The sequence below is a fragment of the Dendropsophus ebraccatus genome, chromosome 14 (genome assembly GCF_027789765.1).
Source record: "Dendropsophus ebraccatus isolate aDenEbr1 chromosome 14, aDenEbr1.pat, whole genome shotgun sequence".
NCBI classification, from domain to species: domain Eukaryota; kingdom Metazoa; phylum Chordata; class Amphibia; order Anura; family Hylidae; genus Dendropsophus; species Dendropsophus ebraccatus.
The window spans coordinates 69,022,560-69,094,648 of record NC_091467.1 but is presented as its reverse complement, the minus strand read 5'-3'; the positions used below and the strand labels follow the sequence as shown (position 1 = coordinate 69,094,648).

Here is a 72,089-nt window from a genome sequence, read left to right as displayed (position 1 = left end):
CATGTCTGACCATGTCACACACACAATGACAGTTAGCGGTGGGTGCTGTTTTATTTCCTCCTTGCCTTTGCCATTGGGGCTGTCATAGGCAACGTGATTTAAAGTGGTGCAGGAAAATGTTTCTGTGAAAATGTTTCTGTTTTGCTTTCTCTCCTGCATATACTGGATACTATACAAGATGCTGGAAAGCTGGGTGATCTCCATTATACTGACTACTATACAAGATGCTGGAAAGCTGGGTGATCTCCATTATACTGCCTACTATACAAGATGCTGGAAAGCTGGGTGATCTCCATTATACTGCCTACTATACAAGATGCTGGAAAGCTGGGTGACCTCCATTATACTGACTACTATACAAGATGCAAGGAAAGCTGGGTGACTGCCATTATACTGCCTACTATACAAGATACTGGAAAGCTGAGTGACTGCCATTATACTGCCTACTATACAAGATGCAAGGAAAGCTGGGTGACTGCCATTATACTGCCTACTATACAAGATGCAAGGAAAGCTGGGTGACTGCCATTATACTGCCTACTATACTGCCTACTATACAAGATGCTGGAAAGATGGGTGATCTCTATCTGCTGTACAGCCCCTCCCTCCTTAAGCCCTGTGCACGCTGGTAGTGATACAGTTAAATTCCCACTAGCAGCCAGAGCAGGGGGTAGGGCTTGTCGGGACTGTTTGCCTCTCTCCTTCCAGGTCAGCCTATGAGCAGCCTTCCTGACCACATACAGGTGGTATTGTGACAGTGTCCTAACCATGTACAGCCCCCTCCCCAGCTCCTCTTACCTCCTGTTACTGTGCAGAGGATAAGCACAGGCGTCCCCCTCCCCTGTCCCCAGCCTCCGACTGCTCCCCACTGCTCTGCTGGGATCAGCTCTCCCTCCCGCCCTGGTCCCTCGGCTGTTGGTAGTGTGCTCGGTGCTCTGCTGCTGTGCTTACAACATGCAGCCCGGCTCATTGATGACAGGTCAGGCTGCTGAGCTACTAACTGTGCTCCTTCTTCCCTGCGGCCCTGATAGCGGTTACCAGGACTCAACAGGCAATCATTACAGCTTGTCCTGTCACCCGATCTCTCTTCCCCAGCTCACATAGAAAGGGGACATTACCTGGCTCTAGTATATGAGGGGCCTCCATGTGACTCCCGTCTTCTGTCAAAAGCCCGCGGCTGTGGTGGTGGAGGAGCTACCCTCACCAGTGAGACGCGCTGGTTTAAAGGGGCAGAGCAGCCCATCAGCAGTGTGGCGGGACACATGGGGGCTGTACCGGGACGGCGGGACATGACCCCAAAATCGGGACTGTCCCGCCGGATCCGGGACAGTTGGGAGGAATGCCTAACATCTTTCCTGATATATTTTATGCCTCACACCCTCCACCATTTTTATAGTCAGTATTTGGATTGATTCTCTTTTTTCTCAATATCTTTTCGTAGATCTCCAGAACTGGACACAGTTTTCCAGATGTGATGTCACTAGACCCTTATACAGCTGGGTCACAATCTCTCTCTTTCTATATTCCTGTCTCCAAGACTTTACTCGTGCTGCACCAGTTCTCTGGAATGTGATACCCAAAACACTCAGGGGGAGATTTATCAAACTGGTGTAAAGTAGAATTGTCTTAGTTGCCCCTAGCAACCAATCACATTCCACCTTTAATTTTTCAGAGAATCTGTTAGGAATGAAAAGTGGAATCTGATTGGTTGCTAAGGACAACTAAGACAATTCTACTTTACACCAGTTTGATAAATCTCCCCCCAGGGGCGGACACAGAATGCATAGGGCCCCTGTGCGAAAAATTTGCCTGGGGCCCTCTTTGTTTCCTACCAACCTTTCCACTTCGGGCACCCCTACCAAATGTTCTACAAAATACATAAAACGGCCAATAGTGACTCACAGGTGACGTGTTTTTTGATCAGAGGCGTCACTTTGGTTTTCCTCTCCATCTGGCCTGGACCACCATGACGATTTCTTCCAGCTACAATTCATCTCTTCAGAACCTGACAGACAGACATCTTAGACTCCACATTTATCCTTCAACTTCCTTCCATTTCTCCTACCTATAGGATTCCATACAGTAGGAATTACACTTATTGGTGTCATGTGCAGTAAAATGAGTAGTGAGAAGATATTCATAACACTATAATACTATCTTCTATGACCTCCCATACAGTAATAACATCCCCTTCTATGACCCCCCCCCATATAGTAATAAGGTGCCCTGCTGTGCCTTCCATATTGTAGAAAGGCCATCTGCTGTCCCTTCCATATAGCAATAGTGCCCCCTGCTTTGCCCCCATATAGTAACAGTGCTCCTAGCTGTGCCCTATATAGTAGTAATTCCCCCTGTTGTGACCCCCTAGTAACAATGCCCTCTGTATACAGCCCCCATGGTGAAAGGAGGAGTAAATGCTCCTCCATCATCATACTACTCCTCCCTTCATCCTCCAGACCCTCCATCACAATACTACTACCCCTTTGTCATCCTTCCCCTCCATCACCCTACTACTCCCCCTTCATCCTCCTGCCCTGCCATCCTCATACTACTCCCCCTTCATCCTCCTGCCCCTCCATCACCATACTACTACCCCTTCATCCTCCTGCCCTGCCATCATCATACTACTCCCCCCTTCATCCTCCAGACCCTCCGTCATTATACTACCCCTTCATCATCCTGCCCCTCTATCACCATACTACTCCCCACTTTATCCTCTTGCCATCATCATACTACTCCCCCCTTCATCCTCCTGCCCCTCCATCACGATACTACTACCCCTTCATCATCCTGCTCGCCCATCATCATACTACTCCCCCCTTCATCATCCTTCAGACCCTCCATCAATATACTACTCTCCCCTTCATCCTCCTGCTCTGCCATCACCATACTACTCCCCCCTTCATCCTCTAGACCCTCCGTCATTATACTACCCCTTCATCATCCTGCCCCTCTATCACCATACTACTCCCCACTTTATCCTCTTGCCATCATCATACTACTTCCCCCTTCATCCTCCTGCCCCTCCATCACCATACTACTCTCCCCTTCATCATCCTGCTCGCCCATCATCATACTACTCCCCCCTTCATCCTTCAGACCCTCCATCAATATACTACTCTCCCCTTCATCCTCCTGCTCTGCCATCACCATAATACTCCCCCCTTCATCCTCTAGACCCTCCATCACTATACTACTCTCCCCTTCATCCTCCTGCCCTGCCATCCTCATACTACTAGCCCCTTTATCCTCCTGTCCCCCATCATCATACTACTACCCCCTAAGTCATCCTCCTGCCCTTCCATCATCATAGTACAGCCCCTCTCATCCTCCTGCCCCTCCATCATCATACTACTCCCCCTTCATCATCACCCTGCCCCTCCATCATCATAGTACAACCCCTCTCATCCTCCTGCCCCATCCATCATCATACTACTCCCCCCTTCATCATCCTCCTGCCATTCCATTATATTACTCACCCTTCATCATCCTCCTGCCCTTCCATTATCTAACTACTCCCCTCTTCATCCTCCTACCCTGCCATCATCATACTACTCCCCTCTTCATCCTCCTGCCCTGCCATCATCATACTACTCCCCTCTTCATCCTCCTGCCCTGCCATCATCATACTACTCCCCTCTTCATCCTCCTGCCCTGCTATCATCATACTACTCCCCTCTTCATCCTCCTGCCCTGCTATCATCATACTACTCCCCTCTTCATCCTCCTGCCCTGCCATCATCATACTACTCCCCTCTTCATCCTCCTGCCCTGCTATCATCATACTACTCCCCCCTTCATCTGTATTTAAAACGAAAAAAAACTATTCTTACTTCACCAGCATGGTCCCTCTAGTCCCCCATGGACTCCTCTCCCTGCTCTGCATGAGTGACATCACTCGTGCAATGCAAGGGGCGGGGCCTCCCGCGGCGGGGGGCGGAGCTTCCTGGACATGGTTTTGCCGGGGCTCTCTCCTCAGAATCAGGACAGTCCCGGCAAAACCTGAGGGCCCCCACCTGCTCCCCTCCTCACCATCGGGACACAGGAATTCATGCTTCTCGGTTCTCTTTGTGATAGGCAAAGACGCTCCCACTCACACTGTAATCTCCTCCCCTTTACTATACGGCATCCGCTGGGTGACAGGCCCCTCCTCCAGGCCGGGTCACAGCGCTGTACATGCTATTTGTTGTATGGCATTGTGGCCTGGGGGAGGGGCCTGTCAACCCAGCGGATGCCGTACAGTACTGGGGGGAGGACCAAAGTGTGAGTGGGGGCGTCTTCTCCTGTCACAGAAGGAAACGGGTGGGGGCCCTCAGTAACACGAGCGGTGGCACACACACTGATTGTAACCTGCTACCAGGGGCCCGGACAATCAGTGTGTGTGCCTCTGCAGGGGCCCCGAGTCTGACACGGATTATAGCGGCAGTGCATTCCCAGAAGCTGCAGAGTCACAGCTTCTAGGGATGCGGAAAAGGGGACAACTGAGCGGGCAACGGGCCCCAGTCCCCCTCGGGGGCCCCTGTGCAGCCGAACCGGCTGCACAAGTGGTATGTCCGCCAGTGTCTCCCCCTTAAGGCTCATTCTTCATAGATTGTAAGTTCTTGTGTTCAGAACACTCTCTCTCTCTCTCATTTTTGTAACCCCCTTTAGACAAGCACATTTTATCAGAGTGACCACAGAACACAATGTGCTGATATCTTCTACTTTATTGGTTTTGAGACATGGAGGGAAGGGAAATCATGGAGAGAGAATATGATGGGTCAGGAGAGAAGAGGAAACAAATCATCAGAGGGGAAATCCATCCTGAGGACTCGGCCTGTCCTGGTCAGGAATCCATTGTGGGGGCTGGAAGACAAAAAGAAGAATAAGAGCTGATTTATATATTTGCCATATAAAATGTAAGGGGTGTGGTCTCGTTGTAGGGGGTGGATTTAGGATGTGGTCAGGAATGGACAATTGAAAAGTCCGAAAGAAATACCACAAAGACTCCAAACTGAAAGGTTTTAGAAGTCCACCTCTTAAGCATAAGAGTAGCTGCACACAAACCGGATCCGCATTGGATTTCACGCTGCGAGTTTGCATCGAAATCCGCTTCGGATCCTGGTATATTTTCATTCCGCTTCCAGTATGTGACCCGGCCACTTTAACCCCCCACCGCCCCCAGCCCGCAGCATACAATACCTGCCGTGCACTGATTGGCTGATGGGGAGCGAGGGGAGACGGGAGCCTCACACACAACTGTGGTGCCGAGCAGGTAATGTATTCTCCAGGCTGGGGGCTTCGGGCGGTGAGGGTGAAAGGAGCCGGGTCCCATACAGGCAGCGGAATGAGAATCAACCCTCCTAACACCCTCTCCCCCAATCACCCCGGAGAGAACGTTTCCGCAGCCAAACAGTTTGGAAGGTTTGCTCATTGCTATTAGAGATAATAGAAGATATTCTAATATATTACATATAAACAGTCAACTTTACCTGCATAAAAAGAGAAATCAGTCACAGAGCATATTCTCTGCTTCCAGTTCTTCCAATGGGACATTTGAAGGGGTTTCCCGGGTAATGCAACCCTTAATAAAGAGCTGATAGAGCTGGTCTCGATTTAAGCCTCTCCGCTCAATGGATCTAACCTGTATGTATAAAAACAAGACATCACACACCACCTTCAAAGCTCCTTATCATCATCATCATCATCATCATCATCATCATCATTTCTGTGTATTTTGGTTACATACAACATTTCAAAAAAAAAAAAAAAATGCTAAAAAGAAAAGTCTAGCAAAGCAGACTGACCTAATATACCACAATGTAACTATAACTAGTGGTGTGATGGTGTATCCATCCAGGATGGGACATTTATGACACAGCTGAGTGGACTGTTTTATGCTATTTCTTTTTAACTCCCATTGATGTTAATGGGAGCTGGGTGAAGAGCATAGCATCAACTTTTATTATGGCTAAAGGTCATCACAGACCTACTGGACTATGTCTTGTGAATATACTGTACTATAAATATCCAAACTTGTGGCTCATACTCCATCTATTTCAAAGCTTTATCCTCTTCCTTATTGGTCATGGGCGTCATGATGGGAGTTGTGGTTCGGCAACAACTAGAGAATGATTGGCTGGGGAATAGGATGCACCAAGGACTGTCAGAATGGGCATGGATTTTAGAATAGATATAGAGGGACATTTATTAAGACTGGCATATTCGTACTCCAGTCTTAAAGCCCCTTTACCCCGGCTGAATGTACTAAAGGGCATACGTCTCTTAGTAAAGCCGTCAGGTCCTGATTTATGCCTGGGAGCACAGCCTAAAGTTTCCATATCAGTTTTATTACAAAGTGAAAATTTAGGAGCAATTCCCCTTAATGGCTATGTTCACACAACGTCAAAAATAAAGAAAAGGCGTCTGATTTTAATATTTAAAAAAAGTCCATTTTTGCCGCGATGGCAATGCAATGCATTGAAGTCAATGGGAAGACGGACGTCCAATGTACACAATGCATTCAATAACGGACGTTTTTGCCACAAGCGTCAAAATATTGAACATGATCATTATTTTCGGACATCTTTTCCAAACAGCGGACAATTTTTGTTAGTAGTTCACACACAGTTTTTCTTTTTCCACCGTTCTTTCTGCTTTTTTACTGTTAAACTTTTTTTTTTTTTTTTTTAAATATTTATTTTAACAAGATAATAAACCATTACATCCTTGAAGCAGTATTTACAGTAACATTACAGTAACATTAAATTACATACAACAAATTTTCAAATTTGCGATTTTAGAGCAGGTCAAAAACATGTGAAGGAGATCCACCTCCTCCTGTCCACATTTCGGACAAACAGCTCTATTTGCAATACCCATACGAGCAAACTGTTTGGGCGAATAATAACATTGGTGCCAAATCTTAAACTGAATAAACCTATGTGCTTCACTTAAACTCATCTTATTTAAATTACCAAAAATATGTTCCCATATGTCCCCATTTAAATCCGAAAATTGATTTTCCCAACCCACTAGGCTTCTATCCACCACTCTATGTGGAACCTCAAGTGCCAAAATTTTATAAATAAAAGAAATAGATTTTTTACCCTCCAAATCATTTACCAATCTGTCAAATGTGCTACTTCTAGAAGTGACAAATCTACTAGAGTCCGTAAAGTGAATTTTAGCAAAAACCAGTTGTCCATAGTAGAGCCAATGATTGTTGGTCAGACCGTAGGCTGCCTTCAACCTCTCAAAGTCCACCAAAGCTCCACTCTCAAACAACTGACAAACCTTAGTGATACCCTTATCTTTCCAAAACTGATCGTGTTCTATTTTCCCAAACTCCGGCAACTCCGGCAGACAATGGTCTCTTACATACTTCCAAACTATACAAACCAGTGCGCAAAACAACCAACCTCTAAATAGGCCTGTAACGCCTGGAGTAGTGGATCCACTGGACCGTCACCAGCGATGGCACTAACCTCACCAGGGAGCGGAGTCTAAGGGGCCGCTGGTTTTCACCAGAGCCCGCCGCAAGGCGGGATGGACTTGCTGCGGCAGGCGACCCCCAGGTCGCTACCCCTGGCTTGGTTGCTAGTGACGGCAGGCGAGGCGTGGCAGGAGCAGTAGGCAGGAGAAGGTGCTGGCAGAGGTCTGTAGGCGTAACCGCAGGTGACAGGCTGAACACAGGAGCAATAGTGTAACAGAGGAGCAGGAACCAGGAACAAGGACTAGGGACCAGGTAGCGGACAGGAATCAGGAACAAGGACTAGGGACCAGGTAGCGGACAGGAATCAGGAACAAGGACTAGGGACCAGGTAGCGGACAGGAATCAGGAACAACAGGGAGCTGGGCCAAACGCTATGGGAAGCATGTAGAGGCTCCAACACCTGGAAGGGGGCAGAGCTGGAACTTATAGGGGAGTGATTGACATGTGGACCAATTAGGAGCGCACTGCCCCTTTAAATCTGAGACAGCCGACGCGCGCGCCCTAGGAGGCGGGGACGCGCGCGCCGGCTGGCACAGCGACAGACAGGAGCGCGGTGAGGTGAGGCGCCCCTGGGGCCGAAGCAACAGCAGCGCCGGGTCCCTGCCTATGGACATCGTCTGCTGCAGATGTAGGAGAGAGGGTGCGGCGGCGGTCCGGAGCACGGGACGCCACCGTGGCCGTAACAAGGCCCTCACACAAATTACCTGAATCTAAAATCTCCAACCATGTACTTTGATTACTCAGTGATAATAAGTGAGAGAAAATCCCAACACTGGGCCCCTTCAATAACCGAGAAAAGTGACAAGACACAAAATAAAGCCGTAGATTTGGCATCCCAAATCCCCCTCTACTAACTGGAGCTGCAAAAACTGAATATTTAAGCCGGACTCTTTTCCTGCCCCAGATAAGGCTACCAAGCAGCACCTCGATCCTCCTAATCCAGGAGTTGCTAACCCATACTGGGGCGGCACCAAAGAAAAATAGCAGTTGAGCAATACCACCATTTTAACAATTGCTAATCTGTCAGTTATGGATAAAGGAAGCTTAACCCAAACTTTAATCCGCTTGTCCAATTTATGGGCAAAGGGAGTCAAGTTGGCTTTACCAAATTTATTTCCATCTCTTGTTATTTGTATCCCCAAATACTCTAGGGAATCAGAAGGCCTTAAGATCTTCAATTTACCCAACTGCACCGCGATCTCAGAGTCCAAAGGAAGAAGGGAAGACTTTTCCCAATTTATTTGCAAACCAGAGAAAACTGTTAAATAGTGATGAGCGAATATGTTCGATCGAATAGATATTCGATCGAATAGTGAGATATTAGAATATTCGATATACGTACGTATATCCCACGAATATTCGATAACTATTCGATAAGCGTTCAAATCCCCCAGCTTCCGGTTTCACCCTCCAAATGGTCAAATAGATGTTTTTCACTAATCGAATACTTGTTCCCATAGACTTTAATGGGATCGAATATTCGCGGGATAGTCGTACGAATATCGAATATTCGAATATCTCACTATTCGCTCATCACTACTGTTAAACTCTATGGACTTTTCAATTAAGCCGCATCCAAAGTCCAATTAGTAATCCCAAACTAAAGTAATGTGCAAACACCAGTCACTGCAAGGGGAGGCCAGACAACTAAATGACGTCAGTTATTTTACACTCAAAATAACGGACGTCATTTTAAACGGAGCTGAAAAAAATGTTTGAACATAGCCAATAGGTGCAGAACAACATTTTTTTCTATAATTTTGTGCCAGAATTTACTTAATTTTTATTTTTTTTTATTTTGCACTATGTTTTCTGATTAAAGGAGAAGTTCGGCCAAACGTATTTTTTAATATGTTATTACTTATTGAAAGTTAGACAAATTTCTAATGTACACTAATTATGGGAAATGCACATATACTGCTATTTCCCTTAATTTAGTAGATCATGGAGTATTAGAATTCTGTCCCAAACCGTGACGTCACGAATCACTTGTAATTCCTATCAAGTGTCCAGAAGTCAAGGACTACCATTGACTTCTATATATATTGTGCCCCCTGCTGGACACTATGGATGTAATGTACAGTATGTTTTTGATTGAATACATTTATGGAATACTTTGGGGAGCAAGTGTCCTTGCTCCCTAAAGTATTCCATAACTGTATTCAATCAATACATTTGGAGGGCACCAAGCTATGAGCAGATGATGGGAGGAGTAGTACCAGGGCTATCACCAAACAGTCCACACGCCCCCCTCCCCGCCGCTGCTGCTATATATTCACTGTACTACTACTCCCACATCATCTGCTAATAGTATGAGCAGATGATGTGGGAGTACTACCTGTGCTATCCCCATCACTGCCGCCGGCTGCGCCGCTTCTCACACAAGGGCTTCATCATGTCCCTTAAACTTCAAACTTTCCCGCTGCTGACTCACCGCCCGGCCGCCGCTCTCTGCTCACATGCATGCCGGCCGGGGACACTGGGAAGCATCAGGAGTGCTGTGCTCCCTGCGGGGTGAGTCAGTGCGGATGCGGCCGTCATGCATGTAAGCAGTGAGCGGCAGCCGGGCAGTAAGTCAGCGGCGGGAAAATTTAAAGTTTGAATCTGGGAAGAGGAGGAGGGGAGCAGAAGGGCATGATGAAGCCCTTGTGTGAGTAGCGGTGCGGCCGGCGGCAGTGATAGGGATAGCACAGGTACTACTCCCCCATCATCTGCTCATCCTATGAGCAGATAATGGGACTAGTAGTACAGTGCATATATAGCAACAGCAGCGGGGAGGGGGGTGGGCGGACTGTTTGGTGATTGCCCTGGTACTACTCCTCCGATCATCTGCTCATACTATGAGCAGATGATGGGAGGAGTAGTACTGTGTATATATGTCCAGCACCGAATGTATTTCCCTCCAAATGTATTGATTGAATACAGTTATGGAATATTTTGGGGAGCAAGAACACTTGCTCCCCAAACTATTCCATAAATGTTTTCAATCAAAAACATACTGTACATAACATTACATTTTTACATACACATGAATTAAATCCATAGTGTCCAGCAGGGGGCACACTATATATAGAAGTCAATTGTACTCATTGACTTCTTTATATCGTGCGCCCCCTGCTGGACACTCCATAGGAATTACAAGTGATTTGTGACGTCACGGTTTGGGACAGAATTCTAACACGCCATGATCTACTAAATTAAGGGAAATAGCAGTATATGTGCATTTCCCATAATTATTGTACATTTGAAATTTGTCTAACTTATTAAACATTATTAACATATTAAAAAATACTTTTGGCCGGAGTTGTCCTTTAACCCTTTCATGACTGATGTCATTGATGCATGGATGTCAAGGTCACAATGAAGTAGTGTCCACCTACAGAACTGGTTAAGGGCTCATTTTCTGAGCTATTACGTCTAGTTTTTATTGGTGTAAAAGAAAAAAATTGACCACTTTTTATTATTTTTTTTCTGATAGATAACAATAATAATTATCAATTCTGTTTTTTCCCCTCTTTCTGTTTATGCCGTTCATCATGTGAGAAAAATATTTTGATATTTTAATAGATTGAGCAATTTTGCACGCTGTGATATATATGTTTATTTTTTTATTTTAACATTTTTTGTTTTATAATGGGCAAAGAGGTAATTTCAACTTTTAATGGGGTTTATTTTATAAAGGTTTTTTTTTTTAAATATAATTTTTTTTTTAGTTGTTTTTATTTCTTACGTTTTTTTTTTTTTTTTTTTACATTTTTCTCTTACAGTTAAACATGCAATCATTAGATTGCACATACTGACATATGCTATGCTATAAGTCATCTGTTCATAGAGTCTGCCTGAAAGCAAATTCTATCTATGGATCGCCCATCCGACAGGACGGAGGAAAGTGTCTTACCCCCGTCTGTCAGTACAAGTCATTCTGCGGGGGTCCAAGCACAAAGGCTACAATATAAGGACATGAAGGATGGTGTTATACTTACATCTCTGTCGGATCTCCCCTGAGCAGGACCTACGACATGGAAAATAAAGCGTTATTGAGAACATATGTATAATACCGAGAGTGTATATAGAAATGTCATGTCTAATGTCTACACTACGGGAAACGGGAACCTCTCTAGTGATAGGTTCAAGGGGCCCAGAGGAAATAATCCTGGGGGCCCACCAATGAAGAACCTGTGAGAAACAACACATCAGTCAGTGATTGTGCAGGTTTTAAAGCTGGGGGACCACTGGAGGATCCTCCGGTGGGCCAGTCCGACACTGCTCACAGGACAGGAAGATCAGCTCAAAACATAACTTTGTATAATATACAATAAAAACACACATCAAAGCCCTATTTACTACCCAAGCCCCTAGCCCTAGTCCACCCTAATATAACTAGCCCTACCTAATCAGAGAATCTGCCTCTAGATGGGCCATACACCCTAGTGCCCCCCCTGTTAATATGTAAATAAGTGGCCTGGAGTACACAAGAAAGCCATACCAGGCCTTGTCACTATGGTTAGGTCTGGCCTCCTTATCCTCCAACGTCATCAGGGAGAATGGGAAAAAACTAACATAAAGAAAAAGAATGGCCAATCCTCTAAGATTATTCCCAGTGTAATAATAGACAGATCCAGTGATCAAATGACAGACCTGGTCCGACCACAGATTCACTAGTACATTCTGAGACCTGGGATAGGTGGGTGACCCATAATGTAGACACTTACCTACAAAGCTGGAGAAGACCACAAGGAGGAGAATGGTGATCGCCTTCATGGTGGAGATGAGTGGATATAATTTCAGCTGATCACTAGGTAGGTAATACAGCAGAAACTAAAAGATGTGAAGATTATAAACTCTCTTAAGAAAATATTCCTCATATGATGTTTATTCTGTAAATACTTCTATTGTGACTTTACCGTGAGAACAGAACCAGGAACCCGTAAATAGGACATCAGATGTTTTCTCCTGTTAAATTACAGAAACAGTATCCCAGAATCACTTATAAAATTAAATTTAACCATGAATAATAATCTATATTTTTTTGTACACAACAATTAGATACTTAGACAACAAATATAGAGATGTTGAATCTCCAATTTACTGGTCCACAAGAGGTTAAGTAACCCTGATATGGTAGTAGACAGTGGCGTAGCGACCAAGGTTGCAGCGGTCGCCGCCGCGACTGGGACGCTACCAAGGGGGGCCTGCGAGCCGCCTGCGAGCCCCCCCCTTGCCACTGCACTGCCCCCCTCCAACTGCCTCTTGTGACCGCAAGCAGTGTTTTGCTTGCGATAACAAGAGGCTGGCCCCCGGCTGACATGTGGTTCCCGGCTCTATCCCGTCCCCAGCAGCACAAACTGAGCTCAGTGTGCGCCGGGGAAGTATTTCCGGCACAGGGAGTGTCTATAACCAGAGCACCCTGTGCCGGAAGTAACACCCCGGCGCACACTGAGCTTATTGTGTGCTGCCGGGGATAGGACAGAGCTGGAGAGCCGCGCATCAGCCGGGGGCCAGACCGAGCCTGCAGAAGAGAAGAGCCATGCTGGGGGAGCGAGTTGGTAGGTAAGTTGTGTTTTTTTTAATTTTTTTTTTATCTGCTTTGCAACATAAGGGGGCTTACTTATGGGGGACAACAAGTTAGTCAGTATGTGGTGGTATTAGTATGTGGTGGTGTTAGTCAGTATGTGGCGGCCTTAGTCAGTATATTGTGGTAATATTTGTTACTTATAATCTGGTACAGTGTTAGGCTATGTTCACACTACGTAAAACCACGGCCGTAGTTCTCGCCGCAGAACTACGGCCGTAGTTTTGTGGTGTGGAACATAGCTTATCTTCAATGAGATCCAGACCGGAGCGTACACACATCGTATACGCTCCGGCCGGGATCTGTGCAGCCCCGCAAATAACTGACAGGTCAGTTTTCTGTGGCCGGAATTCAGTGAATTCCGGCCGCAGAAAGACCTGCCAGTTCACACAGTGAAGCAAGTGGCTCCGGCTATGGGAAGCTCTGATGCGGGCACGCGCTGATGCGCCCGCATCAGAGCTCCGCGGCCGAAAGATCATCCTGCCGGTACTTAAGTACCGGCCGAGATGATCCGGCCAGAGACCGGCCGTTCCGTGACCCGGCCGGGGTCACGGAACGGCCGGTCTCTTACTTAGTGTGAACATAGCCTTATATTGGATTTAGTATACTGGATTTGGTCAGTAACAATAAGTTGGTGATGGTTGTGGTGTATACTTGTATACTGGCATTATTGGCAATATTGGTCTCAGTACACACGATTTGGTTAGTAACAGTATGGCGGTAATATGTATGGTGATAATATTTCCTATATACTGGTATTATTGGTAATATCGGTCTTGAGTAGTGATGAGCGAGCATGTTCTTCCAAGTTTGGTACTCATTCGAGTATTAGGGTACTCGTTGGTACTCGTTAATCGGACGAGCATCTCGCGATACTTGAGAAAATTGCATCATCTGTTTCCTGTAAGTTTGGGAGCAATTTCTCAGCCAATCAACATGCAGGAGACTCTTTGGTACATCCTGCGATCAAGTGGGACCCATACATGTCGATAGCAGCGATTGGTTGGCCAGATCAAATGATCCTGGCATATAAAAATTTGTGCCGGCGTTGCTCGGCTCACATGCATGCTGGGAGAGATTAGGGAGAGAGCTGCTTCTTGTCACGGAGAGCGTTGGGGAGGGAATTAGCATTCCAGTAGGCAGGAATACTAGAGAAAGAACCAAACAGCCTTTGTAAGAGCTTAAAATCTTATTATTTTTTTTTTTATTGCTCCGGACTGCTGGCTGGGACTTGCAGTGCAGCTAACATGATTTTAGCAGCACACTGTGGTTATCAGCTGCTGGCAGAAAGGGGACAGTTGGTGTTGCATACCGACCCCAAAAGAGTCCTTAGTACTATTACATTTTTTTGTGGCTGTTGCTGTTGTACATTGAATTGCTGTGATTTGTAGTACAGCTGCATAGAACCTCACTGCTCATTGTCCTGTGTAACAGGCTTGCATACACCATATAGCATCACTTACACGCAGACTATACGACAACCTCCAAAAACTAGTTTGACCTGTATATTTTCTTTTTTCTTCATTTCTTAGTGCAGTCATATCCAAGCTCACTGCTAATTGCCCTGTGTAAGAGGTTGGCATACAGTATATAGCTACAGTTACCCACAGATTTTATAAGACAACTTCGAAAAACTAGTGTGACCAGTACATTTTCTTATTTCTTCATTTCTTCGTGCAGCAATATCCAAGCTCACTGCTCATTGCCCTGTGTAAGAGGGTGGCATACAGTATATGGCTGGGTTCACACACAGTATATTTCAGGCAGTATTTGGTCCTCATGTCAGGTCCTCATAGCAACCAAAACCAGGAGTGGATTGAAAACACAGAAAGGCTCTGTCCCGATAATGTTGGCCGTCATTTAATGGCAAATATTTGCTGTTATCTTAAAACAACGGCCGTTGTATTGAAATAATGGCAGTTAATTACCGTTATATGGCGGCCATCCACTCAATTTCAACATTGTGTGAACATAGCCTTTCTTTTTTTTTTTTTTATAAATTTGTTATTTAACACAGAAGAAACACAAAATAGAGACAATTACAATAAAATAAAATACAATACCATAAAAGAAACCAAAACACATTTTCTGCAGGCAGGAGCCAATGGTGGAGTCGCACCCCCGAGGAATGGTGCATGAATAGCCCCATATAATGAACCTACGTAACAAGGGGAGCACTGTACAGCGTGTACCCGCAGTATAACGGAGTGGGTATCAGGATGCTGTACAATTCTGTGACCATAATCGACGGTGTTCATGAAAAAGCAAATGATGAGACCACCTCAAAGATGGAACCACACCCGGCCTCGCTGCTTTTCCAAACACAGAAAAGGTAGGACCCCGGGGGCAGAAGATGCCCACAGGGTACAGAGTGCAAGAAAAGGGGGTAAGTAGGGAAAGATGTGAGAGGGGACGGGAAGAAAGCTAGAGTAGAAGGGAGAGGGAAGGGGTACTAGAGGAAGAAGGGGAAGGGGCAGGAGGGAAGGGGCAGGACCCAGATGGCAGCTCCCAGAACATCTCACAGCTGCCTCTACACTGGCAGAGGGACAGCATCCCCAGCTAGGAGGGTAGCATATTCAGAAGTGGTCTGAAATTCCATCCAGGCGAACCACGTCCTCGTGAAACGGGAGTTGAAGTTGTGCAGAGAGGACGTCAGATCCTCCATCCTCATTAACTCATTAACTTTGTTGACCCACAGCGACACAGGAGGAGAGACCGAGCGTTTCCAGTACAAAGGTATACACGCCCTGGCAGCCATGACCAGGAAGCGCAACAAAGATCGCCTATATGTCTGTACTCCCGCTGTGATGTAGGAGGAAGAGCGCAGGGGTGAATTCCATGGAAAGCCCCGTTACATGTCGCGAGGTCTCCATCACCTGATTCCAGAAGTTAGAGAGTAGGGGGCAGGACCAAAAAATGTGCAGGAACGTACCCTGAGAGTCCCGACACCTCCAACAGAGCGGGTCAGACTCAGGCCAGATCGCATGTAATTTCACCGGGACCTGGTACCAGCATGTCAGGACCTTATACCCCGCCTCTTGGAGACGTGAGCTCACTGAGCTCTTGTGTGCGAGCGTCAGGATATTGGTCCTTTGGGCCGGGGTCAGGTCCAAATTCAAGTCCTCTTCCCATTTTGCAAGATATGGGGGGGGGGGGGGGGGTCCTGGTCAGACGGGGACACCAAGTCGGAGTAGGTCAGAGAGAGAGAGTGTCGCAGTGTGTCAGAACCATCACAGAGGGTCTCGAAGTAAGTCATTGTGTTGGAGAATTAGGAAGGCGACGGGAGGGATCTAAAATAGTGGGTAAGCTGCATAATCCTCCACACCCCTAGGGGTGGGAGGTCAGGATTGGACCTCAGAGCCTCCGCGGTGAGCCAGGAAGCACCCGAGGAGCGATGCTTTACCCTAAAGACCTTTAGAGATATCCACCTCAGGAAGACTGGGTCCGAGAGGCTCGGCGCAAAGTCCGGGTTACCAAGGACTGGCGTCATCAAGGAGCTCCGTGGTAGAAGCCTGTCTCGGACAGTGGGGTGTCCGCATACCTTAAGTGTCGGGCTGATCGTGGGATGCGTCTGAAGGGCGCTACATGCCCCTCCAGGGAGCCACGGTGCGCAACATAGGGGGATGTCAGTCGAAGCCTGTTCTATAGCAACCCAGGGTTTCGTCTTTGCATGCCTAGTCCAGTCAATCACTCTGGTCAGGAGGGAGGCTAAATAGTACATGTAAAGGTCTGGCAAGGACACTCCTCCACACTCCTTTCGTCTACACAATATTGTCCTTTTTAGGCGGGCAGGTTTTGCTCCCCAAATGAATTTCAACTGAATAGACGTTACTGCTTTAAAGAAGGATTTAGGGACCTTAATCGGCAGGCATTGGAAGACATACAGCAACTTTGGCAGAAGCGTCATCTTAAAGATGGCGCATCTACCGAACCACGTGAATGTCCCTTTGCTCCATGCAGAGCAGCAAGATTGGATGTGGGCTAGGAGAGGTGGGTAGTTGAGAGTATACAAATCCTGGAGGGAGGCGGATAGTACGATACCCAGGTATTTGATGGATTTCGTGGCCCAGCGGAAGCCAAAGGAAGGCCGGATGGAAGACACCACATCCCCTGGAAGGGGATTGGAACTATCTGTTTTATAAAGGGTGGCGTAGAAATCCCTGAATGTCCTCGCAATGCCCGCCGGGAGATGCTCCCTCGTCTGATCGGGTGTCATGATTTGGGGGACGTATGTCTTAGAATGCTGGGAGCGGAGTGCCCTTGCCAGGGTCCTGCCACATTTATTCCCGAATTCATAAAAGTGCCTTCGGCATTTAGTAAGTTGTGCCTTGGCCTTGTCTATGAGGTGGGAACATAAAGCGTCTCTGGTCTGCAATAATTGGGTTTTGGTGACTTCAGTGGGGGAGGATTTGTGTGCGAGCTCTACGTCCCGGAGCTGGTCTAGGAGGCGTTTAGTCTTGGCGGCTTTGTCCTTTTTTAGGCTTGCTCCATGTTTAACTAGCACCCCTCTGGCCACACATTTATGCACCTCCCATACCACCATGGGAGAAGTCTCATCAGGGGGGTTCAGATGGAAGTATTCCTCTAAGGACTGTTTGAGGTCCGCAAGGACCGCTGTGTCCTGAATCAGAGTGGAATTCAGTACCCACTGCCACTGCGTAGGGTACGGTTCCCGGGAGGGAAATGGATAACGTGATCAAGGCGTGATCAGAGAATGTTATGGTGTCTATAGTCGCGTCAGTTAGTAAGGTCATGTCACGGTGTTTCAGGAACAGATAGTCCAGTCTGGAAAACATGTCATGGACTGGGGAAGACCAGGGGCGGGGGGGCCCCCAGGCCGGCAACACAGCTTAACGGTTTCACTGAGAACTCACCGCCCCGCACCCCATTATAGGGCGCGGCGCGAGTGAGGATCCCAGGGCACTAACTTAAACTTTCCTTCCAAAACAGTTAACAGGAAACTGCAAAACAGGGGGTCATAGGAACCCTTAAACCTAATAATAAAAGTGGCATTAATGCGGTATAACATGGGTGGGAATGGGAAGGGAGAGGGGTTGAGGGGGGGGAAGGGGTGGGCAAGGGGGGAGAGGAAAGGAGGGAGAGGGAAGGAGGGGGAGGAGAGGGAAGGTGGGAGGGGAGAGGGAAGAAGGGGGGAAGGGGAAGAGGAGGAGGGAAGGAGGGGGGGAGGGAAAGGAGGGGGGAGCAGGGGGAGCCGGAAGGGGGGAGCAGGGAGGGGGGGGGAGCCGGAAGAGAGGAGGGGGCGGCCCGGAACATCACCGGCCAAACCTACTGCTAAGACAGCACTGCAGACGGACACAAACGGAGACGGCTGGCTCACAGCAGGGTCATGTGAGCGGTGGGGCGCCACATCAGGCACCAAGAAGCTCCCCTCTCACTGCTGGGGACTCCCTAGAGAAGTTACCCAGTCGCTGTTGCAAAACACAGGGGTCAGTAAGATGGCCGCAGCTTGCAATCGGAAACATTTCCCAACCATTCCTCCCCCCCCCCATAGGGTCCCCCAGCAGTATGCGGCAATTCAGGTGGACCTGTATGAGGATACTGTCCTGAGGGAGTCATAGACCACCGTAGATCCTCCAGCGATGTGCTGGGATAAGTACCCACAGCGAGGGACCCAGATCAGGCCTCCATCGGGAACCTCCCTGACAGATCTTCTCCAATGGGTCGGGGGGAGGACGTGGACCTATCCGAGATGGAGCGCACTCACGATCTGCGATGGCGAGGTGGTGCGGCAGATCTACCGTCAGCCAGTCGGGCACCTCTACTGGGGAAACCCCCAGAAAGCTGAAAAGCCGCGGCAAATCCTCATGTCGTCGTAGAGGGAAGGTATCCGCTCCCCGCCGGACCAGTACCTGCAGTGGATGTACCCATCTGTATGACGCTCCCGCGTCCTTAATGGCGAGCAGGAGTGGGCGGAGGAGACGTCTCATGTGGAGGGTGCGTACCGAGACGTCAGGGAACAGGCGAATTGTCTCTCCCTCATATTGAATTGTCTCTGAGTTGCGCACTGCGAGCATAAGAGATTCTTTGTCCACATAGTTGTGGAGGCGGCAAAGGACATCTCTCGGTGCCGGGTTGTCACGGGTAGTAAGTTGCGCCACCCTGTGTACCCTATCTATGTGGTAGGTTGAGTCCAGTGGCCTGCTTGTCGCTCTATTAAAGATTTCAGTCACCCGACGGAGCAGGTCATCTTGGGGGTGGTTTTCTGACAGGCCCTTAATACGGACATTGTTCCTGCGTCCTCGGTTCTCCTGGTCATCCAGGAGTGGGGTTAGCCTCTGCGTGTGTGCGCGGGATCGCGCCATCTCCTGCTCTAGTGCGTCCACTCTGTCTGTCAAAATGGCGGCCGCGTCCTCTGTGGCTGTCGTGCGGGCAGCCAACTCCTCCACATCTGCCCTATCCGCCTCCAAAGCTTGTTGCTGAGCGGCCTCAATCCTGGTCACTACAGCGTCTAAGTCCCTGAGCGCTTGGATGAGTTCCCTGAGAAGCTGGAACTCAGATTGCGGTACAGTACCTCATGGCTGTGGGTTAACTGGGGAGTCGGCTCCCTGTGTGAAGGGCCAGTCTGTGGGTTCCTGCTCTTCCATGGGAGCACCCCGATCCGGAATGGATGCTGTCCCCTGCATGGGATCTTGGCCCTCGTGTCGGTCTCTGGGTGGAAGTGGATGCGGGCAGGCAGCCGTTATGTTGCTGGGCCGCGGGCTGTGCCGCGAGGAGGAGGGCGGCTGAAGGAACCGCTCAATGCGTGGGGTGCCCGATGCAGACCTCGTCACCGGAGGGTTCGGGGTGCCTGTGGACTTTCCCCGTCTGACAGGCATCAGGTATGGGGTGAGGAAGGAGATATGCAGCTGGTTCTGTGCCGCGCGGCCCGGAGCTCCACCGAAGTGCGACCTCACCGCGCCATCGCTAAGCCACGCCCCAACATAGCCTTTCTGTGTTTTAAATCCACTCCCGGTTTTGGTTGCTATGAGGACCTGACATGAGGGCCAAATACTGCCTGAAATATACTGTGTGTGAACCCAGCCTATAGCTGCACTTACCCACAGATTATATTTGACAACCTCCAAAAACTAGTGTGACCAGTATATTTTCTTATTTCTTCATTTCTTTGTGCAGCAAACACCGATTACTGGCTGTTCACCCACTAGCACCAGAGGAGATAGTTCTGTGGGCCAAAAAGCGGAGGAGAGGAGTGATGGAGCTGGCAGCTTTTCAAGGGAACACTCTCCAAGGCCTTTGACAGTTTCATGGCACCTCAGCAAGACTATGTCACCTGTCCTCAGTTTAGTCAGAGTAGAGGGGAGGCCTTTAGAAAGATGGCGAGGAAGTACCTTGCAGACCATACCAACATCCTTCCTGATCACTCTGCTACATACAACTACTGGGTTGCAAAGCTGGATACACGGCCTGAACTGGCGTTTTACGCCTTGGAGGTGCTGAACTGCCCTACCATTAGCGTGTTGTCAGAGCAGGTCTTCAGAGCAGCTGGTGGCATCATCATTGATAAGCATACCAGCCTGTCAACTGACAGCGCTGACAGGCTGACGTTTATAAAAATGAACAAAGCCTGGATTTCACCTGAATTGTCCACCCGGAGAAAGCAGCTCAACATGAGGATTCTTCGTATATCCTCTACTCCTTCTCTTCCTTCTCCTCCTTCAATTCTCATCCAATAGCCAATTCTTATTTTGCCATGCTGTGTCTGGCATAATTTTTGGGAGGCTCACCTGCTACCGCTTCTACCTTGGTCACTCTTTCCTCACTGCCATGCTGTGTCTGGCATAATATTTGGGAGGCTCACTTGCTACCGCGTCTACCTTGGTCACTATGTCCTCTTTGCTATGCTGTGTCAGGCATAATTTTTGGAAGGCTCACTTGCTATCTCACTTTTATTGGTTTCCTGTGTCCTCACTGCCATTCTGTGTCGGGCATAATTTTTTGGAGGCTGACTTGCTACCGCTTCTACCTTGATCAGTCTGTCATCAGTTTTGGGAGGCTCACCTGCTACCGCTTCTACCTTGGTCACTCTGTCCGAACTGCCATGCTGTGTAAGGCATAATTTTTTGAAGGCTCACTTGCTACCTTAGTCTTAATGGTTCCCTGTGTGGGAAATCATTTTTGGGTGGTTCATTTGCTACCTCTGTTTTAAAGGTTCCCTGTGTTCTCATTGTCATGCTGTGTCAGGCTAAAATTTGGGGTGGTTAAAATGCTACCTCAGTTTTAATGGTTCCCTGTGTTCTCACTGCCATGCTGTGTCAGGCAAAATTTTTGGGTGGTTCATATGCCACCTCTGTTTTAATGGTTCCCTGTGTTCTCACCGCCATGCTAAATTTTTGAGCATGTTGCCTTTAGTCGGTAGCTTTAGGCGCAGCAGCACTGCCATGGGTAAGTGCCAACAGGCGGTGCTCAAACTGCTAAGCAGCACCTTATACCTTCCTTGGATGTTGTAGCCGTTTTGAAGGCAGCATTGACCAGGTCGTTTTAATACACAGACTAATGCACTTGCCCTCTCTTAGATACTCTTTAAAGGATTAAAAGTGTATTCGTTCAAATTCCGGGGCCTCTTAAGAAGACTGTATTGTTATTGTTATTGAATCCCCGCCCCCGCACTTCCATATCCGCTCCATACTTCTCCTTCATCCTCTCTTTTCCCCCAGTCTTTGTCTATATGACATTAGGAAACCTGTACATTACCTGTATCTTTTAATTGTGACTACCAGCATAACTGACATATTTGTTTAAAGGACAACTCCTTGGCTTATTTAACACACATTACAAAGTTATATAACTTTGTAATGTGGTTAAATAACCGGTCTGGCCCCCTTCCCCCACTTTCCGACAGACTTGGTTATATCTTTTTTTCTGTCTGGTTCTCTATTACCATATCAGGGTCAATTAACCTCTTGTGGACCAGTAAATTGGAGATTCAACATCTCTATATTTGTTGTCTAAGTATCTAATTGTGTAGAAAAAATATAGATTTTTATTCATGGTTTTAATGCATATGTATTAAAAGTTAAATTTTTGGGATACTACATATTATTTTCACGTACTCAGACCTTGAGCTACTCCACGCCCGTTTAGGGTAATGCAACTGTGATTTGTTTTAAATTACAGTAACCCTTTAAGAACAGGCTACAAATGGAAACTACAGACTGGCCCAATATATGAAAAAAAAGATAATCCTGAATTTTCTCCTAGATGTAAGAGATATTTTGCATATTCTTCCTTTGCATAATTCCCAATGGTGCAGCAATGGCCTATAAGTCTCCACATGTCTTCATGACAGAGTCACCATAAGTAGAACTAGTATTGCTTTGACCCATGCAAATAATCGAAAATCCAAGAGGTAGAACTTGAGCTGGTGCAAACTGAGTTTCTACAGGCCAGGTAGCATGAGACTCTATCACAGATGCATAAGAATTGTCAGTACTTGGACTTTGCTGAGATGGAGGATCAGTTGTATGATCAAGGTATGTGGATCAAGGTAAAATACAAGATGATTGAAATGCTTGGCTGTGTTGGTGGTGGTAGTAGTGGCAATGGTAGCCCAAGTGTTGGTGGTTATTAAAAGGATTCTGGCTAGTTGGGGCAATGACAAATCAACCAACAAAACACTGTAATCACTGAACTCAAGGAGATCAGTGAAAAAATTCCAATGAAGGCTTCATGGACTCTTGTTTTGCATATTTAAATTTCTGGGGGCATCAGTGGAGAATCTTGATTGACTACTTCATTGGAAGTTTTCCCCCGATTTCCTTCAGTTCAGTGATTACTTCATTTTGTTGGTTGATTTGTTATTGCTTTAACTAGCCAGAATCCTTCTCCACACTGATGAGGGGCAAATACTCTGAAACGGCTGTCTGTGGATGGATGCCTGCCTTGGCAAGCCCTTGTCATGATCTCAATACTCGCACCTTGAGTTGGACGTTGAGAGAAAGGGGCCACTCTGTTGTCTGAGCCTCCACGGACTCTTGTTTTGCATTGTCTGTTGTATGTTCCAGAATTTCTAAAAATTCAATAATTATAATAATATAATAATTATAATCTCAGCTGATGATAAGTAGGTAACACAGCAGAAAATAAAAGATGTAACAATTTTAAACTCTCTTAGGAGAATATTCCTCATATTATGTTTATTCACAATTACTTTTATTGTGACATTACTGTGGGAACAGGAGCAGGATCCTGTACATGGGACATCAGCTGTTTTCTCCTCTTAAAATACAGTAACCCTTTAAGAACAGGCTACAAAGAGAGAGAGAGACTATAGACTGGTCCAATATCTAAAAAACAAACAAACATTGAATGTTCTATATAGCATGAGACTCTATCATAGATGCAGTTGTTTAACCCTTTGAGGACCAGGCCCAAAATGACCCAGTGGACCGCGCAAATTTTGATCTTAGTGTTTTCGTTTTTTCCTCCCCCCCCTTCTAAGAGCTCTAGCACTCTCAGTTTTCTATCTACAGGCCATGTAAGTGCTTGTTTGTTACAGGAATAGTTGTACTGTGTAATGGCGTCATTCATTCTACCATAACATGTATGATGGAATTCCAAATATATTATTTATGAAGATATAAATAGGTGAAATCGTAAAAAAGAATGCAATATGGTAACGTTTGGGGGGCTCCTGTGTCAACGTAATGCACTATATGGTAACAGCGACATGACACTATTACTCTATAGGTCAGTCCGAACACAACCATATGCAGGTTACACAGATTCTCTAATGTTATATATATTTTTTTTTTATGAAATCCTTTTTTTTGGCAATTAATTATTAATAAAATGGGCCTATTGTGACACTTACAACGGTTTTATTTTTTCACCTACGGGGCTGTATGGGGCGTCATTTTTTCCGCCATGATCTCTAGTTTTTATTAATACCATATTTGTGAAGATCGGACGTTTTGATCACTTTTTATAGATTTTTTTTAATACATAATGTAACATAAAATCGGTAATCTGCGCACTTTTCCCCCTCTTTTCGTTTACGCCGTTCGCGGTTCGCAATGACGCTTGTTATATTTTAATAGATCGGACAATTACGCACGCTACGGTATATTATATGTTTATCTATTTATTTATTTTTATATGTTTTATTTATATTATGGGAAAGGGGGGTGATTTCAACTTTTATTGGGGGAGGGGTTTTGGGGTAGTGTAATAGTGTTTTGAACTTTTTTTTTTTTACACATTTGAAGTCCCTTTGGGGGACTTGTACATACAGTACTTTGATTTTTACACTGACCATTGGTATGCCATAGGCATAGCATTGATCAGTGTTATCGGCGATCTGCTCATTGAGCCCGCCTGTGCAGGCTTAGTGCAGCAGATCGCCGATCTGACCGCACGGAGGCAGGTGAGAGACCTCCGGCGGTCCGTTTAAACGATTGGGATGCGGGGGTCCCGATCGGTAAGTGACAGGGGACTGCCCCTGTCACTTGCACTTAAACGCCGCGGTCGCGCCACGATCGCGGCATTTAAGGAGATAATGACACGTGGCAGCGCGATCGCTGCAGCGTGTCACTACCGGTGAGGTCCCTGCTGCTCACTGCAGCTGGCCCCCACCTCCTATGAAGCGCGCTCCGCTCCGGAGCGCACTTCATAGCCGGAGAAACACCCAGGACGTAGGGTTACATCGTGGGTCGTCTGGGGACAGACTTCCATGACGTATCCCTACGTCCAGGGTCGTCTAGGGGTTAAAGGGGAATCAGCACGATAGATGAATCTAACCTGCTGATAGCCCCCTATAGTGGCCGGGACGCTGAGGAGAAACGTTTATGTCTTCCCCTTCCTCCTCGGCGCCGATCCCGTGCTGTTATCCGGCATAATGTTCGGTTGGGAGCACTGTTTGGAGCAGTGTTTTGATTTTTTTTTTAAATTTGGATGATTCTCAATTTAAATCTCGATTTTTTTTTTTTCTTTTTGGTCAAATAAGCAGAACTTTTTTCTCCTTGCAGCATCAGATACTATTTTAATAACTTAAGCAAAAAATGAGAAAAAGACCAGGCACTCACCCATCAACGTGTAAGTTTCTTCTTTATTATCGATGCAAAATCATAAAAACGCAGGGAGAGAGAGCGTGGCAAACAGGTCTCAGCGACGCACGTTTTGTGTTTCATGGTGTTTGTGAAACACGAAACGTGCGTCGCTGAAACCTCTTTGCCATGCTCCCTCTCCCTGCGTTTTTATGATTTTGCATCGATAATAAAGAAGAAACTTACACGTTGATGGGTGAGTGCCTGGCCTTTTTCTTATTTTTTGCTTAAGTTGGATGAAACTATTATACCATTGAGCACCACACAGACATGTTTTTTATGTGTCTATACATAGTGACTCTGCAGGTAGGATCTGTAGTGCCGAGTTGTATCTATTAGATGGACTATTTTAATAACGTTTGAGACAACTGTATTGCTTCCCACTGTAACAGTGCTCCCCCTGTGCCCCCTTGTAGTATATGAGATCTTCTATGTGCCTCCATCTAGGTAGGGTGTAATAGTGGAGAGATAGTGGATAAGGGTTGTAGTAGTACAGGTATACACTGACACCAGCACAAACGTTTTCCTTCTGACTGCCCCCGGAGGTTCCCGGTCTCTTAAGGAGGAGGAGGCTGCGGGGACAACTGAGTTTGGGTGACTGGGGCGGAGGTGATAGCGTTGCTGCGGTTACTGGAGCTGTACAGCGGGAACAATCCTGCTGTACAGCTCCAGTAACTGCAGCGACATTATCACCTTTGCTCAGTCACACAAAGACCTCTGCAGGAGCTCAGAGAACAGAGGTCAGAGGTTATCAGAGTAGTCAGGTAGAGAGCTAATTGTCTTCTGTATTAACCCTTTTTTTTGTTTTGCAGCATGTAAGAGAACACTGGGTCACTTACACAGCAGTAAATAAGAAGTTAAGCAAAAGGACACAGGAGGCTCTTATCTTCCCTGGGCCCCCTCCATCCTTCCCTGCCTCTATGGTAGCTACACCACTGGCCATTTATAAGGGGGAGGGGGGCATCTATAAGGGGGGGGGGAGATGGGGCCATCTACAAGGGGGGAGGGGGCCATCTATAAGGGGGGAAGAGGGGAGGCCATCTATAAGGGGGGAGAGGGGGCCATCTATAAGAGGGGGAGTGAGGGGGCCATCTATAAGGGGGGAGAGAGGGGGACATCTATAAGGGGGGAGAGAGGGGGCCATCTATAAGGAGGGGAGTGAGGGGGCCATCTATATGGGGGGGAGTGAGGGGGCCATCTATAAGGGGGGGAGTGAGAGGGCCATCTATAAGGGGGGGAGTGAGAGGGCCATCTACAAGAGGGGAGAGGGGCCATCCATAAGGGGGAAGAGGGGCCGTCTATAGGGGGGAGAGGGGGCCATCTACAAGGCGGGGAGGGGGCCATCTATAAGGGGGGAGAGGGGGCCATATATAAGGGGGAGAAGGGGGGCATCTATAAGGGGGACAACATAGGCAGAGAGGGGGCCATCTATAAGGGGGACAACACAGGGGCCATCTATAGGGAGGCTACATAGAGGCGGTGGCATATATTATTAGGGGGTCACATAGAGTCAGCCTACCCACTAAATGAGGGTGTAAAGGGGCCAATACAGATGTGCAGTTTGTAGAGATGAGGATGGTGCCAGAGTGAGGAGCATAATATGTCTGTCTGGCAGATTCTGTGGATTCATGGCTCGGAGAGGCTCGGCCCAGGGCAGATGGAGAAGAAGATGAAAAGGAAAGAACTCTGATCAGAGAAGACGTCCCCTGTGAGTCACCTAATGTAACTGCACTGTAATGTATATGGAGTATAGAATCTGTGTACAGCTGGGTCATCCTTTATATGACTGTATGAGGTGATAGTGATCTGTGTACAGTGGATCATACTCTGTAGAAGCAGTGATGTTAGTATGTGGTGGTATTAGTCAGTAGCAGCGGTGATGTTAGTCAGTATGTGGTGGTATTAGTCAATATGTGGTGTGTTAGTCAGTATGTGGTGGTGTTAATTAGTATTCGATGGTGTTAGTATGCGGTGGTATTAGTCAGTATGTGGTGGTGTTAGTATGTGATGGAATTATCTGTTACTTTTTTCTGGTACTCTGTTTTATTGGTCTTAGTATACTGGACTTGGTCAGTAACAATATGGTGGTGATGGTAGTGGTTGTGGTGTGGCGGTAATATTTCCGTCCTATATACTGGTATATTAGGCAATATTAGTCTCAGTATACAGGATTCGGTCAATAACAGTATGGCGGTAATATGTATGGTGAAAATATTTTCTCTTCCTTTATGCTGGTGTTATTGGTAAAATCTGTCTTGGTGTGTGTGTGTATATATATATATATATATATATATATATATATATATATAAAGATGAGCGAATACGAATCGATCAAGTAGGGATTCGATCGAATATTGCGGTATTCGAAAGATTCAAATACAATCGAGTAGTGTGTCGATGTCACGGCCGCGGCAGCGTCCCATGCTCCGGGCCGCCGCCGCGACCTCTCTCTGCCACATGCAGCCGCCGGGGTCCTTGTGCATGGACCCGGCGCTGCTATCTGTTCGGCACCGGGGTGTGCCTTACCTCGCCCCGCTCCTGTCTCCGTCTGTACCGGCCGGCGTGTGCGTCCCCGCCTCCTAGGGCGCGCGCGCGCCGGCTGTCTCAGATTTAAAGGGCCAGTCCGCCCCTAATTGGAAGTTGCACTAATCACTCCCTATAAATTCCAGCCCTGCCCCACTACAGGTCTTGGAGCCTCTGCATGCTTCCCATAGCGTTTGGCCCAGCTCCCTGTTGTTCCTGACCGTAGTCCTTGTTCCTTGTTCCTGTCCGCAGTCCTTGTCCCTAGTCCTTGCCCGCTGCCTTCCCATTGTTCCTGAGTCCTGTCCGCCACCTGCGATCACGCCTACAGACCTCTGCCTACACTATCTCTTGCCTACTGCTCCTACCACGCCTCGCCTGCCGTCACTAGCAACCAAGCCAGGGGTAGCGACCTGGGGGGCTCTGGTGAAAACCAGCGGCCCCTTGGACTCCGCTCCCTGGTGAGGTTAGTGCCATCGCTAGTGACAGTTCAGTGGATCCACTACTCCAGGCATTACAGTCGAATACGCGAGAAACATTCAAAAGCCCTCCCATTGCACTTGCCGCTTTTTTAATCCAATGACGGAGTGAGCAGGACAGATGTGGGCACATACATGCAGCACTCTGTCCGGGGAGAGAGGGATTACAGCTATGGAGAGATTACCTCCACAGTCCTGTCCCCTGATGCAAGCCTCAGCCTGAAGTGGATCTGCTATGATTTGGAAGGTGAGGGAGACTTCCTGGGTCAGAATACAGGGCTGTAGACCACACTATGCAGGCCATGCCCCTCTATGCCATGCCATGCCACCCAGTACAGGGAGCTCTTAAACCAAAGCAATGCTCTTAATCCAAGTCACATTTTTGTGAGCTCTTAAACCAAAACACTCTTAATCCAAGTTACTCTATATATATATATATAGACTATTATATATATGTATGTATGTATATATATATATATATATATATATATATATATATACAGTATGGGTGGTTTGGTGCTCTCCCCACTAGGAGGCACCCCTTGGCAACGGGCTTCCTTCTCTGGAGAGAGGGATATCTGTCTATTCCCCTGTTTTGAGACTCGTAACTGAGGTTTCACGGACCCCTTTTTTGCATATTTAAATTTTGAATGGGACAATCAATGGAGACTCGTAAATGAGTACTCCATTGGAATTTTTCACTGTTCTCCCTGAGTTCAGTGATTGGTGTGTTTTGTTGGTCTATTTATCATTGCCCTAGTAGCCAGAATCCTGCTCCACACTGATGAGGGGCAAATACCCCGAAACTGCAGTCTGTGGATGGACATTAGCTACGCCCCTGATGGGCCTAAAGATTATGCCAGCTAACAGCACAGGACTGGTGCCGAGGTGGAAGGTTAGACACATGCCTTCCTCCTCATTATCCCAGGCACTATAGTTTTATATATATTTTTTTACATGCTAGGATAACTTTTAGAAATTGGGAATTATAGACATATTGTTAAACAGTCGGGCCTGGGACAAGTCGGGCCTGTGCAATATGGGTAAGTGCTGTTCGTAATCTATGTGAATGAATGGCTAAGTGCACTATTGCACTTTATACATAGTGATAGATTGTTCACTGAGACTGAGGACTTAGGTCAGCACTGTTTAAACAAAATTCCCATCTTGCTTGGCTACATTTTATTGCTTTTTACCTATTGTGATCACCTTTTTCAATGATTCAGTACTGTTCTTTATTATAAAATTTGTCTTTATATATGCATCTTGTGTATTTTCATGTATGCGAATAAAAAAAAAACTTTTTTATCATTTGAACTATATTCCCATATGTTCTTCTTGTGTATACCTATTGTTGTAAATGGGTTGTTAATGTTAGGATCTGGTGACACCTATTGGGGGATTTAATTACTATAACACCCCCTTGAACACTGGTGTGGTATATATCCTTATTTTCACTAGGATCCCGAACCTTTCTTTGTGTACTTATATTGTTAAACAGCCCAAACATTTCAATGTAAATGTTCCTTGGAGATGTCCAAAATTCTTTGGATTGGCCATTGGGCCAAAGGAAGAAGCACAACAGAAAATACAATAGCTTAATAGTAATTTACTAGTGCTTTACTACTACCACCAGTGCCACTCCTTGTCCTACCTTACTTACCAGTGCTGTCAGGAACTTACCTGACCGCGGTCCAGCTCCGGTCTCAGCTTTTGGGTTGCGGCGCCGTCCTCCTGGCCGGGGCTGTGTAGCGTCACGGAGACCCGACGGCGTCCCTGGTTACCAGCGGCGCCGCGGGCTCCAGCGACGTGTGGCCGCTCAGCTGAGCAAAGTAGTGCTCAGCTGAGCAGAGTTAGGCTCAGGCTGAGTAGCAGAAGTCTCTGCCACCCAGCTTGCAGCCTTTACATGTGTGTTTGATCAGGACTCAGGAGTCCGGACCAATCACGTTCTGGTTCGGGCTCCTGGTCCTGTATTTAAAGAGCCAGCGGTCATTTCCTGATCGCTAGCTGTTAGGTGAATCCCCTGGTCCCAGCTCCCCTGTGTACTCCTGCGTTTCCCGTTCCTATCCCTCTGTTTATGCTAGACTTGCTATCTGACCTCCCGCCTGACTATTTGACTATCCGATTGCTGATTTTGTACTGCGTTGCTCGTTTGGTTTGGACTTGGCTTGTTTACCTTTCTCTATTGTATTTGTCTGCCTGTTTAGTGTGCCACATATACAGCGTAGGGAACGTCTTCATGGTTGTCCACGGCCGCCTAGGGCCGACTAAGGCAAGTAGGTAGGGACAGTGGGTGGGTTCAGACTCAGGGCCCACTGTCTGGTTGTGTCCGTACCTCCCTGTCCTGACAAGTGCCCCTACTTTACCTGCCACCACCAACACCATATCTACCAGTGGCTCTAGTGCCCCCTTTATCACCACCAACACTTGGGCTACCAGTGCCAATACTACCACCACCAACACAGCCAAGCATTTCAGTCGTCCTGCTTTTCACCTGATCCTCTGATCCTCCATCTCAGCTGAATATCTTTATTAGACATCTGTGATAGAGTCTTATGCTCCATAGCCTCCACTCTTGGCACAGTCTGCCCTCCCTGGACATGAGGTTCTACCTGTACCACTCTCATTCTATGGCCAGCTCAGGATCTGTCTCTTGGATTTTCTAGTTTTTTCCAATATTGGGCTAGTCTGTAGTCTCTCTCTCTGTAGACTTTTCTTAAAGGGTTACTGTAATTTAAAATTCTATGTTTCTTTTCTCACTGTAAAGTAATAACAGAAGTAATTACCATCTGCAGAGTAAACATCATATGAGGAACGTTGTCCTAAGAGAGTATATAATTGTGGCATCTTCTGTTTTTGCACATTACCTACCTAGTTATCAGCTGAGGTTATATCCACTTATCTCATCTCCACCATGAAGGCGATCACCATTCTCCTCCTTGTGGTCTTCTCCACCAGCGTAGGTAAGTGTCTACATTGTGTCTGCATTGTCAGTCACCCACCTACCCCAGGTCTTAGAATGTCCATGTAGCCGGATTTCTCGGCAGATTTGCCTTTCTGATATTATATTACAGATTACCAATCTGGTCTTGTCTAACTCCCATTGTTAATCTGTGGTCGGACCAGGCCTGTCATTTGGACACTGGGTCTGTCTATTATTACACTGGGAATAATCTTAGAAGATTGGTAATTATTTTCCATTATGCTCAATTTTTTTCCTATTATCCCCGATGACAATAAGGAAGAAACCCATTGGAGGATAAGGAGACTAGACCTAACCATAGTGATTGCCATAGCTTTCTTGTACACTTAAAGAAGTCCTATTCCCCGGCTCAGCGCAGCCAGTTAGCCCCATTCAGCCAGTCAGTGGCCGAGGCGGGACCCTGCTACAGCCACTGACTGACTGAGGAAGCGGTTGGGGCATTGGGAACCAAAGCGGGGGACAGTGGCCGGCTATTTTGAAACAAATGCCTGACGCTGGACTTCAACTTTAATTCGTTTGATAGACTAGAGTGTTGCAGGATCAGGGCAAAGAACAGGATCGCCCATCCAGAGGCCGATTCTCCGATTAGGTAGGGGTGGTTTGGTTAGGGTGGACTAGTACTAGGGTAGTTATAGAGCCTCATTTCTGGGAGGACTCATTTCTCTCACATAGTCTTTCTGTACTTTAGGCTTTAGACAAGACTCTTCACCTAAGAGACAGATATCATGATCGATATTCACTCTCGGTATTATACATGTGATCTCAATGATGTTTTATTCTCCATGTTGTAGTTCCTGCTCAGGGGAGACCCGACAGAGACGTAAGTGTAACGCCATCCTTCATGTCCTTATATTGTGGGATTTGTGTACTGTAGGTGCTGCAATGTCCCAGAACCCTGCATGTAACTGTGTCTTTATGTGCATATGTGTAGGGCGGCACTATATATCTTTAATCCAGGCTTTCAGGGTATTCTGTGGATGATGGGTGTATATACTGCATTTTCTGTGTTTTCTACTGTGCTTCATTCACTGACAGCAAACATGCTGAAGGACACTAAGCGACAGTAAAGACAATGTAAAGTGTGGCTCCAGCCGGACCTTAAACTGTCTGCTATTGGGAAATTAGAATGCGGACACACCCGAATGTAATATATATATACACCCGAATGTAATAAATATATACACCCGAATGTGTCCGCATTCCAATTAAAAAGAAATAAATTTCGACCAGCAGATACTGCAGTAACAACTGGGAGGAAATTCACAGACAGCAGCCGTTCTGTGACACGGTCGTCATACAGCTGTCATACAGCGTGTGAATCTGGCATTAGACAGATCAGTTTAGAGTATAGTAGAGCAGTGTGTGCTGCTGTACTGTCCGTTCTAGTTCCCGTTTTCCTGTGTCTGCTTAGCATGGATCGCTACATCCAGAATGATCAAGCGTCTCCATGCTGAGGGGCAGGGGTGTAGCGGGGCCCCCTCCCCTACACACTAATATATATATATATATATATATATATATATATATATATATACTTGGTGATGTGGCCAAAAAAAAATTCTCTTGTGGCCAGAGGCAGAATCCTATGGTTATATACATAGGTGCAGGAGCAGACTACCTTTTGCTTAACCCTTTATTTACTGCAGTGTGTAAGTAACCCAATGTTCTCTTACATGCTGCAACACAAAAAAGGGTTAATACAGAAGACAATTATCTATCTCCTTCACTATTCCTGCACTGATAACCCCTGACCTCTGCAGGAGCTCAGAGAACAGAGGTTATGAGAATAGTCAGACAGAGAGCTAATTGTCTTCTGTATTAACCCTTTTTTTGTTTAACAGCATGTAAGAGAACACTGGGTCACTAACATTGCAGTATATAAGGGGTTAAGCAAAAGGACACAGGAGGCTCTTATCTTCCCTGGGCCCCCTCCCTCCAGGGGCCCCATAGCATCCGCCTTCCCTGCCTCTATGGTAGTTAGCTGAGGGGGTAATCTTTTCAAGTCTTAAAGGGAAGCAATCAGCATGATGGTATTGATATGTATAGAGTTATAGCAGTATAGAGCTACTGTGCAGCTCCCCGAGGCTACCAACCGTGTCTGCGGCAGTAACTTTACAGCAGAGAAAAAGGAGTTCTATTCCACTGTGTGAGGACAGAAGAGGGGCAGCAACTAGTCATCTGGGTGGGGATCCCCTGTGACTAGTCACTGCTTTCTGTGACCTCTTACCTGTCCTTGCCCGGTGGAATAAAACTCTTTTTCCTTGTTGTAAAGCTACCATTGAAGAGGAGCTTGTAGCTTCGGGGAGCTGCACAGTAGTTCTACACTGTGCAACAAGGAACCATATCAGCACACTCATGCTGATAGGTTCCCTTTAAGTCAAATCCTGAAATCTGCAGTGTTCATTGTCCAGTCAGAGGTTGGAGAAGTTGCATCTCGCCAAAGTGCCCCTCTGCAAGTTGCCATGCACTGTAGGTCAAGATCGAAGGTCGAGTTCTACCAGGGTTCCTCCAGGCGCCACGTACTAGGTGCTGTCTGTAGCTTTGTTCTAAGCAATCAAATTCAAGACCTATGTCCCTGCATATTTCACAGTAGTCTAAAGTCTCAGTATACCTGAAAAAGCAGGTATTCTAAGTTGTCCTAAAGGACTAATCCCAAGCTATTATGCCTTGTGAACAAGGACTTAGGGCCCTATTCCACCAGACGATTATCGTTCAGATTATCGTTAAATAGTTCGAATCTAAACGATAATTGTTCGGTTGAAATGCAGTTAACGATTAACGACCAAACGAGAAATCGTTGATCGCTTTATAAGACCTGGACCTATTTTTATACACAAGCCAAAAAGACAGAAATGGCTGCACATCGCACCCATGGCTGACACGAAAGCTTATTCAGCTACATTTAAAACCAACATCAGAAGTTAGTATATAATTTAGCCAAACCATATTGCCTCATGTACCACGTGCAGGTCTTCTGATCAGGGCAGATTCTGGGGTCTCTGCCGCCTGAGGCAAACCTCAGGCAGCCGCCCCTCACTAGCAACAACCCCCCCCCCCGCCGTAACTGAATCACCCGCGCCTGCACAACCCCCCCTCCCCGGCCGGCCCTGCAGCCACTCACCTGTCCTGCAGCAGCCGTCCGGTCCCGCCGCCAACGCTCACCGATGTCCCGCGCCGTCAGTCAGCAGCTGTCATCGCCGCCAACGCTCACCGCTGTCTTCCCGGCCCTGCAGCCGCTCACCTGTCCTGCCGCCGATGGGTTGTCCTGCCTCCAACGCTCACCGCTGTTCCCTTCCGTGCTCCCGCGCCGTCAGCCAGCAGCTGTCATCGCCCTTCAGCGAGTCATGAGTGCCCGGGGTCAGCAGGGGCCGTGATGCCCCCACAGACCCCCGGCACACAAGACTCGCTGGAGGGCGATGACAGCTGCTGGCTGACGGCGCGGGACAGCGGTGAGCGTTGGCGACGGGACAGCTGCGGCAGGACAGGTGAGCGGCTGCAGGGCCGGGAAGACAGCGGTTAGCGTTGGCGACGGGACAGCTGCGGCAGGACAGGTGAGCGGCTGCAGGGCTGCTGTCTGCCGCCCCCTGCAGGGGCGCAGAATCTGCCGCCTGAGGCGGAATACTTATTCCGCCTCATGGCAGAAACGGCCCTGCTTCTGATACACAAGTCCCTAACCAAAAAACATCACTGTGCCGGTCAGCGACCACAATCCCCGCAAGACGTGCGCACGCAGAGAAGGGGGGCCACGGAATGGCCCTGCAACCCCATTGTCACAGGACCAGACCCTAAAGGGCCCCCCCGGACCCCGCAGGCGCCACCGGCGGAAAAAGTGGACGCCAAGCAACACAAATGTGAACAAGCTCTTACCTCTCTCCATTCCTCTGCAGGTAGAATGGGAGAATACTATGAGATCCTCCCCTTATGTGCACAGGTGCTTCCTGCTAATTTGGATCACATGGGTCACATAGTGTCAGCCATAAGTGTGAGGTGCTCGTTTGCAAAATGTTCGCAAATCGTTAGCATTGAATAAAACATTGTTCGGTTGTTCGCAATAGATACGAACGCAATAGCGAATAAATAGCAAAGGAAAAACGATCGCAATTACGATCATAAGTAACAATTATCATTCCATGGAAATGAGTGAACGTTTTCAACTCTTTTGCAATAGCGGTCGTTTGAGATCGTTAATCGTTAACGATTATGCAAACGATAATCGTCCGGTGGAATAGGGCCCTTGCTGTATACTTAAAACTGTGGCTGTGTTCTGTGCTGCACCTTCCACAAACTTTTCAAGTAAAGAACTCCCTGTGTTTGTGTCTCACACCGTCACACCGTCTAAAGGATTGATAGGAGTACTGCTATTATGTGTATTGGTACCTAGAGAGAGTTCCCAAGAAAAAAATTTGCTGAACATACTGTATGTAGCCAAAAATTAATCTTTATTAGATACATATATTAAAATACAATTTGTTAAAAAGAGAGAAACCAAACATTAAAAGAACAGTGGCTGTCCCGGAGGAGGTGATAATATTAGTATTCTGTCACATAGGGCTTAAATCCCTGGCCCCAAAAAAATGATCTTGGAGCAGGGAGAGATAGGTTTTAGTAGTGTTTTGGTTAGGCAGGATTACTACTGAACCCAAAAGTCCTTTTCAGGGCTAATATCAAGCAAAAAAGTAATCTCTGAATCCAATGCACTTCTCAGTGCTAAGAAATAGATGATACTAGAAAATGTACCCGGCGCTGCCCGGGTATAAAGTGTCAGTGTGTTAATTAGATTTATTCTAAGGTGCCCAGGAGGCCAAGCTAAAGGTATTGTTTCATCTGAGTTCATCAGTGGAATTAGTGTATATCTGTAGTGCATAGTTGGAGGGGTTCTGTATACCCACAATGTATAGTTTTTAGGGGTCTCGCATATCTGTAGTGCATAGTTGGGGGGGCTGTATACCTATAGTGTATAGTTGAGGGAGGTCCTGTATACCTGCAGTGTACAGTTGGTGAAGGTCCTGTATACCTGTACTGTATAGTTTGGGGGTCCTGTATACCTGTAGTATATAGTTGGTGCTGTATACCTGTAATGTATAGTTGGTGGAGGTCTTGTATACCTGTAGTTTATAGTTTGAGGGTCCTGGATACCTGTAGTGTATAATTGGTGGAGGTCTTGTATACCTGTAGTATATAGTTTGGGGGTCCTGTATACCTGTAGTAAATAGTTTGAGGGTCCTGTATAACTATAGTATAGAGTTGGTGGAGGTCCTGTATACCTGTAGTGTATAGTTTTGGGGTCCTGTATACCTGTAGTGTATAGTTTGGGGTCCTGTATACCTGTAGTATATAGTTGGTGGAGGTCCTGTATACCTGAAGTATATAGTTCGTGGAGGTCCTGTATACCTGTAGTATATAGTTTTGGGGTCCTGTATACCTGTAGTGTAAAGTTTGGGGTCCTGTATACCTGTAGTATATAGTTTTGTGGAGGTCCCGTGCACTTGTAGTGTATAGTTTTGGGGTCCTGTATACCTGTAGTGTCCTGTATACCTGCAGGGTTGTATTTACCCGTATGGCAGTGTTATTCAGTCACAGTGTGTCGGTATTGGTCATGTCTGGTATGGGGGTATTATCCAGTCACAGTATGGCGGTATTGGTCAGGACCGGTATGGTAGGGTTATCCAGTCACAGTATGGCGGTATTGGTCAGGTCTGGTATGGCAGTGTTATCCAGTCACAGTATGGCGGTATTGGTCAGGTCTGGTATGACAGTGTTATCCAGCACAGTATAGTGGTATTGGTCAGGTCTGGTGTGGCTGTGTTATCCATTCACAGTATGGCGGTATTGGTCAGGTCTTATATGACAGTGTTATCCAGTCACAGTATGGCGGTATTGGTCAGGTCTGGTATGACAGTGTTATCCAGTCACAGTATGGCGGTATTGGTCAGGTCTGGTATGACAGTGTTATCCATTCACAGTATGGCGGTATTGGTCAGGTCTGGTGTGGCAGTGTTATCCAGTCACAGTATGGCGGTATTGGTCAGGTGTGGTGGGGCAGTGTTATCCAGTCACAGTATGGCGGTATTGGTCAGGTCTGGTGTGGCGGTGTTACCCAGTCACAGTATGGCGGTATTGGTCAGGTCTGGTATGGAGGTGTTATCCAGTCACAGTATGGCGGTATTGGTCAGGTCTGGTATGGAGGTGTTATCCAGTCACAGTATGGCGGTATTGGTCAGGTCTGGTGTGGCGGTGTTACCCAGTCACAGTATGGCGGTATTGGTCAGGTCTGGCAGTGTTATCCACTCACAGTATGGCAGTACTGGTCAGGTCTGGTATGGCAGTGTTATCCAGCACAGTATGGCGGTATTGGTCAGGTCTGGTGTAGCAGTGTTACCCAGTCACAGTTTGGTATACCTGTTGTGCCCTGTATATACATGTACTGTATAGATGGAGTAAGGGGTCCTGTATATACATGTACTGTATAGATGGAGTAAGGGGTCCTGTATATACATGTACTGTATAGATGGAGTAGGGGGTCCTGTATATACATGTCCTGTATAGATGGAGTAGGGGGCCCTGTATATACATGTACTGTATAGATGGAGTAGGGGGCACTGTATATACAGGTAGTGTATAGTTGGAGTAGGGGGCCCTGTAAATACATGTACTGTATAGATGGAGTAGGGGTCCTGTATATACATGTACTGTACAGATGGAGTAGGGGGTCCTGTATATACATGTACTGTATAGATGGAGTAGGGGGTGCTGTATATACATGTCCTGTATAGATGGAGTAGGGGGTCCTGTATATACATGTACTGTATAGATGGAGTAGGGGGCCCTGTATATACATGTACTGTATAGATGGAGTAGGGGGCCCTGTATATACATGTACTGTATAGATGGAGTAGGGGGTCCTGTATATACATGTACTGTATAGATGGAGTAGGGGGTCCTGTATATACATGTACTGTATAGATGGAGTAGGGGGTCCTGTATATACATGTACTGTATAGATGGAGTAGGGGGCCCTGTATATACATGTACTGTATAGATGGAGTAGGGGGCCCTGTATATACATGTACTGTATAGATGGAGTAGGGGGCCCTGTATATATATGTACTGTATAGATGGAGTAGGGGGCCCTGTATATACATGTACTGTATAGATGGAGTAGGGGGCCCTGTATATACATGTACTGTATAGATGGAGTAGGGGGTCCTGTATATACATGTACTGTATAGATGGAGTAGGGGGTCCTGTATATACATGTACTGTATAGATGGAGTAGGGGGTCCTGTATATATATGTCCTGTATAGATGGAGTAGGGGGTCCTGTATATACATGTCCTGTATAGATGGAGTAGGGGGTCCTGTATACATGTACTGTATAGATGGAGTAGGGGGTGCTGTATATACATGTCCTGTATAGATGGAGTAGGGGGTCCTGTATATACATGTACTGTATAGATGGAGTAGGGGGCCCTGTATATACATGTACTGTATAGATGGAGTAGGGGGCCCTGTATATACATGTACTGTATAGATGGAGTAGGGGGTCCTGTATATACATGTACTGTATAGATGGAGTAGGGGGTCCTGTATATACATGTACTGTATAGATGGAGTAGGGGGTCCTGTATATACATGTACTGTATAGATGGAGTAGGGGGCCCTGTATATACATGTACTGTATAGATGGAGTAGGGGGCCCTGTATATATATGTACTGTATAGATGGAGTAGGGGGCCCTGTATATACATGTACTGTATAGATGGAGTAGGGGGTCCTGTATATACATGTACTGTATAGATGGAGTAGGGGGTCCTGTATATACATGTAGTGTATAGATGGAGTAGGGGGTCCTGTATATACATGCAGGGGCGTAGCTAATGACTCCTGGGCCCTGGTGCGAAAGGTCAACTTGGGCCCCCCCCCCTATTGGTGTGTATATATATATATATATATATATATATATATATACACCGAGACAGATATTACCAATAACACCAGCATATAAGATAGGAAGAGAAATATTATCACCATACATATTACCGTCATATTGTTACTGACCAAATCCTGTATACTAAGACCAATAAAACACAGTACCAGATAACAAGTAACAAATAATTCCACCACATACTGACTAACACCAACGCTGCTACTAACACCACCACATACTAACACCACCTCTGCTACTGACTATTACCACCACCTACTAACACCACCGCTGCTACTGAATAACATCCACTGTACACGTATCACCGCATCCAGTCATATAGAGGTGGACGCAGCTCCACACAGGCTCTAGACACCATATACATTACAGTGCAGTTATATCCGGTGACTTACAGGGGACGTCTTCTCTGATCGGAGTTCTTCCCTTTTCATCTTCTTCTCCATCCATCCTGGGCCATCATGAACTTCTCCGAGCCACGAATCCACAGAATCTGCCAGACAGACATATTAGGCTCCTCACACTGACACCATCCTCATCTCTCTACAAACTGCACATTTTTATTGGCCCCTTTATGCCCTCATTTAGTGGTTAGGCTGACTCTATGTGACCCCCTTATAGTTTATGCCCTATATGTAGCCTCCTTATAGATGGTCCTCCTCTGTGTATCCCCCCTTATAGTATATGCCTCCTACTATGTAGCCTCCTTATAGATGCCCCCTCTGTGTATACCCCCTTATAGATGGCCCCCTCTCCCCCTATGTTGCCCCCCTTATAGATTGCCCCCTCTCCCCCTTATAGATGCCCCCCTTATAGATGGCCCCTTCCCCCCCTTATATATGCCTCCCTTATAGATGGCCCCTTCCCCCCCTTATATATATTGCCCCCCTATAGATAGCCCCCTCTCCTATAGATGGCCCCTTCCCCCCCCCTTATAGATGCCCCCCTCTGCTATAGTTGGCCCTTCCCCCCTTATAGATGGCCCACTAACCCCCCTCCTTATAGATGGTCCCCTTCTTCCCCCCCTTATAGATGATCCCCCTCTTCCCCCCCTTATAGATGGCCCACTCTCCCCCCTCCTTATAGATGGTCCCCTTCTTCCCCCCTTATAGATGATCCCCCTCTTCCCCCCCTTATAGATGGTCCCCCTCTCCCCCCCCCTTATAGATGGTCCCCTTCTTCCCCCCTTATAGATGGTCCCCTCTCCCCCCCCCTTATAGATGGTCCCCTCCCCCCTTTAGATGGCCCCCTCCCCCCCTTATAGATGGTCCCCTCTCTTGCCCCCCTTTATAGATGGCCACCTCCCCCCCCTTTATAAATGTCCCCCTCTCCCCCTCCCTCCTATAGATAGCCCCCTATTTCCTTTATGAAAACAAATTAAAAAAAACACACACAACTCACCTATCAATGCGCTCCCCCGGCGATCTTCTTCTTCAGCCTCTGTCTGCCCCCGCATCATGCGCTGCTGCCGGGGGTGTCGCGTCCTATCCCCGGCAGCGTGCACATCATAGAGTTCCCTGTGCTGAGACCTCCAGCACAGGGAGCGTCTCTAATGTGCGCTCCCTGTGCCGGAGGTAACAGGCACACAGGGAACTCTATGATGCGCACGCTGCCGGGGATAGGACGCGACACCCCCGGCAGCAGCGCATGATGCGGGGCAGACGGAGGCGGCCTCTTGTGACCGCAAGCAACACAATGTTGCTTGCGGTCACAAGAGGGATTGATGAGGGGGGGCCTCAGGGGCCCTGCGGGCCCCGCGGGCCCCCCCTTGTGGCGGGCCGGGTCGCAGCGGCAACCGCTGCGACCCTGGTAGTTACGCCACTGTATACATGTACTGTATAGATGCATACCTCCCAACCGTCCCGGATTTCGCGGGACAGTCCCGTTTTCGGGGTGCTGTCCCGCGGTCCCGGAACGGCCCCCCATGTCCCGCATTATATGTGGCCCCAGCGAAAAAACAATAAACCAGTAACTCACCTGTCCGCCGGTCCCAGCAGCTCCACTCCCGGCAGAGCGTGCACTCCGAGTCCCGTCATCCTCCGGGGCGGGCAGCGGAGTAGAGTCACTGACTGTACCGGAAGTGACCTGCCGCCTCCATCATGAATCACTTCCGGTACAGTCAGTGTCTGTATACCCTGCTGCCCGCCCCGGAGGATGACGGGAGTGCGCGCTCTGCCGGGAGAGGAGCTGCTGGGACCGGAGGACAGGTGAGTTACTGGTTTATTGTTTTTTTCCGCTGGGGCCACACTAATGGGGGGTATTGGCTACTATGTGGGGCATATATGGGGGATTGGCTACTATGTGGGCATATATGGGGGATTGGCTACTATGTGGGCATATATGGGGGATTGGCTACTATGTGGGGCACTATATGGGCATTGGCTACTATGTGGGGCACTATATGGGCATTGGCTACTATGTGGGGCACTATATGGGGGATTGGCTACTATGTGGGGCACTATATGGGCATTGGCTACTATGTGGGGCACTATATGGGGATTGGCTACTATGTGGGGCACTATATGGGGATTGGCTACTATGTGGGGCACTATATGGGGGATTGGCTACTATGTGGGGCACTATATGGAGGGATTGGCTACTATGTGGGGCACTATATGGGGATTGGCTACTATGTGGGGCACTATATGGGGGCAAAGGCTAGTATGTGGGGCACTATATGGGGGCATTGGATACTATGTGGGGCACTATGTGGGGGATTGGACACTATGTGGGGGATTGGATTCTATGTGGGGCACTATATGGGGGCATTGGATACTATGTGGGGCACTATATAGGGGGATTGGATACTATGTGGGCACTATAATGGGGGATTGGATACTATATAGGGCATTTTTGGCGGGATTGGATACTGTATAAGGCACTATTCAGTCAGCAGCATGTGGTGACTAGGGGAGTGGCTATGGAGGGTTGCTATGGAGGGCGCTATGGGGGCGTGGCTATGGAGGGTCACTATGGGGGCGTGGCTATGGGGACCACGGCGCACATGTCCCTCTTTGCTCTTTGCAAAAGTTGGGAGGTATGTAGATGGAGTAGGGGGTCCTGTATATACATGTACTGTATAGATGGAGTAGGGGGTCCTGTATATACATGTACTGTATAGATGGAGTAGGGGGCCCTGTATATACATGTACTGTATAGATGGAGTAGGGGGTCCTGTATATACATGTACTGTATAGATGGAGTAGGGGGTCCTGTATATACATGTACTGTATAGATGGAGTAGGGGGTCCTGTATATACATGTACTGTATAGATGGAGTAGGGGGCCCTGTATATACATGTACTGTATAGATGGAGTAGGGGGCCCTGTATATACATGTACTGTATAGATGGAGTAGGGGGTCCTGTATACATGTACTGTATAGATGGAGTAGGGGGTCCTGTATATACATGTACTGTATAGATGGAGTAGGGGGTCTACCAGTTATTACTGTGGATGTTGTGAGGCAGCTTCCCTAGCAACCATTGCTCCCTGTGAAAATGAAAGCAGTAATCCTATTGGTTGCTAAGGCTCCAACTGCCGTGTCTGCTGCAGCTAATTATATCACCTGTGTGTGCAGTGAGGAGATTTTCCCATTCATCTCTATGGGGCGCCTCTCTTTCCCCTCCCCCTCCCCTCCTGTACATCTGGCGGGGACGGGACCTTCGCAATAACCTTCCCGGGCACCCAATGTATCTGTGTGCCAAATTTAGGGTCAAACGGTTCAGGCGTTTGGAAGTCTATAGAGGACAGACAGACAGACAGAAGGACAGACAGACAGACAGACAGACTTTGATTTTTATGATATAGATAACAGCAGCATCAGCATCAGCAGGTGTATTCATTCCAGTACCCTGTGTGTACAAGTGACTTATAGTGTCCCTGTTTAACACCACTAAGGGCATGTAAACGTTATACATATTGTGCCAGTTGCCCAGTAAAAGGCATAATGCGTGATACGCGCGAATAACATGACGCTCTACGGACGCACATTGTAATCATGTATGTAACGCTGCGCAAGAAATACGAAGGAAATGTGCGAACATTGCCGTAAACATTCGTAAAGCGTTTGCGTTTTCATTTGCAACTGAGGAGATAGTCATTCCAGAGGTGTTGGCATTGTTTAGGGAGGTTTAATGGGGGACTTGGTGACCTCCAAATGGTCGAATTTGGATTTCCAAGTGCCGAGAATTTTTCTCCCATAGACTATAATGGGACTGAATATTAGTTCAAATAGTCGAATCTCTGTACCTATTCGATTCGAATTCATGAAAGTTGAATATTTCACTACTCACTCATTTCTAGTAGCTACCACTCTGGCCCGGTGACAAGTGCCACAGCGGCACCACAACATCCCTAGCTCTTGCATACCACATCTTGCTGTCCCTTGGGTTACCACATTACCATCTAGCCCGGCCTAATACATTGCCTGTCTGTACAGTAGCGGATTATAATAGGTCCTTTTTGGGCGGTAGCCCGGGGCCCTGAGCTCCTGGGGAGCCCATGGCCCCCCAAAAAGACTTATGCTTTCAGTGGTATGTTGTCTCCTGGCTACATTTCTGCCATGATTTCCAAAAAAATCGCTGCTTTTTTACTGCTATTTTGCACAAATTAGGGCATCATAAAGGGTAAATTTAATCCGCCCCTGTGTCTGTATATTATTTAAAGACTAAGTATTTGGAGCAAAGTGGACAAGTTTTATTTTATTAGTAAAATAATAGTCCTTATTAGATATTATTAATATGAACTAATTAAATGATCAATACAACCAAATGGAATATGTGTATACAGTGAAGGAGGCGGCATCAGCTATAGCAGGAATAGCATTCCCCCAGAGTACAGTGACCAATACTACACAGCACAGTACAGTGACCAATACTACACAGCACAGTACAGTGACCAATACTACACAGCACAGTACAGTGACCAATACTACACAGCACAGTACAGTGACCAATACTACACAGCACAGTACAGTGACCAATACTACACAGCACAGTACAGTGACCAATGCTACACAACACAGTACAGTGGCCAATACTACACAACACAGTACAGTGACCAATACTACAAAGCACAGAACAGTGACCAATACTACAAAGCTCAGGATAGTGGCCAATACTACACAGCACAGTACAGTGACCAATACTACACAGCACAGTACAGTGACCAATACTACACAGCACAGTACAGTGACCAATACTACACAGCACAGTACAGTGACCAATACTACACAGCACAGTACAGTGACCAATGCTACACAACACAGTACAGTGGCCAATACTACACAACACAGTACAGTGACCAATACTACAAAGCACAGAACAGTGACCAATAATACACAGCACAGTACAGTGACCAATACTACACAGCACAGTACAGTGACCAATACTACACAGCACAGTACAGTGACTAATACTACACCTGAGCCCGACACTATATCATTTATATTTTTAAATTCGATGAGTAGATATTGACATTTTATGCTCCTCAGTTCTCAGCATGAGGCCATGTTCCCACTACGTAAGTTCCGTACGTAATCACGGCCGTTGTAGCAACGGGTGAGATTACTACGGAACTTACATAGTGCTGCCTTCTAAGGAATCCCGTGCAGAGTGCATACACATAGTATACACTCCGGCCGGTATCCCTAGCAGCGCCACAAGAAACGGACATGTCAGTGAATATCGATCGCAGAAAACCCTGTCAGTTCACACAATGGAGCGTGCGGCTCCATTGTGAGCAGCGGGGAATTCGGATATGGGCGCGCACGGATGAGCCTGCATCCGAATTCAGCGGCAGCAAAGATCATCTGTCCGGTACTGCAGTACCTTCCGAGATGATCTTTTTTGACAACAGAACGGCCGGTGTCTTACAAAGTGTGAACATAGCTTTAGTCCGTAATACAGAGGCCGTCATTATAAACAGTGAAGATTCTTAGTACAGCCCTCTTCTTAAAATCAGGGATTTACAAAGTTTTTGGATTGGTAAATGGTGCCCAGAATCGGAAAAACAGCGGTGATATCTTCCAGAAACAGCACCACTCTTGTCCTCCGTCTGTGTGGGGTATTGGAGCTCAAATCCATTGAAGTTAATAAATTCAAGTTGTAATACCACAGAGAACCTAGGGATAAATTAAAGGAGTTATCCAGTAAAAAATATTTTTCTTTCAAATTAATTGTTTTCAGAAAGTTCTATAGATTTCTAATTTACTTCTATTTTAAAAAAAATCTCCAGTCTTCCGGTACTTATCAGCTGCTGTATGTCCTGCAGGAAGTGGTGTATTCTCTCCAGTCTGACACAGTGCTCTCTGCTGCCACCTTTGTTCATTTCAGGAACTGTGCAGAGCAGGAGCTGTTTTCTATGGGGATTTGCTGCTGCTGCTGGACAGTTCCTAACATGGACAGAGGTGGCAGCAGAGAGCACTGTGTCAGACTGAAAAGAATACACCACTTCCTGCAGGACATACAGCAGCTGATAAGTATTGGGAGACTAGAGATTTTTTTTAAATAGAAGTAAATTAGAAATCTATAGAACCTTCTGAAAACAATTAATTTGAAAGAAAAAGATTTTTGCTGGATAACCCCTTTAAGGAAACTGCATTAAACATCTGGTTTTGGCTCGGTGACCACCTCTGGGGGTCATAAATGTCCCACCCTGGATGTATACAGCATCACACCAATATTTATAATGACATTTTATCTTGTTCATATACATACAGGTTAGAGATATGGAGATACCTGATGCAGTGTTGGATGCGTATGCTGCAGATGGCTGCCTTGATGTGGACCAGGTTGAAAAATTTAAAGTGGGAGAGGTGGACGAATTGGACTTTTTGTGTTGATTTCTCTCTCTATGCAGGTAAAGTCAATATATGTAATATATTTGAATATCTCCCACAGTCTCTAATAGAGAAGAGCAAAGCAAATCCGTTCGGCAGGTGATGCAGTTATTGTCATAAAACATTACTTTTAAAATTGCAGCTCCGTGCCCTACGTGCGTATCTGTGCCCTAACTTTGCACCACCCACCGTCCCTCCTCCCCGCCCTCCTCATCATTAGGAATGCTCCAGGCGGATTGCCTCCTATTCCCCACCTGTGTTACCACGGCACATGGGCTGGATCATTAAGACACCTGTGCAATGTTCAAACAGAAGTAAATGTTCCAGTGGCATTCCTAATGATGAAGAGGGTGGGGAGGAGGGACGGAGGGGTGGTGCACAGTTAGGGCACAGACAGGGCCGTATTAACAGCTGCTGCTGCCCTAGGCACAAAACCTGAAGACGCCCCAGCGTGGGGGAGCGTGGTTTTGGCCACATGCATTTCTTTACTTGTAGAAACATTGAATCACATTTTCATGGTTTTTAACGACTTATAACATAAATTTCCACATTGAATCAATGATTAGAGCCGTCTGCATATTGTCTGATGGAACTCTCACCACAGGATTGGTAGATTGGTAGGTAATAGCTCCAGGCTTCACAGCCATAGCAGACCTGAACATACCTCCCCCACCCCCACCCCCTCAAAAAGTCACCAGATTTACTGGCAAGTCTGACCAGGAGGTGGGAGACTAAAAAAAAAAAAAAAAAAAAAAAAGTATTTTTTCCCACTGCTCCCTGGTGCTGCCCCCCTGCAAGGTGCTTCCCTAGGCACCGGACCATGGGTGCCTAGTGGTAAATACGTCCCTGGGCACAGATACGCCCATAGGGCAGGGGGCTGCAATTTTAAAATAAATTTTTTATTACTTTTTTTTTAATAACTGCATCACCTGCCGAACAGACAGATCTTGGATTAAAAGCAGCTATATGAAGGTACAAGTGGTTTGGGGGGGTCAGATTGTGGGTACAGAGTCGCTGTAAGGAAATTCACAAAAAAAATTAAGATGGCGGCTGCACATGCTGTCAAGAGCGTCACTGGGCGAGAAAAAGGGATTAACCATAATCAGCTGCAGGCCCCTCTGTGATGTCAGCACCTCCCCCTCTATATAAGGTGGTTCAGAAACGAAGGTGATCAGTCGGCTGTGTGTGGAGGAGAGAGCAGGATGGCAGCAGAGCAGGGAGAGACTAACTGAGCGATATAGGGAGAGAGAGGAGAGGAGAGACTAACAGAGCGATATAGGGACAGAGAAGAGAGCAGGGAGAGGTTAACAGAGTGATATACTGTAGGGAGAGAAAAGAGAGACTAATAGCGTGATATAGGGAGAGAGAGAGGAGAGGAGAGACTAAGAGAGCAATATAGGGACAGAGAAGACAGGAGACACTAACAAAGGGATATAGGGACAGAGAGGAGAGGAGAGACTAACAGAGTGACATAGGGAGAAATAGGAGGGGAGAGACTAACAGAGTGATATGGAGAGGAGAGACTAACAGAGCAGGGAGAGGCTAACAGAGCAATAAAGGGAGAGAGAAGAGAGACTAACAGAGTGATATAGGGAGAGAGAGGAGAGGAGAGACTAACAGAGCGATATAGGAAGAGAGAGGAGAGACTAACAGAGCGACATAGGGACAGAGAGGTGAGACTAGCAGAGTGATATATTGAGACAGAGGAGAGACTAACAGCGTAATATAGGGAGAGAGAGTGGAGAAACTAACAGAGCGATATAGGGAGACAGAGAAGAGGAGAGACTAACAGAGTAATATAGGGAGAGAGAGGAGAGACTAACAGAGCAATATAGGGACAGAGAGGATAGACTAACAGAGTGATATAGGAAGAAAGAGGATAGGAGAGACAGAGCAACATAGGGACAGAGAAGAGAGGAGAGACTAATAGCGTGATGTAGGGAGAGAGAGGAGAGGAGAGACTAACAGAGCGATATAGGGACAGAGAGGAGAGGAGAGACTTACAGAGCGACATAGGGTGAAATAGGAGAGGAGAGACTAACAGAGCGATATAGAAACAGAGAAGAGAGCAGGGAGAGGTTAACAGAGTGATATACTGTAGGGAGAGAGAAGAGAGACTAATAGCATGATATAGGGAGAGAGAGGAGAGGAGAGACTAACAGAGCGATATAGGGACAGAGAAGACAGGAGAGACTAACAAAGGGATATAGGGACAGAGAGGAGAGGAGAGACTAACAGAGTGACATAGGGAGAAATAGGAGGGGGGAGACTAACAGAGTGATATGGAGAGGAGAGACTAACAGAGCAGGGAGAGGCTAACAGAGCAATATAGGGAGAGAGAAGAGAGACTAACAGAGTGATATAGGGAGAGAGAGGAGAGGAGAGACTAGCAGAGCGATATAGGGAGAGAGAGGAGAGACTAACAGAGTGATATAGGGAGAGAGAGGAGAGACTAACAGAGCGACATAGGGACAGAGAGGTGAGACTAGCAGAGTTATATAGGGAGACAGAGGAGAGACTAACAGAGTAATATAGGGAGAGAGAGGAGAGACTAACAGAGCAATATAGGGACAGAGAGGATAGACTAACAGAGTGATATAGGAAGAAAGAGGATAGGAGAGACTAACAGAGCAACATAGGGACAGAGAAGAGAGACTAACAGAGTGATATAGGGAGAGAGAGGAAAGTAGAGACTAACAGATCGATATAGGGACAGAGAGGAGAGACTAACAGATCGGAGCTGATTGTGGGGAATTGTTTGTTGTGGCTGCCAACCAAGTGTCCAGTTTACCAAGTAACTGGGAGCCTATATAAATTCACTGGGACCAGTAATGACACAGTCCATATTATTCACTCACTGGACACTGTAAACTCCTACTGAGTTATACCATTTTACTGGGATCAGTGAATGGATTGTGCGCCTTACATAATCAGTGCTCGCACTCCACTCCTACTGTGTTACACTGCTGTCCTGGCAGAAAATTGATGTTACGGCGCCTCTCCACCGAAGTCCACAGCAGAGTGACAGGCTGATTGACTTTTTTTTGTTTTAATTGCGATTTTCCGATTTGACACTTTTACAACAACATGCCTTAGGAAATTTGCCCTTCTGTAATAGTCCCAGTACTGTAGCTGCTGTAGTTTTGGCTGTTTTAGTTTGACTCAAAATTTGTGAAGCTCACAAAACAATTTTCCTGCTGCTTCTCTAGTCTCTAATACTAGTACAAGTAAAAGGAGATCTTAAATCCTGGGACCTGCTGTAAAACCCTACGGGGCTTCCATCTACAGTACCTGTGCCCAGACCCCTCCCCATACACACACACAAATAAATCTCCTGATGAGTTATTTGGATTCCTAAGGAATTTACAAAGATGCTCTCATTATAATTAAAATAAAATAAAATAAAAAGTTGATGTGTCATTGAGGTTTGATCAGTTGGGGTCTGAGATCTGTTTAGATCTTGGCTGAACAGTAGAACAAGCTTGAGAAGTCCATTGAGGCATGACGTCTCATAAGGCTTCCCTCAACTCAACTTTTCTCAATGTTTTTTGCAGTTTCCTCTGTTTCATATAAATTACTATAGGTGTTTTATAGGTGTTTATTCCCTGCGGGGTTTTGAAGTACAAATCATGTGATTGTGTTGTCTATTGAAAGATTTTTCCAAAAAACACCAGAAAAAAAACGTGCCAATATGCATTTAGACTTGAGGTTTTTTAACTAATGTTTATATGAGAGTCATTCTAAAAGCGTAAGCCCATAGCTTCACCAGCCATATTAGAGATGGTATTAGAAAAGATCCCTGTGGTGAAGAGCGATCAGCGATCAGTGATACAATAATAATAGTGCAGATAGTGTTGCAAGTTGTGCACCAAAGGATGCAGTGAAGCGGATTGCAAAATCCTGATGTGAACCTAGCCTAATAGTGAAAAACAATGCATATGTCAGGATCGGGTGATACAGACACAACAAGACAGTGGGCCCTAGGTCTGAACCCACCCACTGTCCCTGCCTGCGTGCCTCGATCGACCTAGGCGGCCGTGGACAACCACAAAGATGTTCCCTACGCTGATAAAGTGCACACAGAACGAGACGGACGAACAAGCACAAAAGAATTAGGGATGGTCCGAACCGAGTTCAGATCGGTAATGATTCCCGCTGTCTGCCCGCTCCGTGCAGCGGGCGGATCCAGCGGGAGGACCGCCTGGAAAAATGGGATACAGCCATAACCATAGGCTGTATCCCATTTTTCCAGGCGCTGTACGGAGCGGGCAGACAGCGGGAATCCGATGCCGAGCGTTCGGACCCTCGGCGGGTTCGGACCATCCCTAAAAAGAATGGTAAACAAGCCGGGTCAAATCAAAACAGGCAGCGCAGTACAAAATCAGCAGGCAAAGGGATCGTCAAATAGTCAGGCAGAAGGTCAGATAACAAGTCGAGTCAAACAGAAGGATTAGGAAAGGGGTTCGCAGGAATAGACGGGGGAGCTGGAACCAGAAGTAAACCTAAATCGCCAGCGCTGTAACTCTGCTTCAGCTTTGTTTTATGCTGAGCAAGAGCCCGGTCCGGATCCTCATTGGACCGGTGCTCTGATCCTCCAGGCTGCAGACAGGCAGAGAAAACCATCAATCAAACAGACCACACAGCTGTGTAATCAAGTCCCACAGCTTCTCAGCTTAACTCCTGCATATCCAGGAAGCTGAGAAGCAAGCGGGTGTGTCACACAAAAGGAAAACGGACCCAATTCAGACCAGGTTACTGCACAATGCTGACAGCATAGAGGTTTTTATGACACCTGCGTAATTGCAATTGTAAATGTGCCAGTTTTTGTTTGTAGTATAATAATGGTTGTAAAAAGGCAGCATATAGAGAGTCTTGTTTCACTTTTGTGTAAGTTGTGTTTTAATTGTAAAGGTAAGGGTTCCAATCCTTGTTTATTACCTTGCCTGTGCCTGAATTACCCGCGCCATACCCATACGCCGTAACTAGAAAAAGAGCTCAGACTGCAGGTGTCCCCATACTTATCTGTGTGGCCTGAGCGTCGATCTTCTCATAGAGTCTGTCTCATGGCAAATTCTATGAGAAGAGCACCAATAATACTAATGCAATGCCATGATTGTATGTAATAGTCCCTAGGGGGACTTTTAAAGTGTAAAAAAAAGTAAAAATGTTTTAAAAAATATACCAAAGCCCCTCCACCACTAAACGTTGAAATCACCCCACTTTTCCATTATACAAATAAAACATGTAAAAACTATGAAATAAATAAACATATTTGATCTGGTAGTGAGCTCAATTATCCACATGGTGAAAAGCGTGAACGTAAAGAGGAAAAAGTACCAGGACTGCTCATGTTTTTGCTAAATTATATATAAAATAAATTTAATACAAAGTGATCAAAATGTCCCATCTACACAGATGTGATACTAATATAAACCAGAGATTGTGGCACAAAAAATTACTTCGTGCTAAAACTTGGCAAACCTCCTGAGCTTCACTTTTGCTCATCTTTTGGAGTTTTTGATGTATTTCTTTTGGACTTTTGAACTATAAATTACCACTTTTATCGGACACTTTACTGCTTTTATTGCTCTTGCACCTGCACCCATCATACCCGTAATGTGGTGGAATCGCTTCTACATTCCTGACCACGTCCTAAATCCATCCCCTACAATGAGACCATACACCTTAAATTTTTTTTATGGCAAATATGTAAATCAGCTCTTCTTCTTTTTTGTCTTCCAGGTTGCACAATGGCTTCCTGACCAGGACAGGCCGAGTCCTCAGGATGGATTTCCCCTCTGATGATTTGTTTCCTCTTCTCTCCTGACCCATCATATTCTCTCTCCATGATTTCCCTTCCCTCCATGTCTCACAACCAATAAAGTAGAATAGATCAGCACATTGTGTTCTGTGGTCGCTTTGATAAAATCTGCTGGTCTAAAAGGGGGTTACAAAATGCACCAATGGGGTAGCGGGGGGGGGGGGATGGGGGGTGTTAACCAATGATAATGATAGTAATAAGAATAATAATGCTTGTATATATATCACATCAACATATTCCACAGCACTTTACAATTCGGGGGGGACATAAACAATCAGACCTTACAGAATATACACTGATCACTGGAACGCGCGAGAGAGTCAGTCCTGAACACAAGAACTTACAATCTATGAAGAATGAGTCTAAGAGTTTGGGGTATAACACTCCAGAGAACTGGTCCAGCACAAGTGAAGTCTTGGAAACAGGAATATAGGAAGAGAAAGATTGTGATCCCTGTCACAGCGGCCGCAGCGTCCTGTGCTCCGGTCACCGCTCTCCCTTCCCCAGCTGTAGTACGGCAGCAGATGCCAGAGCCCACATGTGGGGGTCCGGTGCCACTGCCCCTTCGGTTTCTCTGAGCAACTTACCTTACCGCGCTCCTGCCCTCCACTGTCCTGGCCGATGCGCGCGTCCCCGCCTTCTAGGACACGTGAGTACCGGCTGCCACAGATTCAAAGGGGCAGTGGATCCCTAATTGGTTAGTGCACCAATCACCTGCCGCTATAAAGAAAGCACTTGTCCTGACATTCCCTGTTGGATCCTCTGCATGCTTCCCTTAGAGCAGTGTTTCTCAACTCCAGTCCTCAAGACCCACCAACAGGTCATGTTTTGAGGATTTCACAGGTGATATAATTATAGTCAGTGCACCAGTAACTGCCACAGCTATTCCTTGTATGGGAAATCCGCAAACCTGTTCGTGGGTCTTCAGCACTGGAGTTGAGAAACACTGCCTTAAAGTGTAGTCCTAACTCTCCATTGTTCCTGCCCGTTGTTAATGCCGGTGGTTCCTGCCTGTGGTTCCTGTTGTCTGCGGCTCCAGCCACCAGCTCTGCTGTGTTCCTGCTACCTGCGGTTCCGACAGTGTGTCCTTCTGTGCTCTTGCTTTCCCACGTATCTCCAGTTACACCTCGCCCGCCGCCGTTAGCAAGCCCATCCCGCCGGACACTGGTGGCGGGCACTGGAGCAGACCAGCAGCCCCTTAGACTCCGCTCTCTGGTGCGGCTCACACCATTGCTAGCAGCAGTACAGTGAATTCATGACTCCAGTCGTTACAATCCCGCTGTATAAGGGTCTAGTGACATCACACCCAGAATACTGCAGCCAGTTCTGGAGACCTAAGAAAAGATATTGATAACAATAGAATCGGTCCTAATACGGACTATAAAAATGGTGGCGGTGTTAGGCATAAAGCATATCAGGAAAGGCGTCAGGATCTAAATCTATATAATCTGGAGGGGGAAGAAGGGAAACGGGGGACAGGATTGATACCTTTATATATGTTAAACTACTAAATAAGGTTGAAGAGGGAAGTTTTTTTTCTTTAAACCGTACTTATTAATAAAAAATAGTGATGAGCGAGCATGCTCGTCCGAGCTTGGTACTCGATCGAGTATTAGTGTACTCAATGGCATCTCGCGATACTCGAGAAAATCTCATCATCCGTTTCCTGTAAGTTTGGCCGCTATTTCTCAGCCAATAAACATGCAGGAGACTCTTTGGTACATCCTGCAATGACGTGGGACCCATACATGTCGATAGCAGCGATTGGTTGGCCAGATCAGATGACCCTTCCATATAAAACTCGGCGCCGGCAGTGCTCACTTCAGACGCATGCTGTGAGAGATCAGGGACAGAGCTGCTGCTGGTCAGGAAGAGCGTCAGTGTAGGATTTAGCGTTCCAGTAGGCAGGGTATATACTAGCAATACAAACAAACTTTGTAGTACACCTGCATAGAACTTCACTGCTCATTGTAAGGGGGTGTCACAGAGTGTGTATAGGTGCAGCCACTACTGCATTGTATCCCACAGACCCCTAAAACTAGTGGGACCACAAGTATTTTTCCTGATTTCTGTATTTCATACGCAAGGTCTATCTAATTTCACAACTGCTTGCACAGAGTAAAGGGGGTGTCACGGAGTGTGTATAGGTGCAGCCACTATTGGATTGTATCCCACAGACTCACAGGGTCTCATGGTAGACCGATATTAAAACCGCAGCAGTGTGAACAGGTGATCGCTTGGATAGGGGATAATGTGTCCAGTAACTTATCCACCACCCAGTCTTCCACGCAGTCCACCCACGCTACCCAGGGGAGTGGAACCCTTGCGCCAGCAGCTCAGCCTCCTTCCCCACAGCCTGGCCCCTCCAGGGAAAGAAGGGATACAGATCCACCACTACTGCGCTGGGCCACTCCGCTGAGGGTAGTAGTAGGTGGTAGTACTGGGTAGGAACCCGGGTAGCCACTTGCCTGATGGTAGTCACGGTTTTGGCACGAGGGATAGCAGCTAACCAGCGGGGACCTGACAATGCGGAGGCTGAGCAATTCCTCGTTGTCCTTAGTCAGGGCACCAATAATTAAACCAATGCCAGGGTTCAGAAACAATGGTAGTTGTGCATTTATTGAAACAGTGGTAACTAGTAGCAACAGTCTCTCTGGATGCAACCGGGAATAAAGCAGACTTGGATAAGGCAGAGTAATGGGTGATGCTGCAATAGGCTGTGATGGTAGCGTACTGAATGATGGGAGTGGTAGTAATACTGAGGATAAGATGCTGGGCGGAATGGAGCTGAGATGAATACTTGCTGTTACTGATGATGAGAGATAATGAGAGAAATAACTGAAGAGTCGGCACCCAGATCTTGTGGTTAGGATGAGAATCTTGAGAACTTGAGAACGGAACACAGCCAGGTCCCGACTGGACCGGAACACTTCTAGTCAGTGCAGCAGCAGGTACCGCAAGGTTGCGGCCTTGTGATACAGGAGCAGCAGCAACACACACCCTTCTCCCCTGAAGGTGGAGAGAGGACTGAGGTAGGACAGGAAGTCACATGGTATCCCCAGCCAAAGCTCGACGGCTATTGGAGTTACCATTGCAGCAGGGGCAGTCACGTGACATCCAGCCATTGCATCATCACACCATTAGGCATATTGGACTGAATATACATGAGAAGTACCATACTTGAACACTGGGGCGGCGACATAATACCATTAGGCACTGCTAACTGAATATGCATGAGAAATAAATGAAATAACAGACCTGAATACTGAGAGGGGTGACATAATATACACAGTTTGCAGTGGGACTATGTTTCCAGAACAGAGACAATAAAACACTGACTGACTCAGATATAGGAATATACTTTTGAGGAAAATAACAAGAGGAAAAGTCTGTTCTGGGACACTGCACTACCACCACCATGCTCCCAGGAACTCTTTTCTGGACCCTTCCCTGAGTCTGAGCACATTTATTACAAAGTTATTACAAAATCGTAACAAAGACTGGACAGTGTTTTGCTCATTCTGGAAAGATGAAGCTCAGTGATACACAACTCTGAAAATTGTCTAAAGTTTGCGGCAATATCTTTCTCCTTAATAAGAGTGGATTATTGATTTTGTCTGCCCATTCCCTGCCACAGGGGCCTGCAGAATCTGCACTGTAAGGAGATATATACTCCTCTGGCTGTGAAGGGGCAGAACATGGCAGACAATTGCCTTTCAAAAACAGGGGAAATAAAATGAAGGAAGCTGACCTTGCCCATCTTTCCAAATGCAATATGAGAAGGAGCTTCAAAAATGCACAAACATGTGTTTCTTTTATTACCAAATAGTGCTACAATGAACAATGCAAACTTTGCTGTCTAATTCTGTGTTTGTCTCTCTCTCACTCTTTTAAGAATTTCTTACAATTTTTAAACCGAGTGGTATACTTTGTCAGTATTCTGTTCTTAAGTGTGTGTCTGTATACAGACCTGTGTCCGTCTGCTGGCATAAAATGATAACAAAACAAAAGAGGAAAAAGGAAAAAAAATCAGACCCTGCTCAAACTAAAGAAACAAATGACAATTCTAGTTGTTGGGCAGAACATAATTTAGTACGGCAGCACCTCAAGTGATGATCCCTTTGCATGAGACAATTGCCAGATCCTCAAGGAATTAAAACCAGGATGTCAGAGCCACATCACTACAGTCAAAGTCAAATTGAAAATTAAAACAGCGTTGGGGGGAGAGGTGCAGGGAATGTTTCTCCAACTGCTACAGTCAAAGTCAAATTGAAAATCAAAACAGCCCTTGCCTCCATGTTGGCTACTGCTGGGCCTTAACTGGCATCCATATTGAATACTGGTGTGCCTGTCCTTGCCTCCATGTTGGCTTCTGCTGGGCCTTAAAGCGTAACTGTCATTTCAGGGTCATTTTTCTGAAAACATTAAATATCAACAGTACAAGCGATTTTAAGAAACTCTGTATTAGGTTTTATGTACTAAAAGAGTTTCCTTCTGTACTGAAAAAGCAATCTCCCAGCCTCCCCCCTCACATCAGATGAAGCAGGATTTCTGTCTCCATTATGTGGCTATGGAGAGGGGAGGGGCTGTTAGGAGTGACTGAGCACGGAGCAGTCCTGCACAGCACAACACCCTGCAATCTTCTCTCAGTAAGTTCATAGATAAGCACTGACCTTTCTGACACCTGAATTTAACGTTTTAGGTGCCCAGACAGTCTACAAACAGCTGACCTTCATGTCACCTTTTCCTGCTCCCTCATCTCCCTCAGCCCCTCCCCCCTTCATAGGCTTACAATGGAGAGAGCAGAGCCGTCTTCACTGGCTTCTCTGTAATGAAGACGTGTTTGCCTGATAATGCACAGATAAGAAGTCAGGGGGGGAGGCAGGGAGATTGCTTCTTGAGTACAGAAGGAGGATTTTTTGGCTGATGAAACCTATTACAGAGTTTCTTAAAATCGCTTATACTACTGATTTCTGCAATAAAAAAAGCATAACAGTTACGCTTTAACTGGCATCCATGTAGACTACTGCTGGACCTTTACTGGCATCCATGTTGACTACTGCTGTGCCTGCCCTTGCCTCCATGTTGGCTACTGCTGGGCCTTCACTGGCATCCATGTAGACTACTGCTGGACCTTTACTGGCATCCATGTTGACTACTGCTGTGCCTGCCCTTGCCTCCATGTTGGGTACTGCTGGGCCTTAACTGGCATCCATGTTGACTACTGCTGACTACTGGTGTGCCTGCCCTTGCCTCCATGTTGGCAACTGCTTGGCTTTAACCCATAGCTGCACCAGGACGTTATTTAACGTCCTCGTGCCGCTATGGGAGTTCAGAGGGGGGTCGCGCGGCGACCACCCTCTGAACTGCCGCGATCCCGGGTGCCGCGAGTAGCCCGGGCTCGCGGCTATTAGCGGGCACGGTCCGATCGCCGTGCCCGCTAATTAAGTACTTAGAAGCAGCTGTCAAAGTTGACAGCTGCTTCTAAATACTTGCGGTTATACATCCCTGGTGGTCTAGTGGGGGGATCGCCCCCCTGCGGCGCGATTGCGGGGGGGCGATCCCTGCATCCATACCGGGCCGGGGTCTGCTCCGTAATGGCGCTGATCCCGGCTCGGCATTCTATTGCTTTTGGCTGCAGCAGCCAAAAGTAATAGAACACCGATCTCATGGATTCATGCAGTATAACTATACTGCATGGATCTCTATGAGAGATCAGAGTGCCTATACTAGAAGTCCCCCAGGGGGAATAACCCCAACCCCAGGGGGGCTTCTAGTATATGTCTAAAGTAAAAGAAAAAAGTATTTTTAATAACACAAAACCCCCTCCCCTAATAAAAGTCTGAATCACCCCCCTTTCCCCATTTTATAAATAAAAATAAATAAATAAATTAATAAACAAACATGTTTGCTATCGCCGCGTGCGTAATCGCCCGAACTATTAATTAATCACATTCCTGATCTCACACGGTAAACGGCGTCAGCACAAAAAAATCCCAAAGTGCAAAATTGCGCATTTTTGGTCGCATCAAATCCAGAATAATTGTAATAAAAAGCGATCAAAAAGTCATATATGCGCAATCAAGGTACCGATAGAAAGATCACATCATGGCGCAAAAAATGACACCTCACACAGACCCATAGACCAAAGGATAAAAGCGCTATAAGCCCGGGAATGGAGCGATTTTAAGGAACGTATATTGGTTAACAACGGTTTGAATTTTATACAGGCCATCAGATACAATATAAGTTATACATGTTACATATCGTTTTAATCGTAACGACTTGAGGAACATGCATAACAAGTCAGTTTTACCCCAGGGCGAATGGCGTAAAAACACATTTCCCCCAAATAAAAGAAATGCGTTTTTTTTTTCAATTTCACCACACATATAATTTTTTTCTGGTTTCCCGGCACATTTTAGGCAAAAATTACATCTGCCTTAGCAAAGTACAATTAGTTGCGCAAAAAATAAGGGCTCATTTGGGTCTCTAGGTGGAAAAATGCAGGCGCTATGGCCTTATATACACGAGGAGGGAAAAACGAAAACGCAAAAATGAAAACTGGCTGTGTCCCCTAAGGGTTAACTGGCATCCGTGTTGACTACTGCTGGGCCTTTACTTGCATCCATGTTGACTACTGCTGTGCCTGCCCTTGCCTCCATGTTGGCTACTGCTGGGCCTTAACTGGCATCCATGTTGACTACTGCTGACTACTGGTGTGCCTGCCCTTGCCTCCATGTTGGATACTGCTGCTCCCGGGAGTTCTCTGTGTGCTCAATCTCATGCAGTGTCTGGCCTAATTTTGGGGAGGCTCACTTGCTTCCTCACTCACTTTTAATGGTTCTCTGTGTGCTCACTGCCATGCTAGGTCTGGTATAATTTTTGAAAGGCTGACTGGCTACCGCTTCTACCTTGTTCACTCTGTCCTCACCGCTATGCTGTGTCAGGCTGAATTTTTGGGTGGTTCATGATAAGCTACCTCTGTTTTAATGGTTCCCTATGTTCTCACTGCCATGCTGTGCCAGGCTGAGTTTTTGGGTGGTCCCTATGCCTACCTCTGTTTTAACCAGGCTGTTGCACAGAATTAGGCATAATGGTTCCATTAGGCAGCCTCAGAGGCAGTATCGGGAAATGCTCGTCTCGAGTAACGAGCACCCGAGCATTTTAGTACTCGCTCATCACTAGAGAATACCCATGCTCATGGTTTGGATTATACTGCCTTTAGCCAGAAGAGATCATGGAGTGCTGGGTCTGGTAGTACAGGCCCTGGGCTTGAACACACTGCTAACTGTTCAAAATTACCTAATACGGCTGAGCGAAAGTTCAATAGAGTATGTCAGCTGTAGCTGCTCTTTGCTCCACTGGGGCCAGAATGGTCTGCTGAAGGACTTCTTGACAAGATACTGTAGAGAATGTGGTCAACCCAGATCTAGACAAGGTTGATCCCTTTTGGTACTAGTTATCCCTCTTTGGAGTATTCAGAAAATAGGCTCTTGACATAAAGTCTTGTGCAGGGGACCTAGCCTCCAGGCCAGGCCCTGGAAGGTTACTGCTGCTGGAGAACTCTCTTGTGGCACACTCTCTCAGGAAAACCTCTGACTGAATTCCTACTAAACTGGCCTACCTCACCTTCTATACTTCTTCTAAGATTGGACAAGAACACTCTAGAAGGTACAGCCTCCAATAGTCCAGAAGTCAGAGGTGGGTGTTGTGGGAGGTGCCTAGCTCAAGGATTGTTCTAAAACAGTGGCATCCATTGGCAAACATATGAGATCACAAGAGCATAGTTAACCCTTACATTAAATCTCCTTCAGCTGTGCTAAGTGCAAGCCTTCGGCCTAGAGCATACTTGACAATGATGCCAAACTACAGGTGTGCTGAGAAACAATAGGCGCAAACCCATTCTGGGACCCGACATCAATGTTCCTGCGAAGATTAGCCAACATTCCCCGAAGCTTCACCTAGTCCTGTTTAAGGGATTACAAAAAGTGAAAAAGTTGTTACAGAGAATTCTCTAGAGACTCTGAGGTGACAATATGCAAAGACCCAACAGGACCTCCCTGGGCTTCAGGCTGAGCATAGAGATGCCCTGGCTTTTACATGTAGGAAACAATGGTATAAAAAGATGGTGGAGGACAGAATCCTCACATTTCAACTACTTAACGACTATCAGTGTACATGTACATGTGACTCCAACTGTGCCCTTCATTATCCATACAACCATCTGGTTCCCAATGTATCTCTTCTATATTTTTATTAAATGTTAATTAGACAGTCTGGTGCACTGGAGGTGGGACCACCAACTACATTGCACCGATTTCTCCTGACATATCTGATGCACCTCATTATTATTCATGTCTGTAAACCTTCTCCTCTTTGCACCCATGTAGTAGTTAGGCCCCTTTCTGCTCCTATATAGAAGCATGGCCAGATACCAGTGCCCTACTACCTCCAACCAAGGCTATCAGTGCCACTACTGGTCCTACCTTATTTACCAGTGCCCCTTATTCTCCTGCCACCACCATGTCTACCAGCAGCTCTAGTGCCCCCAGCATGACTACCAGTGCCCCCTTTATCACCACCAACACTTGGGCTACTAGTGGACATACCCTTATGCAGCTATATGCTGAAAATCTTAATTTGACATCTGTGATAGAGTCTCATGCTCCGCGGCCTCCACTCTTGGCACAGTCTGCCCTCCCTGGACATGAGGTTCTGCCACTCTGATTCTATAGCAAGCTCAGGATCTGTCTCTTGTTTTGTTTTTTGTTTTTCAGATATTGGGCCAGTCTGTAGTCTTTCTTTCTAGACTTTTCTTAAAGGGTTACTGTAATGTAAAATCCCATCTACAGCATCCTGGTTCTGTTCTCACGGTGAAGTCACAATAGAAGTATTTACTATCTCCAGAGTAAACATCATATGAGGAACATTGTCCTAAGTGAGTTTATTATCTTCATATCTTTTAATTTCGCACATTACCTACCTTGTGATCAGCTGAGATTACGAATAATACGTTACATTTTGCATGTAGTGGAACATTAGATATAAGTCACATTTACACTAGCGGCTGATTTGCCGTAAGGGACTTGGCCAATGTTGCCTGTTCCCATGATGATCTTTCTATTAGATGAAACGAGGCCCCTGAGTTATTACCAGTGATGCTGCTCAGCTACAGTGTGGAGACACAATCCACCCCTAGAGTCAGGTGCATAGTGCATGACGGGGGACATGTGAGGCAGATCACAACCTCCCATTACATTCACCACCCAAGTAATTCTTTGCATGTTTGTCCGTTTTCTAGAATCTGACGGCAAAATGAAGAATTCTCCCCAATTCCGCGCTTAGAAGTAATCAGACTCAGTCTCTTACCTCTTGCAAAAATGTTCATTTCTTCATTCTGTTTCTGTAGCATCTACACAGTTTGTACCTGCATCATTTTTATAATAAAAAACAAACAAACCTACAAAAAAAATATATAGAAAAAATATATAGAAAAATAAAATCACTATATATATTGTGGACATGTCACGGGAAAAGTGCTCGAGGGGGTGTACATCTCACCCAGGTTAATACGGAGTGTGAATTGGTGAGTCCAGGAGGCATCTGTGCTCAGCAGTGTTATGCTGCTGAGCTATTATTTATTATTGCCGGGCCTGGACTTACATGGAATGGCAGATAGGTTTTGGTAGTGGGATTTGCCATTCCCTCCCCCCGATCCAGGTCAGGTTTTGGGGTCAGGTGTCTCTGGCCCTAATCAGCCTGACAGAGAAAAACCCTGCAGAGGATCCTTGGTTTGCTCTCAGACAGGAGTGAACAGCCTGCATGGTGTGTTTGCTGGGAGCTGGGGATACAGCCGCTGCTGGGGCTTATGCACACCCTGCAATACTACCTGCCGAGTGAAGTGTCAGGAAGGAGACCGGTGTATTAGTAAGTGCCCAGACGGGCAGGACTTTTTGTTTTGTTTTATTCTCAATGCACGGTGTTGCTGTATTTATGTTGCTGGACCGTTTATGCTACAAATAAACACCAAAGCTGTTTTTATAAGTCCAAGTTTGCTGCCTGAACTGTGTCCAAACACACCATCCCCCGGGAAGATCCCTACAATTGGTGCTGCGGAGCGGGCAAAACGGTTGCTAGGGGCAACGGTGTGCATCAACTTGGCTACAGCTGCGTATGTCCTGGGTGAAGGCTGCTGCTTCACTCCAAAAACAGACAAGCAACATGGAGGAGATGATGAAGCAGTTAATGCAAGTGAGTTTGCAACAACAACAGGCATTGGCCGCACAACAACAGGCTCAGGCAGCCGCTAACCTGCGCCATGAACAGGCGATGGCTCAACAACAGAGACTTATTGAGCACCTGATAGCGAAGCAAGAGGCGTCTGCAGGTACTAATCCCCAGCTGGTGGCAGCAGTCGCTCCAGAGACTTTTTCTGTGAGAAGAGCCGTGCAGCGAGCGCTGCAAAAGATGACGGCTGATGACGATATTGAGGCCTACTTAACTGTCTTTGAACGTGTGGCTGAGAGAGAGAAATTACCTTCCACTGAGTGGGCAGAAGTGATTGCTCCCTATTTAACAGGCGAACCTCAAAAGGCCTACTATGACCTCAGTGAGCAAGAGGTCAAGGACTATCCTCGGCTAAGAGCAGAGATACTCGCCCGACTAGGAGTTACTGCTGCTGTCCGTGCCCGGAGGGTACGCAACTGGAGCTACAGTCTGGACAAATCAGCAAGGTCCCAGATGTACGACCTGATCCATTTGGCACGAAAGTGGTTGGAGCCAGACACCTCTACTCCTGCACAGATCCTAGAGAGGGTCGTGATGGATCGCTACCTCTGTGCACTTCCTGCTGATCTACAACGCTGGGTGGGACAAGGTGACCCTAGGAGTGCCGACGAACTTGTCAACCTTGTGGAGAGGTTCCAGGCGACTGAGGACTACCTCCGTGATGTTCCTGCAGCACCGTCACCTCCCCGGAGTGCCAGATCTGTGCCGTCAGCTGGTAAGAGACTTCCATCTATTGGGGGAGTGTGGAGGGGTGCTGATAGAGGGAAGAGCGCTCAGGAGGTAACTCAGGGGCAAAAGACTGGTGGTGGTCCCCGGTGGCTAAGTGGCCCTAAAAAGGACTCCCTGCCAAGGAGACCAGGCCCTATCCAGTGCTGGAGATGCCACGAGACGGGACATATGTCTGCCCATTGCCCTCTTACCACTGAGCCCATGGAGTGTGACGCTAGCCGGCGTCAGTCGCTATTTGCGGAACCGTCATGTGTTGCAGTTCCTGGACTAGAGACTGAACCGCAAATCTGCAACATTACTGTAAATAACTTCCCTGTTAAGGCGTTGCTGGACTCAGGAAGCCTTGTCACCCTGGTGCATGCCAGCCTGGTGGCTGGGGACTTGGTGCCAGAAAGACATATGAGTGTAGTGTGCATACATGGCGATACAAGGGTTTACCCTATAGTACTGGCTAATGTCGGGACTGAACTAGGCACTGTACAATATGAAGTGGGTGTGGTTAAAAACCTTATGCATAATGTGATATTGGGGCGTGATTTTCCCTTGTTCTGGGCTCTATGGGGAAAACAACAATCCCCCGAAAGGAGTGAGGAGACCCCTAAGTCTATTGCATTACCCACGGTAAATGATAAAAATGTACAGGATGAAAATGATGTTTTTCCTTTGCAGGTCCTGGCTGGTGAGGAAGAGGCTCCTCCCACTGCGCAAAATGTTCCAGACTTAGAGGTGTCTAGGGATAATTTTGGTACTGCACAGTTGCAGGACCCCACTCTCAAAAATGCTAGAGAGCAGGTCACTGTTCTGAATGGGGTACCTCAGGAACCAGAAGCTGAGAGAAAGTTTCCACATTTTTCTATGACTAATGATCTCTTCTATAGAGTCACTAAGATTAATGATGAGGTGGTGGAACAGCTTCTGGTGCCTAAGTCGTACCGGCGTCAGGTACTCGACATGGCCCATAATCATGTCCTTGGGGGCCACTTGGGGACGGATAAAACGCAGGAGAGAGTCCTCCAGAGGTTTTATTGGCCTGCGATTTATGCTGACATAAAAAAAATACTGTGAGTCGTGCCCCACTTGTCAGCTTAGCGCCCCAGTGTCGCATTTCCGCAGCCCGTTGGTTTCGCTCCCCATCATAGAGGTACCTTTTGACCGGATCGCAATGGACTTGGTGGGTCCCATTGTAAAGTCGGCTAGGGGTCACCAGTACATTCTAGGTGTATTAGACTACGCGACCCGCTATCCTGAGGCTGTACCCCTAAGAAACACTGCATCTAAAACAATTGCACGGGAATTGTTTTATATGTTTTCCAGGGTGGGGATCCCCAAGGAAATCTTGACTGACCAAGGTACACCATTTATGTCAAAGGTGATGAAAGAGCTATGCAAACTGTTTAAAATCTCCCACCTACGTACCTCTGTATATCATCCCCAGACAGAGGGGTTAGTGGAGAGGTTTAATAAAACCCTGAAACATATGTTAAAAAAAGTGGTGGAAAAAGATGGTCGGGATTGGGATCACTTACTACCTTACCTGATGTTTTCTATTAGGGAAGTACCCCAAGCATCCACAGGGTTCTCTCCCTTCGAGTTGGTCTATGGTCGTCACCCTAGGGGTTTATTGGATATAGCGAAAGAGACATGGGAAAGCGAGTCCACCCCATACAAGAGTGTTATAGAGCATGTAGCACAAATGCAGGACCGTATCGCCACTGTAATGCCCCTAGTAAGGGAACACCTCCAGAGGGCGCAAGAGAGCCAAAGCAGAATTTACAATCGTTCTGCAAGAATCAGGACATTCAGCCCAGGTGACCGGGTACTCATTCTTGTTCCCACGGTAGAAAGCAAATTCTTAGCAAAGTGGCAGGGTCCCTATGAAATTGTAGAGAAGGTCAGTGAGGTCAACTACAAGGTACACCAACCAGGTAGAAGGAAGCCTTTTCAAGTTTATCACATAAACTTGATCAAGCCCTGGAAAGACAGGGAATCCTTGGTGGCGACAAATCCTGTTGGTCATCTGTCACCACCAATCCCTCCGGTCAGGATTGGTGACACCCTATCAGTGTCCCAGAAGCAGGAAGCTAAGGAGTTCCTGCAGAAAAATAAAGACAAGTTTTCTGACCTTCCAGGGCGTACGCATCTCATTAGTCATCATATTGAAACTGAGCCTAGAAGCAGAGTAAACCTTAAGCCCTATAGGATACCAGAAGCACGGAGGGAGGCGGTATCATCCGAGGTAAAGAGTATGCTTGACCTAGGAGTCATTGAGGTGTCCCAGAGCGAGTGGTCCAGCCCGATTGTGTTAATCCCAAAGCTCAATGGAACTTGGAGGTTCTGTAATGACTTTAGAAAGTTAAATGAGATCTCCAAGTTCGATGCCTACCCCTGATGGGCTCTTCCAATACGTAGTGATGCCATTCGGGTTTCATGGAGCCCCTGCCACTTTTCAGAGGTTGATGGACTTGATTCTGCGACCACATCGTGATTACTCCGCTGCCTACCTCGATGATGTGGTCATTTTTAGCCCGGATTGGGAAAGTCACCTCTGTAAGGTCCAGGCGGTGTTAGATGCCATAAGTGATGCAGGGTTAACCATCAATGCAGAGAAGTGTGCACTAGCCTTAGAGGAGGCCAAATACTTGGGCTACATTATTGGGAGGGGGTTAGTGAAACCACAACTAAATAAAATTGAGGCAATACAGAATTGGCCTCAACCCCTCACAAAGAAACAGGTCAGAGCTTTCCTGGATATTACGGGCTATTACCGAAGGTTTGTGCCGAATTTGCTTCAGTTGCAGCCCCACTAACTGACCTGACAAAGGGTGCGAAGTCCGCAATGGTGACATGGACTCCAGAGGCCGAGAAGGCTTTTCAAAGCCTTAAGTCTGCCTTGTGTCAGCAACCTGTGCTAGTTACCCCTGACTTTAGGCGAGAGTTTTTGGTACAGACAGACGCCTCTAACACAGGGTTAGGCGCCGTTCTCTCACAGGTCGTGAATGGCGAGGAGCACCCGGTGATGTACTTGAGTAGGAAGCTATCCCCGGCCGAGAAAAACTACGCCATTGTGGAGCGAGAGTGTCTGGCAGTGAAGTGGGCCCTAGAATCCCTGAGGTATTACTTACTAGGCAGGAGATTCAAGTTAGTGACAGACCATGCCCCCCTAACATGGATGAAGCTAAACAAGGAGAAAAACGCGAGGGTGACTAGGTGGTTTTTGTCCCTACAAAACTTTAATTTTACTGTGGAACACCGGCCAGGGAAATTACAGGCAAATGCGGACGCCCTATCAAGGGTACACTGTCTGTGGGGACAAAATGCTCAGCCCTCCGGTCTGAAAAAGAGGGGGGGGATATGTGGACATGTCACGGGAAAAGTGCTCGAGGGGATGTACATCTCACCCAGGTTAATACGGAGCGTGAGATGGTGAGTCCAGGAGGCATCTGTGCTCAGCAGTGCTATGCTGCTGAGCTATTATTTATTATTGCCGGGCCTGGACTTACATGGAATAGCAGATAGGTTTTGGTAGTGGGATTTGCCATTCCCTCCCCCCGATCCAGGTCAGGTTTTGGGGTCAGGTGTCTCTGGCCCTAATCAGCCTGACAGAGAAAAACCCTGCAGAGGATCCTTGGTTTGCTCTCAGACAGGAGTGAACAGCCTGCATGGTGTGTTTGCTGGGAGCTGGGGATACAGCCGCTGCTGGGGCTTATGCACACCCTGCAATACTACCTGCCGAGTGAAGTGTCAGGAAGGAGACCTGTGTATTAGTAAGCGCCCAGACGGGCAGGACTTTTTGTTTTGTTTTATTCTCAATGCACGGTGTTGCTGTATTTATGTTGCTGGACCGTTTATGCTACAAATAAACACCAAAGCTGTTTTTATAAGTCCAAGTTTGCTGCCTGAACTGTGTCCAAACACACCATCCCCCGGGAAGATCCCTACTATATATATTATAATTTTTCTTTTTTTTCTTTGATGCTTGTGGAAATGTTCAAGCTAGTAAGATATGACATTCCTGATCCTGCATGGTACTGATCTTTGGTCTCCATCATACAGCAGTAGAATTGAATACAAACTGCAGATCTCCCATAATGCACCTCAGTAATGCATGCAGCTCCATGGGACTAGAAATAATTAAAGGGCAACTCCAGTGAAAAAAAAATTCTTTCAAATCAACTGGCAGGGCCGGCTCCAGGTTTTTGTGGCCCTAGGGCGACAGAGCCTCAGCGGGCCCCTCATCTGTCTACTCTGCACCCATCATCCACACACTATACACTATCACTTGAGACACCAGTAACATACACAAACACTCATTACTGACACACACACTGACTGACTGACACTGACTGACTGACACCGACATACTCAGATACTGACACACAGCACTTACAGCTCAGTCTTCTCCATCTTCCTCTCTGTCCGGCTGCTCTCCACACTGTAAGGTTAAGGACCTTCAGGTCATGTGATCAGGTCCTTCACCCTCTTTTCTCTATGTACAGGTCCTGCTCCTTCTCCTGTGTCTTCTGATGTTCAGCCCAGACACCCTTCACTACAGTTAGCAGGCTGCACATCAGATCACCGGGCCCTTCTCCCTCTCTGGGCCCCTAGAGGTGCTGTGGCCACCGACACATGCCCAGGTAAGCCTTGTGCTGACACCGGCCCTGTCAGCTGTTGCCAGAAAGTGCCAGAGATTTGTAATTTCTATTTCCAGTACTTATCAGATGCTGTACAGTATGTCATAGACATATCCATAGCTGTGTAGAACATACAACAGCTTATAAGTACTGGAAGACTTGAGATTTTTAATAGAAATAAATTACAAATCTGGCACCAGTTGATTTGAAAGAATTTTTTTCTTTTTTTGCTGCAGCACCCCTTTAAATATTGGATAATAAAAATAAAGGATAATAAAGATAAAAAAGGAGCTGTGGTCACAGATACAGATCCACCACATGGATGGCACAATGTCCTGGCACAGGTTCTGTTTATTGGACCATTACCAGGGGTTACTGACACAGGTGACTGTCCAACTCCAAGAAAAAAGTTCTTCTTACTGCCGAAGAAGCTACTGTATAGAATACAAAGTAACTCAGCATAAGGACAGTACCTGGCATAGGGGGATTACTTATAGCAGGATTCATATGACACGGATCAGATGCGCTATCATTTATTTGTTAATTTCTCTACTACTAACAGGCCTGACCTGTTGATGGGTTTGGGGCATCCTTACAGCACATAAGTCTACGAAAAATAACTTATGGAGGATAAAAAGTTGACCAGGTCTCACTGTTCCATTACTGTTCATCATTAGATGAATCTAACCTGCTGATAGCCCCCTATAGTGCCCGGGACCCTGAGGAGAAAGGTATGTGTCTTCTCCTTCCTCCTCCGCGCCGGTCCAGTGCTCTTAGCCGGCATAATCTTCGCTCGGGAGCACTGTGTGGAGCACTGTTTGGATTTTTTTAAAATTTTGCACGATTCTCGGTGCAAATCTCGATTTTCTTTTTTTTTTTTTTTGCCAAATAAACAAAAGATTTTTCTCCTTGCAGCATCAGATACTATTTTAATAACGTTTGAGACAACTGTATTGCTTTGTGCCTCCGTCTAGGTAGGGTGTAGTAGTGGAGGTATAGTGGATAAGGGTTGTAGTAGTACAGGTATACATTGACACCGCCACACATGTTATCCTCCTGACCGCACACGGAGGTCCCCTGTCTCTTATGGAGGAGGAGGCCGCAGGGACAACTGAGTTCGGGTGACTGGGGCAAAGGTGATAGCGTCGCTGCCGTTACTTGAGCTGTACAGTGGGAACAATCCTGCTGTACAGCTCCAGTAACCGGAGGGACACTATCACCTCTGCCCCACTCACCCGAACTTAGTTGTTCCGGCAGCCTCCTCCTCCTTAAGAGATTGGGGACCTCTGTGTGCGGTCAGGAGGGGAGCGCATCTAGCCCACCCTGTACCTCACCGCACCCCCTGCCCTATACCGCACCGCATCATCAGCCCTGTACCTCGCTGCGCCGCCAGCAATGACTTGTTTGTAAAAATCGAATTTACGATTTTCACAAGACTGAAGGTACACCATTGCCCTCTCCTCTTTGGTGACATACTTTCTAACAAACGCTAAACCTTAACTTTACAAAAAAGACAAAAAACAAAAATAAAAGCAAAAGCTGAATCCTCACAGCCGGTCACGCTGGTGTGGTGATGCGTGCTTCCGGCCAGTCTTATATATATGCTCCCTCCCCTGGCCCGTACTGCCCCTTCCCTGACCTTATCACGACGGAAGTGGCGTGCTCCGCTCCCCGTCCCCTTCAGTCACAAGCAGGGCATGCTTAATCAGCACGACTGCTCCAAAAATCTCATTGATTTTCAAAACTCTGGGCGAATTAATCGAATTCATTTGATTAATCACCCAGCCCTACTGCCCCGCACCATTGATTATCATTAGAAGGGGTGGGTGGGATGGATGACACTCTGGGGATGGGGCAGTGCTCCTGACCAAACTGGTGGCGAGGAGAAAGGTTAGACACATACCTTCCTCCTCATTATCCCAGGCGCAATAGGGTTTTTTTTTTTTTTTTTTACATATACCACATGCTAGGATAACTTTCAGAACTTGTGCATTATAGACATATTGTTAAACAGCCAAAACATTTCAATGTAAGTTTGTGTTCACACTGAGTAGAAACAGGCGGAATCCCGCGGATGAACTTTCCACAGCTTAATCCCACCTGTCTCAGTGTCTTATTGCCCGTCTATGGGAGATCGCAGGCTCCTCTGCAGCCGCAACTCTCCGCTCAAAGAAGTGACATGTCCAAAACTCTTTGGATTGGGCATTGGGCCAAAGGAAGAAGCACCAGTATTGTCCAAGTCCATGTTCATCTCACTGTGGGACCCATAGAACACAACAGAAAATACAATAGCTTAATAGTAATTTTTGGGACAAAAAGCCACCATCATCATCCTCATCATAATGTTTTCTGGCAAAAACAGCGCCGCCCTGGTCCCCTAGCTGCATTTGTGGGATGATCAGGGGAGAATCAAGCCACAGACACTATCCCCCTATAGAGTGACCATATATTGGTATATACCAGTGCTACACATTCTCCACAAACCATATTCATTTTTTTTCTTCTTTTCTCATCCGTTCCAAACCACGACTCTTCTATGCAGAATCTACCATTTTACGTCCCTTTCTCCAGCTCATATAGTAAGTAGGTCCCATCTGTTCCCCACTATAGTATCAAAGCGACTATACCATCAGATTGCTGAAATACCTGATTGGCACTGCCGTGTGGTTCCAATTGTGCCCTTTATTATCCATACCTCCACCTGGTCCCCAAAATATTTGTTTTTAAAATATGCTAATTAGACAGTCTGGTGCACAGGAGGCGGGGCCACACAACTACATTGCACTGATTTTTCCTCCCATATCTGATGCACCTCATTGTTATTCATGTCTGTTTACGTCCCCCTCTTTGCACCCATCTGGTAGTTAGGCCCCTTTCTGCTCCCATACAGAAGTATGGCCAGTTTACCATTGTCCTACTACCACCACCAGTGCCACTACTGGTCCTACCTTACTTACCAGTGCCCCTACTTCACCTGCCACCACCAACACCATTAATCAATCTTTGGTACAGAGGAGTTGGTGGTCAATTTTTGGGGTACTGAGACCATTTTGGTCAGTTTACATTGCTGATAATTTTTTAAAAATCAATCTCTTCATCTGTTAGATGTATCGATGTTTTGTACAGAGGAGTTGGTGGTTAAATTTATCCTGAGTGGGTACAGAGCCCATTTTTGACAGTCTGCATTGCAGAACAATTTTTTTTTCAAATAATCGCTTCATCTGTTAGATGTAGCGATGTTTCGTACAGAGGAGTTCCCAAGTATTTTTCTCCCTTGGACTATAATGGGATTCGATAATCGCTCGAATATCCAAATATCGGGAGCTATTCGAATTGAATTTAGAATTATTGAATATTTCACTTTTCACTCGTCTGTAGCAGTATTTTATGGCCTTTTTTTCCCCTTTCATTCTTACAGAATGAAATCATCTAAATTTAACTGTCCCCGTTATAAAAGTCTATTCCTGAAGATACAGACTGCCTTTGCAGTCTTTATCTTATACTTTACCTAATCCTTCGTAGCAGTGTAGTAAGGCCAGGCGCCACCATCTTGAATACGTCACTTGTGTTCCAACAGTGCGTTTCAGCACTGGAACGCACCGCTGGAAAGCAAGTGACGTCATTAAGATGGCGCCCGGCCACACTGCACTGCTACAGAGGAGTCGGTAAAGTATAAGATACAGACTGCAAAGGCAGTCTGTATCTTCATTACAAACTAATAGGGTCAGTTAGGAAACTTATACATACACAGCGATCTTGCGCTGTATAGCGTTAGATCGCTGTGTATTGACAGAGCAGAGGGCAAAGGCTCATGGGAGCCCTTCCCGCCGCTCTGCATGCCGGGAGCTTTCTGTCACGCGCCCGCTCTTTTGATGGGAGCCGGCACGCGACAGTGAAGGAAAATTTTAATAAATAAAAAATGCGGCCGAAAAATTAATTAAGAATATTTACAAATATTATTTTTAAAAATTAAATAAAATTAAATGGAGGAATAAAAAAAATATTTGGCCGTGATTGGTTCTCTTTAAAGCCAAATTTCAGGCTATAAGCTGTTTCATGTTTCCAGTTTACTCTTCTGGATGATAATTACAGTTTCACCTACTAAACATAGGGATCAAAATTAACCCAAACATCTCCCATTGACTTTAATGGGGTTTGAGTTCGAGTCAAACTTGGAACCGAACTTCACTATTGTTCGAGGTTCGACTCAAACTTTTTACTGTTCGATCATCACTAGTCTTGAGACGATTCTGGACTGTTCAACCATCGACGTTTGTGCTTGTCTTTTGTAGTTTGATGTTCCTTGATTCCAACAAAGTGTGCTTTGTCATCTGGATTGTGGAATACCTCTAAGGTGCCATCTGCCCTGAAGATGCGTAGTGCTGCAGGAAACTGCAAGACAAAGCGGATCTGGCGCTAACTAACTCAGTATAGAGTGGAGCGAATGCCTTCCTCCTCTCCGCAACCTCAGCTGAAAAGTCATTAAATAACAAGATTTTGTATCCCCTGACAATGGTATCCGCCTGGTTTTTCTTGTACATCTGCATTATAGCATTTTTGTCAGCATTGTTTAGATATTTTACGATGACCTGCCTGGGTTTTGGCGCCACATTTATACCAGTGGAAGTGCGGAGTTGGCCTAGCCTATGTGCCCTTTCCACAATGCATTGCGCTGGCAATCCCAAGGTAATTATATATTATATATAATATTAAATTAATAATATTATATATTTTATGAAGACAAG

At 46.7% G+C, this 72,089-nt stretch overlaps 2 long non-coding RNA genes across 2 annotated transcripts; one reads left to right on the top strand and one right to left on the bottom strand.

The window, feature by feature from the left end:
* Positions 1-4,688: 4,688 nt before the first annotated feature.
* On the bottom strand, positions 4,689-12,293 carry LOC138772762 (uncharacterized). The gene is made up of 4 exons (XR_011359819.1): positions 12,187-12,293; positions 11,458-11,486; positions 5,472-5,623; positions 4,689-4,845 (listed from the first exon to the last, which is right to left on the bottom strand). It is a non-coding gene; the product is annotated as an uncharacterized lncRNA (long non-coding RNA).
* Positions 12,294-30,961: 18,668 nt separating this feature from the next.
* LOC138772726 (uncharacterized) lies at positions 30,962-51,772 on the top strand. The gene is made up of 4 exons (XR_011359811.1): positions 30,962-31,070; positions 31,882-31,910; positions 45,754-45,893; positions 51,616-51,772. It is a non-coding gene; the product is annotated as an uncharacterized lncRNA (long non-coding RNA).
* Positions 51,773-72,089: the final 20,317 nt, after the last annotated feature.